This window comes from Ruditapes philippinarum, unplaced genomic scaffold (assembly GCF_026571515.1).
Source record: "Ruditapes philippinarum isolate M1 unplaced genomic scaffold, ASM2657151v2 ctg6022_1_1_1_1, whole genome shotgun sequence".
NCBI lineage: Eukaryota > Metazoa > Mollusca > Bivalvia > Venerida > Veneridae > Ruditapes > Ruditapes philippinarum.
This window is the reverse complement of record NW_026866757.1, coordinates 1-63,401: the sequence shown is the minus strand read 5'-3', so window position 1 is coordinate 63,401 and position 63,401 is coordinate 1. Positions and strand designations below refer to the sequence as shown.

The 63,401-nt window shown below is 31.7% G+C and overlaps 2 protein-coding genes across 3 annotated transcripts; one reads left to right on the top strand and one right to left on the bottom strand.

Annotated features, from left to right (window-relative positions):
• The first annotated feature begins 14,724 nt into the window (after positions 1-14,724).
• LOC132733576 (uncharacterized) lies at positions 14,725-25,893 on the top strand. Its single transcript, XM_060720238.1, has 7 exons — positions 14,725-14,883; positions 15,696-15,780; positions 16,398-16,642; positions 17,139-17,274; positions 19,225-20,955; positions 21,786-21,895; positions 24,977-25,893. The coding sequence occupies exons 2-7, from the start codon at positions 15,702-15,704 to the stop codon at positions 25,148-25,150; spliced, it is 2,475 nt and encodes an 824-aa protein (XP_060576221.1). The 5' UTR covers positions 14,725-14,883; positions 15,696-15,701; the 3' UTR covers positions 25,151-25,893.
• Positions 25,894-32,422: 6,529 nt separating this feature from the next.
• On the bottom strand, positions 32,423-61,078 carry LOC132733577 (ras-related protein Rap-1b). 2 transcript variants are annotated; one of them, XM_060720240.1, is made up of 8 exons: positions 60,923-61,078; positions 58,441-58,518; positions 58,051-58,119; positions 57,112-57,168; positions 55,126-55,266; positions 39,906-40,055; positions 38,119-38,231; positions 32,423-36,649 (listed from the first exon to the last, which is right to left on the bottom strand). In XM_060720240.1, exons 2-7 carry the CDS (start codon positions 58,495-58,497, stop codon positions 38,139-38,141), a joined length of 567 nt encoding a protein of 188 aa, XP_060576223.1. In that variant the 5' UTR covers positions 58,498-58,518; positions 60,923-61,078; the 3' UTR covers positions 32,423-36,649; positions 38,119-38,138. The 2 variants fall into 2 exon arrangements, with proteins under 2 accessions (XP_060576223.1, XP_060576222.1); XM_060720239.1 differs by lacking the exons at positions 32,423-36,649; positions 38,119-38,231; positions 39,906-40,055 and adding exons at positions 41,200-45,099; positions 46,722-46,846; positions 47,427-47,567.
• Between the last annotated feature and the right edge of the window lie 2,323 nt (positions 61,079-63,401).

The window sequence follows — 63,401 nt, the reverse complement described above, 5'->3', positions numbered from 1 at the left end:
TTAGTTGTGGGGGTTTTATTTTAGAAATTTTCAGTCGCGTCCATATACTGCACCATTTAGTAAGACATTAATTTTCAATGAATTACTGGAAAAACAGTTATGTTTACCAAACGTTTGCCATTGGAGAACATTTAATATGTTAATGAATTGGAAATCGAAAAAGTTATTTTGTATTAAACAAAGTAAATATACTTGGCTTCACAAAAATGTTGACTTTATGAAAAAACAATTTACCTACATTTCTCTTGATATTAATATAATATAATAAGTCTTATTAAATATGCATTTCTATTAATTGATTAGATATTGAATATATAATTATTAAAGTGAGGAGCTCTATTAAACTGAGATAAAAAAAAAAAACCTCACATAATTCTTTTTGATGAATGATGCAAGTAAATGGTCAATAAAGTTACAAAACTTAAACAATAATTATTTTATTGGTAAAAAAGACAATTATATGAGTATTCGTGAGGATGCACAACATTAAAATTGAAAAGTACAAAACAAATTCTCAGTCGAGTTTACAGAAATAACGGCACTGCCCATTTTGTATATGAAATGTGTGTAATATATTAAGTGTGAAATTAATTGAAAGAAGACATCGAAAATTAGAAACTTAAGTTTGAAGTTTAAGGACCTGGAGAAAGGGTGATACCTCGGAAGCATTAATCACATCAAAATTACATGAAAATTAACGGCTCGGTTTGATTGAGACTGTAGATGAAGGATAATGAAAAAGTGCATCATCCCTCACGGAGAAAGGGTGATCCCTAAGATTCATTAATCACAACAAAATTACATGACAATTGCATACTCGATTTGATTAAGACTGTACATGAGGAATTATGAAAAGTGCAACATTCTTCATGCTCTCTAGCACCGGCTCGAGTGGTACTCAATTTTTAACACTTAAATAGTGCTTGACTCAATGATATTAATCAATGATCCCGAAGGACCAGAAAAATAAAGCAACACTGAATTGAAGTACGGGGCAATGTTTTACAGATGCCACACGACAATTGACACCTGCTGATGGTGATGTACAAAGATCTGGAGAAAAGGTGATCCCTCAGAAGAAATTAATCGTAATCAAATTACATGACAATGGCATACTCGATTTGATTGAGACTGTATATGAAGATTAATAAAAAGTGCAACATTGTTTATGCTCCCTAGCACCGACTCAAGAGCTACTCAATTTTCAACACTTAGAAAGTGTTAGAATCAATGATCCTGAAGGACCAGAAAATGGTAACAACACTGAAGTGAAGTACGGTGAAACAATTTACAGCTGCCTGTGTAACCTGCCACACGGAACTTGACACCTGCTGCTGGCTGTGATGTATAAAGATCTGGAGAAAGGTTGATCCATCTGAATCATTAAAAATTTAATCATAACATAATTACATACAAATTTCAGACTCGCTTTGATTACGTTTTGCAAAAATTCTTTCAAAAGATTACTTGTAGTAGAAACTGATGACATTAAACATGTGGTCCATTTTACCTGTGTAATAATAACGTAGTCGTCCCTCAATTCTGGCCAGAAAGCAAAATAAAATTTTGAATTAAGACTATTGTAAGATATTGTATTGGTTTAAATGTGTTAAGAAATGTGAATTTTATTGGCAAATCGGCAAATAAACAATACCTTTGGCAATTAACAGAGTATCATGACAAATATGACCAAAAGTTAAATAGTTACAAACATTATATCATATAATATATAACAAAAAGAGTACAAGAATGAAACTAAGAAGCAGTTACATATTCAAGAGACTGTTGCCTCAACTTAAATGCAAAATGAACATAGTGAGCACATTTAAGAATAAGCTTTTTATTATAAGTGGACAATATAGTCGAACATTTTTATATATTAGGCCATGAAATGTTTCCAAAATATTTGGTTCTTATAACAGTATAAATCGGGCAATATAAAAGGAAATGGTATTCTGATTCAATAGAATTATATATACATAATTTACATTTGCGATCATTTCTATCAATTTTAAAAAATCTTCCAGTTTTTATTTCTAACTTATGCGAGCCTAGTCTGAAACAAGCAAACTTTTTTCTTGGCACATTATTTGTAAAAACATCAAGATATTTTTCATAACAAAAAGAAGTTTTAAATTTTGTGTAATAATCAAGCTTGGGCATATTGTGTATAGAAGTATTCAAGTTCTGTATATATTGGTCACGTTACGTAGAGGCTGCTTTAACATTGGCATATAATTAGAATTTAAGTTAAAGTTACGCCAAATATCACTACAACCTAAGCTGTCTATCAATCGTTTTATACTACTTGCCAAGTTACAATCAGCATTTCTATTATTCTGGTCTATACATTATGTTGTACATTGGTGAGTCCTGGTTATTCATAATTTTTAACCAGAATTTAAGAGTTCTTTCTTTGGAAATAACAGAAAGAGGAAATCTTCCTAACTCACCAAACACAGCAACATTTGGTGTTTGCTGATGTACACCAAGTTTATTCTTGCAAAATTTAACACGAATTGTGTCTATTTCTTTGCAATCGTAAATATAACTAAATACCTGATCTATTTTAATTGAAACAGTCAAACAGGATGCTAAACGCTTTTCGGTCTCACTGCCATTCATGCTCTGTTTCTTGTAGCAAAGAGATATAATCACATACATTGTAACAACGTATTGGCGATGAACATGTATATATGATTGTGACAAATAAAGTCTTTGTTCTGTTCTGTTCTGAATTATTTTAATTGAAGCAAATGAACAGGCTGGTAAACGCTTTTCGGTTGCACTGAAATCATGCTCTATAGTCGTATTTGAGCAAGAAATACAATCAGATTTGTATCAAATAACAAAATAAATTCAAATTTATTTTCTGTATTTTAGTAACAAATATATAGCACATACATATTCAATAACAATCAATTCAATTACACATAATATAACTTTTGCACGTAAATCATATCAATGTTTTCTAAGAATTGATCAAATCATGTCAGTCAAAATCACTGTTGAGTGAACCCCTTCCTTCGTCACTGTCTTCATTACGAACAAATGTATTCATAAAACTGTCAAGTAAATCATCTTCAGTTATTCTAGCATTGAGTTTATCTTTAAACAATGTACGTTTGAGCTCGTTCAGTTTGATATAAGTGTCTTCAGCATAACTCTCAGAGATATTCCGTTCTAATTCATACACACTGTCAGAACAGTCACTGTCATCTTCAAACGCACTTTCCTCGTCTTCTGTGACGTCAGTATCGTAGAGAATACCTTCATTCAGTTTATCATTCCTTGTAAAAGACGCGTGTTCTTTTCTTGTGTTACTAACAATAAACGCTACATTCATATCGTAAACATCGTCAGAATCTAAGTTGGAATTCATGCTTTCTTCACCATCACCACGTGTTCTTTCCGGAAGTTGAGGGTCAAAATCAGAGATATCTTCACACCCGACTCCGCTTGTTCTAACTGGTAGGTACATATCATTACACTCTGATCCATACGTGTCGTTATTTTGTATCGAATCGTTCAGATATCTTCGTAAAAGTTCCCTTTTAGCTAAGGCTTCCAGTGGAATGTTCTGTTCTATAGAGATTACGTCGATAACAGATATGTTTTTGTTATAGAAATCTTTCTTCACGTTGTTGGTATTGATGTTGTCACAGAGATACGTTTCATTCTTTTGATGAATTTTCAATTCGCATTTCGCTTTCGATGATCTTAAACGTTGTAGTTTTTTCACAGTGCGTTTTATCGACACCATCTTTGATTTCATTTTTTCCATGTTATTATCTCAAAGTCAGAATTGTTCAAGTTTAAAACTGTTGATGAATCTAATTTTCTACTTTGAGGTTCAATAACTTGATAATAGTAGTTTGGTTTTGTAAAATCAAAGCAACTTTGATGTCGAATTCATGTTTGTTTCCTAATTTATATTCTCAATGTTATGGTATATGGACATGAAAGACGCGTGGCGACACACTTTATGATTAACACTTTCTATTAATTAGATAATTGTTGTGCGTAATTATAGTAATTAGTAGAAATGCTAAATTTAATTGATCAATTTGTAATTGCTGCATTCTTATGAAAATTTATTACACTTATTTAATACTTGGTGCACGTGTTTGCTACGTTTATTAAAGTAAATCGCTGTTAATTATATTTCCTCTAGGAAATCAGTATTTGACCTAAATTAACACTATTGGCATGCACATCAGACTTATATTTTTATGGTTTCTACCTGATTATTGACTTGTGAACATACATTTGAAAAATATGATTAAGAAAGCAGTTCTCACAATGAATTGCTTTGATTATAGCACAAACTGAATATTATACACGTATATAACAACTTAAATTAAATTATTTGAAGTCAATAACTGTTGCATACTTTAAAAAATGGATAAAAAAATTGATAATAATAATCAAGGATTGCTTACATTAACGTGCTAAAACAGCACTTCAGTGTTTTGAAAACAATGATGATCTAACACGAATAAAACAATATTTTAAAATATGAAATAAACAAGTCTCTCAATGATTTTTCGATGGAGAGACTTTTTTTTAATTTATGCACAGATCTTCATCCGAGGGATTTTTTAAAAGAAGTTGTTGCAATTTAGATACCTTAAATGATTCGGTACAAATTGTCTAGAATGGATTCTGCCGTAACGAGATGACACTCAGTGGTGCAGATAAATTTCTGGGTGGATCTATACTTGGCATAGTTATTATGTTACTGTTATTGTAGCCATGGAGTTACGACAGGTTAAGGAAACAGAATAAATTGATAAATTTTCAGAATGTTATGACGACATATTACAACTTTGTAAAGTCAGTGCTTCCAGTTTATATGCTATATGTAAAAGAAACAGTGAAATTACGAGAAGAAGCCGTACGTTATCACGATCAGACCGGTGGAAAATTATTTCGCTTCGAATCTGTGACGCGTATTTCAGAAAAAGTACAGAACGAAACATCATAAAATAAAATCCTGTGTGCCCAGGAAATTGTAGAGAAGGTTATTACTTGTACCTTTACACTAGAACATCACGAATTTCAGCGTCATATTAATTGTTACTTTGTTGCCTTTTGATGGAAAAAGCTTATTTTGTGACACTGTTTTATAAACAAAAAAAGTAACTTTAAGGGAGATATACATCTTTTTGAAAAAAAAAACATCCTGTGTGAATTTTAAAAAACAGACTCATTTATTAGCTTCAAGACTTGTATAATTATATTCTGAATAAAAGATGTTTTCTGATGGCATATATGTTTGAATGATTTTAAAGGTGGTAAAATATTTTCTTTTCTTCTTAACATATTTTGTCATTCTGTTTAAGTTGACCAATAGGATCACATGTTTATGAAAATTTTAATTTTCTGCCCGCCCCATCCATTTAACATTTAGGTACATTTGTTGACTGGTGACCAGTGTGACATTGGTTAATTTTTACAGTAGTTCAATGTATTTCTGTATTTCCAGCATGTGTATGTACTGTAGGTTTATTCATATTAATGCCTTCTTGTAAGATATTATTTTGATGATGTATTTGCCTGAAACTCATTGAATCTCAGGAAAGGCTAAATCTTGCAAGCAGGAATTGGTAAGTCTTGAAGATTATGCTACAAAAGAGGTGATATGAAAGTCTTTGAGTAGGATGCGCTTTATGGAGAATATTATCTTTGATTGATTTTATCATTATAATTGTACATGTAGGTTGACTAACAGAGCATTTTCCATTGTATTTGGTGACTTATAAATGCCACATACTAATAATTTAATTATATATGATAAGGATATATGATATGTGATCCTTGAATGAAAACTTAAAGGCACATTATGCCTCAGAAATGAATAAATATTTATCACTTTAGTAAGTTTAAACATGTATTTTACAACATTAAATAATGGTTTTAGAGCATGTTACATGCTTGTTACCTGAAGAAAATAGCGCGAACTGTAACATTATAAGTAATAAAAGTAGCAAAATGTAAACGACTTCCTTACAAAATACTAAATCACTATACTTATTGCCAGAAAGCAACAGAAGATTAAGGAAGTTCAGGTAATTGGCCAATGATTCAATTGTGGAAAACTTTAAAAGAATACAAAAGATATATGAGATTTTGAGAAATAAAAATGAAAGTTTTTCTGGGGCATAATGGGCCTTTTAAGCCTAGCTAAAAGGACCGTTGTAACACTAAATAACACGAAGAAGGCTATGCTGCATTCGACCCTAAACCCTTCCTCTTTTATGTTTATTCTTGCCTGTATCTGCCATACAGTAATCAAATCTATACAAGTACTACTGATAATATTACATCATGTATTAAACTTTATCATTCTGTAGTGTCACATAACTATATTTTGTCTATCTATTACCTCAGAAGGACATACTGAAAATAAGTATACTTCTTACTGTGTAAACTTTGTATTTTATCTTCTATAAATAAAGATTTTATCATTCTTCTTCTTCTTCTTCTTCTTCTTCTTCTTATTATTATTATTATTATTATTATTATTATTATTATTATTATTATTATTATTATTATTATTATTATTATTGGTAAATTATTCCTGTATTTTGGAAAACATTGGATTGTAACAATAGGTTATGATATTGAAATCTTTCAGGAATATTGTGCTTAGGGTGTTAAGGGTCAGACCAGGGACTGAGAGTACTGAATTTACAAAAAGATAAAACAAAAAGTTGTTTTCATATTCTTTTTTTAAATTCATTGGACCAAAAAAATTTTCTTTCTGCGAGCAATGATAGCACAATTTCAGCAATAAACACGGATCTGCTAAACAACGTTAAAGTTCGAGTGTTTGTTGAAATAAGCTTAACATGAAAAAAACAAAATTTCAGTCATAAACTTACCGTCAACAGCAAATAGCCATTTTTATGCACCGCTTCTGCGACGAATACTCCACCACTGCTGCGATGGACCCACCGCTTCTGCGAAAGCTATGGCCAGTGTGGAATTGCACAGTAATAATCACTGCACTTTGACAAAAGATATTACCAATAAATTTATTTAATTAACGACAAGATAAGTTCAATTTTTTTTAATTATTGTAATATAATAAGTGTAGCACATATATATTCATTAACAATCATATCAACAGCAAATTATATGTAGCATATATGTTATACAAACAACATATCAATAAATTAATAATCGTCCAAATCATTCAAAATCACTGTTCACTGAACCCCTTCCTTCGTCACTTTCTTCGTTATGAACAAATGTATTCATAAAACTGTCTAGTAAATCATCTTCAGTTATTCTAGCATTGAGTTTATCTTTACTGAATATACGTTTAAGATCTCTCAGTTTGATATAAGAGTCTTCAGCATAACTCTCAAAGATAGTCCGTTCTAACTCGCAGATACTGTCATAACAGTCACTGTCATCTTCAAACGCACTTTCCTCATCTTCTGTGACGTCAGTATCGTAGAGTATACCTTCATTCAGTTTATCATACCTTGTAAAAAGCGCGTGTTCTTTTCTAGATCTATTAACAATAAACGCTACATTCATATCGTGGACATCGTCAGAATCTAAGTCGGAATTAATGCTTTCTTCACCATCACCACATGTTCTTTCCGGAAGTTGAGGGTCAAAATCAGAGATATCTTCACACCCGACTCCGCTTGTTCTAACTGGTAGGTACATATCATAACACTCTGATCCGTACGTGTCGTTATTTTGTATCGAATCGTTCAGATATCTTTGTATAAGTTCCCTTTTAGCTAAGGCTTCCAGTGGAATGTTCTGTTCTTTAGAGATTACGTCGATAACAGATATGTTTTTGTTATAGAAATCTTTCTTCACGTTGCTGGTATTGATATTGTCACAGAGATACGCTTCCATCTTCTGATCAGTTTTTAATTCTTCTTTCATTATCAATGTTCTTAAACGTTGTAGTTTTGTCGCAGCGCTTTTTATCGACGACAATTTTGATTTGATTTTGTCCATGTTCTTCATCTCGTGATAAGAAATTATCAAGATTATCTAGAATAATTTGTGAATTGTATTTCAGTTTAAAGTTCTGATAATATGATAGTTCAAAACAACTTTGATGACGAATTCAAGTTTGCTTCTTAATTTATATTCTGAACGTCATGGTATATGAATCTGCAAGAAAACCTAGGACACACTTAATGATTAACACTTAACAATTAGTAATTAGTCTAATTTATTGATCAATTAGTAATTGTTACTATTAGATGTCAATTATATAATTGTTGCGCGTGTCTATAGTGTTAATAGGTGTAAAGCAGGTTAAATCTGTTACTGGTGATTGTATTTCCAGGAAATAATTTTTATACATAAATTAATACTATTGACACATGCGGCATAATATAATTAATAATATATATTTTTATAATTAAATGTGACAACGCGTGTTATTACTGATAATTCAGTCGCGTCCATATACTGCACCATTTAGTAAGACATTAATTTGCAAAGACAGTTATTTTTAATATGTTAATTCTAAATATGCTAATTCGAAATCGAAAAAGTAATTTTGTATTAAAGAAAGTAAATATACTTGGCTTCACAAAAATGTTAACTTTATGACAAATCAATTTACCTACATTTCTCTTGATATTGATATAATAAGTCTTATTTAATATGTATTTCTATTAATTGATTAGATATTGAATATATAATTATTAAAGTGAGGGGCTTTTTTAAACTGAGATAAAAACTCAAATAGTTCTTTTTGATGAATAATGCAAGTAAATGGTCAATAAAGTTACAAAACTAAAACAATAATAATAGTATTGGTAAAAAAGACAATTACTAGTATATGAGTATTCGTGAGGATGTACAACATTAAAATTAAAAAGTACAAAAAAATCTCAGTTTAAAGAAATAACGGCGCTGCCAATTTTGTATATGAAATGTATGTAATATATAAAGCGTGAAATTAATTGAAAGAAGACATCGAAAATTAGAAACTTAAGTTTGAAGTTTAAGGATCTGGAGAATGGGTGATACCTCGGAAGCATTAATCACAGCAAAATTTCATGAAAATTGCAGACTCGGTTTCTTTGAGACTAAAGATGAGGGATAATGAAAAAGTGCATCATCCCTCACCTCCTGCAAGCACCGGCTTGATCGGTACTCAATTTTCAACACTGAAATTCTGCTGGAAACAATGACGAAGGATCAGAACAAATATAACAACACTGAAGTGAAGGCAAATATTACACATGCCACACGGCACTTTAAGCCTGCTGATTGTGATGTATAAAGATCTGGAGAAAGGGTGCTCCCTCAGAAGCATCAATCACAACAAAATTACATGAAAATTGCATACTCAATTTGATTAAGACTGTACATGAGGAATTATGAAAAGTGCACCATTCTTCATGCTCTCTAGCACCGGCTCGAGTGGTACTCAATTTTTAACACTTAAATAGTGCTAGAATCAATGATCCCGAAGGACCAAAAAAATATAGCAACACTGAATTGAAGTATGGGACAATGTTTTACAGATGCCACACGGCAATTGACACCAGCCGATTGTAATGTATAAAGATCTGGAGAAAGGGTGGTCCCTCAGAAGATATTAATCGTAACAAAATTACATGGCAATGGTATACTCGATTTGATTGAGACTGTACATGAGGAGTAATGAAAAGAGCAACATTTTTCATGCTCCCCAGCACCGGCTCGAGAGGAACTCAATTTTCAACACTTAAACAGTGCTAGAATCAATGATCCTGAAGGACCAGAAAATTGTAACAACACTGATGTGAAGTACGGGGAAATTTTTTACAGCTGCCACACGGAACTTGACACCTGCTGTTGTGATGTATAAAGATCTGAAGAAAGGTTTATCCATCGGAATCATTAAAAATTTAATCATAACAAAATAAAATAAAATTGCAGACTCGCTTTGATTAAGTTTTGCAAAAATTCTTTCAAAAGATTACATGTAGTAGAATTTGATGACATTAAACATGTGGTCCATTTTACCTGTGTAATAATAACGTGTGTTATTTCAAGTTGTTTTATTTTATAGTCGTCCCTAAATTCTGGCCAAAAAGCAAAATAAAATTTTGAATTAAGAATATTGTAAGATATTGTTTCGGTTTAAATGTTTTAGAGATTATAACATTTCATTTCAGTTTATTGGCAAATCGGCAAATAAACATTACCTTTGGCAATTAACAGAATATCATGACAAATATGACCAAAAGTTAAATAGTTACAAACATTATATCATATAATATCTAACAAAAAGAGTACAAGAATGAAACTAAGAAGCAGTTACATATTCAAGAGACTGTTGCCTCAACTAAAATGCAAAATGAACATAGTGAGCACATTTAAGAATAAGCTTTTTATTATTAGTGGACAATATAGTCGAACATTTTTGTATAGTAGGCCATGAAATGTTTCCAAAATAATTGGTTCTTATAACAGTATAAATTGGGCAGCATAAAAGGAAATGGTATTCTGATTCAATAGAGTTATATATACATAATTTACATTTGCGATCATTTCTATCAATGTTAGAAAATCTTCCAGTTTCTATTTCTAACTTATGCGAGTCTAGTCTGAAACAAGCAAACTCTTTTTCTTAACACGTTATTTGTTAAAGATATTTTTCATAACAAAAAGAAGTTTTAAAATTTCTGTAATAATCAAGCTTGGGCATATTATGTATAGAAGTTTTCCAGTTCTGTATATATTGGTCACGTAGAGGCTGCTTTAACATTGGCATATAATTAAAATTTAAGTTAAAGTTACGCTAAATGTCACTACAACCTAAGCTGTCTAACAATCGTTTTATACTGCGTTCATTGAACGCCGCCTTTCCTTGTCGATCTTTTTATCATATTTTATACTGCTTGCCAAGTTACAATCAGCATTTCTATTATTCTGGTCTACAAACATGTTGGTGAGTCCTGGTTATTCATAATTTTTAACCAGAATTTAAGAGTTCTTTCTTTGGAAATAACAGAAAGAGGAAATTTTCCTAACTCACCAAACACAGCAACATTTGGTGTTTGCTGATGTACACCAAGTATATTCTTGCAAAATTTAACATGAATTTTGTCTATTTCTTTGCAATCGTAAATATAACTAAATACCTGATCTATGTTAATTGAAACAATCAAACAGGATGTTAAACGCTTTTCGGTCTCACTGTAATCATGCTCTGTTTCTTGTAGCAAAGAAATATAATCACATACATTGTAACAACGTATTGGCGATGAACATGTATATATGTTTGTGACAAATAAAGTGTTAGTTCTGTTCTGAATTATTTTAATTGAAGCAAATGAACAGGCTGGTAAACGCTTTTCGGTTGCACTGAAATCACGCTCTGTAGTCGTATCTGAGCAAGAAATATAATCAGATTTGTATCAAATAACAAAATCAATTCAAATTTATTTTCTTTATTTTAGTAACAAATATATAGCACATACATATTCAATAACAATCAATTCAATAACACATAATATAAGTATAAATTTTGCACGTAAACGATATCAATGTTTTCTAAGAATTGATCAAATCATGTCAGTCAAAATCACTGTTGAGTGAACCCCTTCCTTCGTCACTTTCTTCATTACGAACAAATGTATTCATAAAACTGTCAAGTAAATCATCTTCAGTTATTCTAGCATTGAGTTTATCTTTACACAATGTACGTTTGAGCTCGTTCAGTTTGATATAAGTGTCTTCAGCATAACTGTCAAAGATATTCCGTTCTAATTCACATACACTGTCAAAACAGTCACTGTCATCTTCAAATGCACTTTCGTAATCTTCTGTGACGTCAGTATCGTAGAGAATACCTTCATTCAGTTTATCATTCCTTGTATAAGACGCGTGTTTTCTAATGTTACTAAAAATAAACGCTACATTCATATCGTAAACATCGTCAGAATCAAAGTAGGAATTCATGCTTTCTTCACCATCACCACGTGTTCTTTCCGGAAGTTCTGTTTCAAAATCAGAGATATCTTCACATCCGACTCCGTTTGTTCTAACTGGTAGGTACATATCATTACACTCTGATCCGTACGTGTCGTTATTCTGTATCGAATCGTTCAGATATCTTTGTAAAAGTTCCTTCTTGCCTATGGCTTCCAGTGGAATATTTTGTACCCTAGAGATTACGTCTATAACAGATATGTTTTTGTTATAGAAATCTTTCTTCACGTTGTTGGTATTGATGTTATCACAGAGATTCGTTTCATTCTTTTGATGAGTTTTCAATTCGCATTTCGCTTTCGATGATCTTAAACGTTGTAGTTTTTTCACAGTGCGTTTTATCGACACCATCTTTGATTTCATTTTTTCCATGTTATTATCTCAAAGTCAGAATTGTTCAAGTTTAAAACTGTTGATGAATCTAATTTTCTACTTTGGGGTTTAATAATTTGATAATAGTAGTTTGGTTTTGTAGATTCAAAGCAACTTTGATGTCGAATTCATGTTTGTTTCCTAATTTATATTCTCAATGTTACGGTATATGGACATGAAATGCATAATTATTCGCGACACGTGGCGACACATTGTATGATTAACACTTTCTATTAATAAAATAATTGTTGCTCGTGATTAGTAATTAGTAGAATGGTAAATTTAATCGGTCAATTTGTAATTGCTGCATTCTTATGAAAATATAACACTTATTTAATAATTGGCGCACGTGTCTGCTGCGTTTATTAATGTAAATCGCTGTTAATTATATCTCCTCCAGGAAATCAGTATTTGACCTAAATTAACACTATTGGCATGCACATCAGACTTATTTTTTTATGGTTTCTACCTGATTATTGACTTGTGTACATACATTTGAAAATATGATTAAGAAAGCAATTCTCACAATGAATTGCTTTGATTTTAGCACAAACTTAATATTTTACACGTATATAACAAATGAAATTAAATTATTTGAAGTCAACAACTGTTGCGTACTTAAAAAATGGATAAAAAATGATAATAATAATCAAGGATTGCTTACATTAACGTGCTTAAACAGCACTTTCGTGTTTTAAAAACAATTATGATTTAACACTAATAAAACAATATTTTAAAAAAATGGAATAAACAAGTATCTTGAGCAATGACTTTTTGATGGAGAATTTATGCACAGAATCATCACCCGAGGGATTTTTAAAAGAAGTTGTTGCAATTGAGATACCTTAAATAATTCGATACAGATGGTCTAGAATGGATTCTGCCGTAACGAAACAAAATTTATCTATCAGAATGAACGGTATAGAATGTGAACACGACTCATTGATGTTGACGGAACTTCCGGAAAGAACAAGTGGTGACGGGGAAGACAACATAGCTTCCTACACAAACTCTGACGATGCTCTTAATCTAAATACGGCATTCATTCTAAATGATTTTTAAAAAAATGAAAAAGGGGAGCGGTGGCCTAGGGGTTAAGGTGTCTGCCTCATAACCCAGGGATCATTGGTTCGAGCCCTACTCGGGTCAAGACCATGTTTCTTCATATGACACCAGAACTGGTTGGTTCCAGGAAGATCACTATAATTTGCAAGAACTTGTTTCGCATCGAGCTCTAATAAATATGTTTAAACCAATGATGAATTTCATTAAAGGAATTCTCAGTGGCCTTGACGTGACATATTCAGAAGATGACGAAATTTAAGTGCGTTTGAAGCTGACAGTGACTGTGTATGTGAATAAGAATGGAATATAAATAAGAGTCATGTTAAAGACATAGACAAAGATAACAAGATAAGATGTTATCTATATCTTTGCTAGAAAGATAAGTACAAGTACATCAAACTCTGAACGTGTTATATACTGCAATTTAATCTGAAAAAAAGCACATAAAAATGACACAGACAGACTGATAGGCGGACAGATATCCAAGTGATATCAACAGACGGTAGGATTTTGAAGTACAACACCAATTAAAACTAAGATGTACAGGCAAATCTTAATGTGTGAAGGCTACTATTTCTTGAATTCGGAAACATTGTGTCTATAGATGTATGGGATAGGACATGCTCTATTTTGAAAATCTTGTCGTACAGCCTGACCGAGATTCAAACCTGGGACCCTCTGAATACCGTACTGCGGCTCTACTAACTAAGCTATCCGGCCGTCTACAAACTACCTCCCCTCCCCTAATTAGAGAACAGTTCAATACCGTGACATAATCATTTTCGGAATAATATGGGATTCGAACAAAACACAACTGTGGGTCTCCTGAAGAGTTTTTCAACATCATTTTTACCCCATCTTACTACTATGTTTACCTTTTAGCCCTAATTGTTCTGGAATTTCATTCACACACACATTATCAGGAGATAATTTGGTAATCTGTTACTTGTCATTGTGGGAGGTCTGTAAAAATCTGTACGACAAGATTTTCAAAATAGAGCATGTCCTATCCCTTACATCTAGACACAAGGTTTCCGAATTCAAGAAATAGTAGCCTTTACACAGTACATCTTAGTTTTAATTGGTGATGTACTTCAAAATCCTACCGTCTGTTGAGGCCTTTAGTAAGTCTTTGTTTTTAAACAGATATTATTTATTCTGGCAAATATTATCTTATGCTTCATATACTTCATATAGCGCATTTAAAGCGCTCGAGGTTACTTCCCTTGATGCGAATATTTTTAAATATTACTTCCCTTGTTCCGCATTAAAATTTATGGATTAGGTCTGCCTATACAGGTGACAAATACACAGGTAAAGTAGGTCAATGGTAGTAGGAAATACCTGGATAATGACATCAAAGATGGCTGCCGTCAAAAAATATATTGTTTTGGTTGATTACTGAATAAAACGTAAAATGTACCGATTGGTTTACGGACATTAGTGAAAAGAGATATAAAACATTGTAAAAAGGTAACTTACCTGAATGAAATTAAATAAATGATCAAGGTAAACTTTTGATAATAGAGTTAAAATTGTCAAAAAACACTTTTCAGCTGTTCATTTGTTTACAACTTTTTTACATATTGATCAGTCTGGGTACAATTTAAGTGCCAATTTATGGATACATATCATGACTTTATATACAGTACATATTATTATTTATAAAACTTTAATGATACAGTCAGTGTAGGCAATCGGAATCACCTTATGAAAAGCGTTATTTTTGCAATATTTTTGGAGTGCTTTAGGTTGTAACATGATTCATATACATGTAATCTAATAGTAACAGGTGTCATTTCTTTTCTCTTCTAAATATCCCAGAATTGTCACACTGTTTACGAAAGTTTTCTGGAAATCTTGACATTTAATACTGATCAAGAAAAAATAGAAATCAACAAGAAAAAAAGTTAAATTTATTAATTAGAAAAATATATAGACAAACATAAAACAGTTATTATAACGACAAAAAAATGTCATTTGAAAATATGAATGACTTCATGTAAAACAAAGGTTATAGATCTAAACAACTTGTCATTCAAGTCGTTCTGGATCACTCGAAACATATAAAAATGTAGATCCTGTTGTTTTTTTAAAACGTACATCAAATGATTCTTTTGTCTATTATGTAAGCAGTAGGAATGGAGCATTTTGTTTTTATTGATGAATAAAAATTAAAGGATGTGATTCGCATTGCCTGAGATGCAGATTTGTCTACACATACTGAAACATATAAAATAACATGCCAATCAGTTTTATATACTATGTTTTACTTTTTTATTTAGTAGACCATGTCACGCAGGAAGAATAATTTCTTTATCTTGCTGATGATTATGATATCATGGGAAGTCAAGGCTCAGACCAGAGACTGTAAGTGTCATATTCTTAAAGCACAATAATGCTGTTATTTCAAATAATTCTTTTATCACCAGAAATATACTACTAAAATTGGGGCGTGGCCGAGTGGTTAGCGCATCAGACTAGTAATCTTAGGATTGCTGACTGCATGGGTTCAAATTCTGTCAGCCGGGCAAGCCGTTGTTTCCTTGAGCAAGAAACTTTAGATTCATTGATAAGTACGGATTCTAGAGGGTTTCAATAGGCTTATAGCTAAAATTTAAACATTCATTTAAATTTATCCATTTTAAACAAAGTTTGTTTAAGAAATACATTGTAGATGGTCGTATTTTTAGGCAATTATTGAACCTATCAGTTTAAGTTTTTGAAGCTATTTGTCATAAAAGTTATAACTGCTTCAAAAAAAAAAGGTGTTAATAAAGGGTGTTAATATAGACAGTATAACATTCTGAATCTACTAAAGGTTTTGTGCTTCAAACCATATAAATGATAAATAAACTATACATTAATAAATATTTGTTTGGCTTGTTTGTTTATGTTCTCATGTTCTTCAAACTTGTAACATTTTATTTTGCATAATCAAATTATCATATATAACACAGCTTCATACAAGAAATAATATTTTTCAGTGTTTATGGATTCCCCTACAGCATGCGGTAAAACATTCGCAGCAGGTGATCGAGAAGTGTTTCGTGTAAAACCACGAGGTACAGTTGGTGTATCTAACCCTACAACAAACTGTGTTGTGTACTTTGAGTCCAGTCAAGCGAGTTCGAACTACAAGTTTGAAATTGTGGTAGAAGCGGCTTCATTTCGTGACTGTGGTCTTCAGTTACGTATATTTGATGGCAAGGGCACTGGTGGCAATTACCTGGTTAGAAATATTTAGTTCTCATTTAATCCTTGAGTTATTACAATATAGTTTAATATAGTCCCTTTACAGGTTATATCAAAATTAAAGCAAATTGTAAGCAGTACTGTAGGGAAAGATCCAGGTTGCCGCTGTTAATATAATAAGAGTCTTAAGGATGTCACAGAATCGTAGTTATTGGAAAGCTTCCTTTTAGTCTGGGGCAAGGCTAAAACTCAAAAGTGTTAAGGAGTATTATATTATTTTAAGTCAACAGCTTTAATGAAACTGTCATAGAAGTCCCGTATCATAATTAACTTCATGTTATTTTAGAAGAAAGAGTATTATTGGTCCAAATTGTTAAGGGGAACCAATACTAGCAAAGCTGTCATCATTTTAGCTTAAACAACAAAAAGGAACAGTTTTATTATTGTAAAGTGTTTTGCTGTGTGGCCTAGGATTATCTCCAGTTACAGAAGGGAATAATGCCATGTTTGATAATTATTGTATGTCATTTCAGCGAGTATTGGGCTGTGGTTCAACAACCTCTACTGCACAGTTCTATTCAAAGGACAGGGCAATGTCTCTCATGTTGACTCGAACTCAGAACCAGTATTTCTTCGGGAGTGATTTCCAGCTCAAAATACAGCTTTACTGTAAGTTTGATTAGATCTTCAAATTGTGCTTAAATTCTTCCTCACAAGTTTGTTATTTTAGCTTGACTATTCAAAATATGTTGGGGCTATCCTGCTCACCTGGTGAAGGCATCAGCATAAAGTTAAAGTTTTACTTTCTTGTATTTTGACAAAACATGACGTAAACTGTTTTGGTGCAACATATAACCAAACATTTAAACCAGACAAACAAAGTTTTCTTGTACAACATTATATCTATTCTAATTTCTAAATGAGCATTATAAAGAAAGTATCCTTAGTAGTCCCCTACCAGTTTACCGGAGGGGACTTTAGGTTTACCCTCCGTCCGTCTGGCTGTCTGTTTGTACGAACCCAGAGGTACATGATTGTGTGACTTGGAGAACAATGGGTGACAGTAAATTTTCTTTGTTCTTTGATCCTTTTTTACTTGTGTGTATTTTTTTAAGCCTTGTGTGACTAAAAATGGCCAAAAAGATCAAAGGAAAAGTCACATAAGTATCATTTTGTGAGTACGTCCATCCGTCCGTCTGTCAGTCCGTCCACAAAACTGGATCCCGCGATAACACAAAAAGTACTGAAAATATTTTTATGAAACTTGAAATATGGGTAGATGGCAGTATGGAGATTATGCATGTCTTTTTCTTTTCTTCCTATGTTGAAAATTCTGGTTGCTATGGCAACAAATAGACTGAAAATATGGCAAATTTTACACATAAACTGGATCCAGTGATAACGCAAAAATTACCAGAAATATTTTTATGAAACTTGAAATATGGGTAGATGGCACTGGACTGGAGATTATGCATGTCTTTTTCTTTTCTTCCTATGTTGAAAATTCTGGTTGCTATGGCAACAAATAGACTGAAAATATGGCAAATTTTACACATAAACTGAATCCAGTGATAACTCAAAAAGTACTGGAAATATTTTTATGAAACTTGACATATGGCAATGGGCAGTCTGAAGATTATGCATGTCTTATCTTTTCTACCTACATGTATTTTGAAAAAATTGATTGCCATGGCAACAAATAGGCTTAAAACATGGCAAATATAACAATATTTGTGATTAGTCAAAAAGAGCTGAAAATTTTTATGAAATTACATCTTTATTAAATTTTCAAGACTTATCTCCTCTTTAAGAATTTGCTTTTAAAAATGTTATATTTTGGTAATAGGGATGTTTCAAATATTAACTTTAGAGTGTCCTTCAGTCCGTCTGTCAGTCTGTTCATAAAAACTGTTTCCTGTGATCACTTTTAAAGAACTTTTCCAACAACTTTACTTAAAATAGAGAAAAATTGAAACATTAGTGAATGGCCAATGGCCCTTCAGAATGTTGCTGGGGTTCTAACCGACAGGGAACTTATAGATTGCTTGCAATACTATGATAATTGATTGTTTCTCTTTGCAACTGGTATATTTTCTATTATCATAATAATAGAGAACAGTTTTGCTTTTGAGTAAATGTTAGATATGCATTTACTGGAATAGTAATAAACTTTGAAAATATTGTTTAACTTAAAACTAATCCATGATTTACAAAAGAAACAAATTATGAACTTTATCGTTATTGTTCTCTTATATATATACATGTACTTAACTATGCATCACATAAATGTAATTTATGTGCAGAAATGTAATTTAAGCCATTCAATAAAAAACAATATTACACTAGTGAAATAACTAGTGAAATAACATGACTTCATGTTATACAAACATAGCATAAAATCACTTTTAAAATGTAAGTGTTACTTTATATATGCATCAGTGAGAAAATGATTTTTTTACTGTAAATAGTTTACGTATGTGATAAATAGAATATTATATTGATGTAGGTTTGTTACAAAATTTATTCAATTCATTGAGCCAGAGGCTTACTAATTTGATTTTTATTCAACTTCAGTATTGAACTTACACTTATTCATAATCCTTAATATTTTTCCCACAGATGACAGTGAGGGTGCCGATGAGTATATCGGAACATATAAATTCCCGGCTGGAGCTATTATTGGTATAGTTCTTGGTGTAATTGTAATAATAGCTGCAGCCATTCTTCTCGGCTGGTGCTACAAAAATGGTCGACTACCAGGCCTGAATCCTTACGACTATCCTGCACCCACTGTTAAAGCTAGCACTGAAAACTTATCTCGATCAGATGCCCTCGATACTGCTGCCTCCAAAAATGGAGGATTCGTGGCATGGCATAATACAGAGGGGAAAAATATTGACTCAAGAAGCAATTTCGACTTGGATGATTCGAGAATTTGGGAGTCATTGACTAGTGTGAATGCAAATAATACAAAGAAAGATAATATAAGACCAGTTGGAAGGAACAATTTTACTGGTGACAAAGGTGTTTCGTCACCATATGATAATAATAGAAGGGATAATAATACAAAAAGTTTTCAGAGACTTGACCCCAATCAGTTGTCTAATTCACCTACTACAAGGATTAGAGGTCGTAATGAAATTCGACCACCAGACAAAAATCAAAATTTTGACAATAATAAAGACACATATCATACAATTAATGACCTGGAGCGAGAAACAAATTTAACCTCTGGTCAAAGGTTATTGAGGGGCAAAGGTACTTTTGGTGCTGATAATGATGGAGATAAGAAGAGAAATTCCGCGGGTGTTTTTGTAAATCCAGATAAAGAAGGATATATGTATGATTATGAACATGTTAAAAAACTTGCTGGTGACAGTGAAAACGATTCAAAACCAAAAACTCAGGATTTCGCATCGGAGCTTCAATCAGCTATAAAGCGTGTGAGCTTAAGACGGCAAAAGTCTGAGAATCAAACAGATAGTGATGGTCAGGGTTTGTCAGGTAAGGAAACTCAAGAGGAATCGTCTGAATTTAGTAGTAGTGCTGCATTAAACAAACAAACTGATGGTGAGATGACTGGTCCAGATGCTCACTCTTCCCCAAAACCTAAAAAAAAGAAAAGAAAAAGTTCTAAGGAGAGAAAATCTCCCAAATCACCTAGAAAAAGCAAGAAGTCAAGTAAAGACAATAATGAGGACAATCTATCCAAATCACCTGATTCAAAATCTAACAATGTTGAAGATGATGAAGTGCCACCAGAGCTTTATGCTCCAATATTCTCAGATGATGAACAGGCCCAGGATGCCGCACATCAGTACCAGCCTGGTTACCAAGGCAACTATCAACCTGCCGTACCATTTGATCCCAGATATCCAATGGGACCTTACCAACCAAATATGCCTGGGTATCCACCTGGCATGCCATATCAGCAGGCCGGTCAAGCCCAGTGGTATGTCGAAGCAAATCCTAATGGTCAACACAAAATGGCCTTTGCCATGACAACCCACAGTCAAAGTGACGACAGCATGAGGGATAACCTTGCCCCTAACTATACATCCACTCCTTACAACCAAAATTCAAATAGAAGACCGGGACCAAATGACATGTCTATGGTACCAGCAGGGACAATTCTTGATGACCCAAGGCTACCAGAACCAGGTACTTCTCTCGTAAGGTATGATGAGGACCCGCTTTCTGGTGTTAAAACATCACAGGTGGTGTGGACTGATGCGAGGAGAGATCCCACTGACCCTCCCCCAGACTCTAGCACACAGGTTACTAGAAAAACTATAACTAGAATAACCACTAAAGCTACACAAGATGAGCTCCCAGATGCTCCTAATCCTAGTAAGTATCTTGTTTAGCTGTTGGTGGTAAGATTTCATGTAAAAAGTAAGATGGTCATAAAAAAATCATATACAAAATGTAGTTCAATATATTCTGAAATAAAACTACTTGGGGTAACTCTTTGACCATGGTATTGAAGGTTTGTATGAGGAATCCCTTGACCTTCACCTTAATCTTGATCTATGGAATTTGACATTTGTGTCTTTTATTTGCTGAATTCCTTTGTGTTAAAATAATCATGTGTCTAGATTAAAGATGATTGGTGACTTCTCTGGTACATTTGATCTTCCTCAATATCAAAACCTGAGTATTGTTTAGCTTTCAATAGGCTAGCTTTACATTAAATCTCACATGTAAGAATTTGTGAAAATGAGCTTGTAAGGTTTTCCTTATTTAGTAAGGTGCCATTAAGATTAAGCCTTGAAGAATGTAATGTAATATCACCTTCTGTCATAGATGAAATCTATTGTTTATTATTCTCTCTAGATAACAGATTGTGTAGCCATCACTGCTGTTGGTTTGAATCCCTACACAGACTTGGATTCTTTCATGTGAGGAAGCTATCTTGCTAGCTTACTATACATGGGTGGTTATACTGAGTGCTATTTTGTGCCTGAAATAATGCAAAAGGGGCACCTGAGCTATTCCTTCACCAGTATAGCTGGAAAGTTGCCATCTGACCCAAACAGTGTTGGTGCAATGTAAAACTCAACCAAAAAATAAAGAATAAAAAGAATTTAAAAATGTTTTCTTTTTGTTTAAAAATGACGGTGCATTTACTGTTAAGTTATTTATTTAAATTATTAAAGTATATTTATGTTTTACACCAGGTTTACAAGATATGTCATGGAGAACAGCTCAGGGAATCCAGGAGTCAAGGGGCCATGAACCACCATTTATGTCACCTACAAAAAGTGCTTACCATGCAAATGCTTTACAGGTAATTCTAGATATTAAATACATTCTCATTATTACCTTGAGTGTCATAAAAATCTTATTTCAAGCTTTTGATGTACAAATATGCCAATTTGCAAGTTTTTAGCTTTGGAAACATATCAGTACTGGTGTAATAAATAAGGAAACAATTGGTTACGTCTTCAGTATGGCTTAAACTATGATTAAGACATCTTATTCATGATCCAGGCATCTTAATTGAAAAACCTTGTCAAAAAACATTTAAATACATTTTGCAAAATGTTTGACATTTTTGCTGAACAAATATTTTTAAGTAAATTGTGTTCATTATGTATATAAAAAAAATCCACATTAAAAGCATGCTGAAAACAAAAATCCATTTTAATATCATTCTATTCATATCTTTAATTTTGAGGCATTTAATACTCTGTTCTTTTTTTTAGCTCACCTGTCACTTTATGACAGGGTGAGCTTTTGTGATCGCTTTTCGTCCGGCGTCCGTCCCGCGTCCGTAAACTTTTACTTTAAATGACATCTCCTCATAAACCACTAAGCCAATTTCATCCAAACTTCACAGGAATGTTCCTTTGGTGGTCACCTTTGAAAATTGTTCAAAGAATTTAATTCCATGCAGAACTCTGGTTGCCATGGCAACCGAAAGAAAAAACTTTAAATATCTTCTTCTTAGAAACCCAAAGAGCTAGATCTTAGATATTTGGCATGAAACATCTTCTAGTGGGTGTCTAATAAGTTTGTTCAAATAAAAGCCCTGGGATCAAAATTGGCCCCGCCCCAGGGGGTCATTGATTTTCCCTATATGAAAATAGTAAAAACTTAAAAATCTTCTTTTAAAGAACCCAAAGAGCTAGAGCTAAGATATTTAGCATGAAACATCTTCTAATGGGTGTCTACCAAGTTTATTCAAATAAAAGCCCTAGGGTCAAAATTGGCCCTGCCCCAGGGGGTCATTGATTTTCCCTATATGAATATAGTAAAAACTTAAAAATCTTCTTTTAAAGAACCCAAAGAGCTAGAGCTAAGATATTTAGCATGAAATATGTTCTAATAGATGTCTACCAAGTTTGTTCAAATCAGAGCCCTGGGGTCAAAATTGGCCTAGCCCCGGGGGACAATAATTTTCCTTAAATGTGTATAGCAAAAACTTAAAAATCTTCTTCGAAAAAAAAAAACGGCTAGAGTTTAGATATTAAGCATGAAACATCTTCTAGTAAGTGTCTACAAAGATTGTTCAAATAATAGCCCTGGGGTCAAAACTGGCCCTGCTCTAGGGGTGTCATTGTTTTTAAATATATATGTAAAGAAAAAACTTAAAAAATCTTCTTTTAAAAAACCCAACGAGCAAGACCGTAGATGTTTAGCATGAAACATCTTCTAACGGGTGTCTACCAAGTTTGTTCGAATAAAAGCCCTGGGGGTTAAACTGGCCCCACTCTGGGGGCCTATATACAGGTGAGCGACTTCAGGGCCATCATGGCCCTCTTGTTTTTTAATATTGAAACATTTCTATAAAAGCTATAAAAAGTAAAATAACTTGTTTCTATAAGCTTATGGTTGACTCTCCTAAGAATTGTTTTTGTTACATAAATATTGTATGTAAACAGAATTAAACTTTCTGAATATAATATTATTTTGCTATTTTAACTTTGGCTTGAACATTTAAGCAACAATTTCTTGCATGTACCATTCACTTTTAAGAGATCTACAAGCATAATTCTTTCATACTTGCATTTTTGGTCGGGTTGCACTGGTGCAAACCCGGGTTATAGTATGGTGAATGTCGGGCGGCGGGCGGGCAGTGGGCGGCGGGCGGGCGGGGAAAAACTTTTGTAACAGTTTTCTCAGCAACTTCTTATCACAGCCTCTTGATATTTGGTATACAGCATCAACACATGGTCCCATACCGTGGGATTTGATTTCAGGTCTGTCGCTCATCCACTTCCTGTTTGCCAACTTAGTTAAATTTTCAACATTAATGGTCAATGGTAGGAAATTTTCGTAACAGTTTTCTCAGCAACTACTCATCACAGCCTCTTGATATTTGGCATACAGCATTGACACGTGGTCCCATACCGTGGGATTCTATTTCAGGGCTGTCGCTCATCCACTTCCTGTTTATCGACTTAGTTAAATTTTCAGCATTAATGGTCAATGGTAGGAAATTTTCGTAACAGTTTTCTCAGCAAGTACTTATCACAGCCTCTTGATATTTGGTATACAGCATCAACACATGGTCCCATACCGTGGGATTTGATTTCAGGTCTGTCGCTCATCCACTTCCTGTTTATCGACTTAGTTAAATTTTCAACATTAATGGTCAATGGTAGGAAATTTTCGTAACAGTTTTCTCAGTAAGTACTTATCACAGCCTCTTGATATTTGGCATACAGCATTGACACATGGTCCCATACTGTGGGATTTGGTTTCAGGTCTGTCGCTCATCCACTTCCTGTTTAACAACTTAGTTAAATTTTCGACATTAATGGTCAGTGGTAGGAAATTTTCGTAACAGTTTTCTCAGCAACTACTCATCACAGCCTCTTGATATTTGGCATACAGCATTGACACAGTGTTGCATACGGTGGGATTAGATTTCAAATCTGTCACTCATCCTTTTCCTGTTTATCTACTTAGTTTAATTTCCGACATTAATGGTCAATGGTAGGAGGAAATTTTTGTAACAGTTTTCGCAGCAACTACTTATCAAGGCTTCTTGATATTTAGCATACAGCATTGCCTCATGGTCCCAAACTGTGGGATTTGATTTCAGGTCTGTCGCTCATCCACTTCCTGTTTACCGACTTAGTTAAATTTTTGACATTAATGGTCAATGGTAAACATTTTTTGTAACATCGCAGCCTCATGATATTTGGTATACAAATGCAACCCGGCCTTTTCTATCTTTGACCCATTTTTAATTAATCTATTTAAAATTCAAACAATTTTGTAAAGTACAGTACAGAGGCTCTGTATATATATCGCTTTATTAACTTTAAGTTTAGTCATTGAAATACATGTACCGTATATATTTTAACACAGGTACCGTATATATTTTAACACAAGTACAGTATATTTTAACAATTTTCAGTATGCTACAGAGACACCTGAACGGTCAAATGCTGGCTACTATATGGGTTCTCATCACAATGCCCCACAGCCACGTTCATACTTGCCAGCATCCACACCTGTAATACACGAAGCACCAAAAATGAACAATGCAATAAAAGACAGAATTTTACTACCATCACATTCTGAGCCTTAATCACAGCTTGCATTGGATGTGTTATGTTTATGCATTATCTCCCCTTTCCAGTTTTTATGGTTCATTTTTATATAAATTCTGCTTCAATTACATAGGAATTTCATTTATGCATTATCTCCTCTGTTCATTTTGTAGGTCGTTTTTGGTATTTTCTTTTCATATAAATTCTGTTATAGTTACATGAAAATTTTGTATATGCATAGTCCTGCCTGTCCATTTTGATTTGTTTTTTGTTCATATAAAATCTGCTATGATTACATACAAATTTCTTGTAGTTTCATGAAATTATGTGGCAGTTCTTGAATTATGTGTAAATTGAATTCTTTGTTTTGATTTTTACCTTGGATTCTTTATTTGCTTATTTCTAAATCATTTTTAACTGTCTCTTTTGGAGTTCTTGAGTTTTCACTTCCAAAATGGCAGCCAGTTTTGAAAAGGGTGTTAAAATTTATTTTATTCCACAATATATTATGATAATATTAGATGGAAAAGTGCTGCAATATTCCAAAACATTAATTATAATCCTAGGTTAGTAATAAAGAGTAGTAAACATTCACTGAAAATTTTTTAAACTGTTTGTCATATTGTAATTAAGTTTGTCATTCATGAATGCAATTTTTTATTATAATTTGATCATAGGTTTAAGGGACTTCACAAAAATATAATGAACTAATGTAATATGTTTCCACAGGAAAAAAAAGAGAAAATTAATTGATAACTTACTTAAATTTTACTTTCTGAATTTACAGAACAATGTGATTGTTAAAGAATTATGTTGTTGTTGTTTTTAAAGAAAATAGTTTATTTTTTGAATGTTGAATATGTGCTGTATGGTTTATGACCTATATTATATGACTCAATTTGCATTTATGATTTGTAACCCTAAAAACACGGTACATTTCAAGCGAGAAGTTCTGGTATCTTTGAATTGGAATCAGATTTTATCCAGTTTGCTGTCGGAGGGTTACCAAGGTAACATCTCCTGCCTAAAATACTGTCTGCAGGGGGTTTCTTGCATGTACCTTGACATATGGAAAGTTACCATAGAAATCGAAAACAGTATCAATTATACTTAAGATATAGGTATATAATATTTATGTTGACAAACTAGGTGTTATATTGTCAAATGGCACCAACACCATCTGTTAAGAAAGTTAGTGCTGTTTTTACACATACATGTATTTTCAATGATCTCTTTGTGTATAAAGAAAACATTTAATACATATTTTTATCAAATTTTTCCAACTATTTTTTATTAGTAATTTTTCTATGCAAATTGATAAGGAGTTTTTATATGTCATGTGTCGCGTATAAAGAACATTGTATTTTAGACATTTTCAATATTACTTACATGATTTCATGTTAGCAAACTTTCATTTTTTAAAAGAAAGATTTTGTGTTGATAGTTTCTCTGAATTCATTCAAGGACAAATGTTCATGTCAAAACAGGTTTAAAAGTTGGTGTACTGTGAAAATCATGCATTTTGTCATTAATCTATATTTTATCTAATTGTAAATTTAATGAAGGTCATATTTTTCGTAAAATTTGTATAAAATAGAACTCTAAATTCCTGATACAGATTTTATTGTAATTATATTATCTTTCAAAATGTTTTCTCAGTAGTTAGTTCAATTCAAAGTGCATAATATTTCAAAAGGTTGATTTTAAGTTTAGAGAAACAACCTCATAAGGTCATTACATGTAGTTCTAGGCTAAAGAGATAATCTTGTCTGAAATGTACTTCATGAGAATGACAACAAGTGGTTATCTGTTTGTGCCGCTAGTATAAAGTCATGTCACCTTGCTCATCCTTTCATCATCATAAAGTAGGCAGTGACGACAAGGAAGGGTAACAGTGTGAGTGAGCCCCTAGTATGAAGTGACAGTTTGGAAGACAACCCTTTGCTTGGCACAAACAGTCATATCAAGGCAACCTTACCTTTTCTTGTTGTCTCAGGTTATTGTATGTTTAGGTGCTCATTGACTGCTGTACAGTGACCTACTTTTGGCTCAAAATTCATATCCGTGGCTAATACTCTGTGAAAATTGCACGGAAGTAAATTATCACCACTTTGTGCTTCATAATTTCAACTTTAAGGGCAAGACTTGTGACATATCCGGGGCTTAATGTCCAGAAGACTGACAAGTTTCTATACTGTTGGTAACTCAGTTTTATTATTTTGATTTTAATATTCCATACAATATAAATAGGCTAATCCAAATTCAAATTTAAAGCAAGTTCATTACACAGTTATAAAGGTTAAGTAGTCTTTATTTTCACCATGGAAAGTTTAGAAACCATGAGTCAGGTTTTAAACCTTTTGAGGTCTTGGTCATGTTTTTGTAAAATTTGTACATAACTGAAGTTGGCATAAGCCTGGTTAATGAATAAAATGAGTTCTTCCTAAAATGAGCTAAATATTCGAAGTTCAGAATAATGAAAGGCTATACGCTTTAGTTAAAAATAATGTTTATGCCTGTGTTTGGCATAAATGTATGCCAGTGTTGATGGTGATGATTTATTTTGAACTACTGTAGCATAGTATTGTATGTTCATTTCTTTCTGTGTGTACATAATACATGTAATCTGTGCCATTAAAAGACAAAATTCTTATTTGTATAAATTTGTATGTTTTAAGTACGAGAATATTTTTATTTAAAAAACAATCTACATTTTAGAATTAAGGATGGGAGTACAGTAATTATTATATTTTATACCTTGTAACAATACAAGTTTGTGAATAAATGATTTTTGGGGTTAATTTAATTGACATTCAGATTAAACCTTCCATATAATTATTATTCTGTTTTGTCTTCTGTTTCATATCATTTGAGCCGTGTCACGACAAAACCAACATAATGGGTTTGCGACCAGCATGATTCCAGACCAGCCTGCGCCTCCGCGCAGTCTGATCAGGATCCATGCTGTTTGCTATCGTTTCTCTACTTGTAATAGGGTTTGTAAGCGAACAGCATGGATCCTGATCAGACTGCGCGGATGCACAGGCTGGTCTGGATCCATGCTGGTCACAAACGCATTATGTTTTGTCATGATGCAGCTCATTTATATCAGCTGTCATTTTGTTCTTAACTTTGTCACTTTGTAATTAGTGCAATAGATTATTAAAGACATTGATGCTTCATCACAAAACATCATATAATAACTTGATATATTGAGGTATGAGACGTCATACAATGTTGAATTGTAATGAATATTATGCATGGTAACTATTTCAGCTATGGACATAGAATTGCCTACATGAATAATTACTTAAAGAAAATGTCTTGAAATTAACGTTTTAGATTTGAAAATCTGATATGATAATGAATTCTGCAGAAATTATTCAGGAAATTTACCTAGTTTCTTGTTATCCCTAGCTAGACTTGTGTTAATGCAAGGCTGGAAGGTAAATGCATCTTCATCCATCTTCTAATCTGGAGGTAGATTGCAATCTAGCAATGCACAGAAATTTATTAAGATATTCTGATTTTTAAATTGAGAATTAAATCAAAGTTTTGACTAGGAGTAGTGGAACTGCAAAAAATATTGAAAAGAAAATGATATGGAAAGGATATTACTCATAAGTTTATCTAGAGAACAAAATATTACTTCTGGGGACCGATTAACTTGTACACGGCTGGGAAGTCTTTATTGGACTCAGATAACGCCTAATCCAATATAGGTTTGACAGCTGTATACTGGTCTACTAGAATTCAGTATTGTACTAAACAATGAAAAATGACCTTAGAGCATTAAAGTAACTTAGAATGTAAAGGTCAACGTCTTGGAATAAATACATGACGTTTACGCTTAGTTTTATCTGTTTACTTTTAGATTTCATCCTGAAAACCCTTAATGTTTGAAAATTGTTCAGTTATACAGGTTTTCACATCTTTTTTCATTTTCATGAGGGTTTTAGCCAGTAATGTATATAATTGATATACTTATACATGAACACCATATTAAAAGTTTTGAAATTTTATTTCTATGAAATATGTGTGTTTTTGTCTCATTACATTCCTATATTCAAAATTTACATGAACTTAAAAGGTGTGCTTTTATGATGATGTTTTAGAAATGTTTTTATTTCTTTATCAGTTAAAACACATGTCATTTTGTGTATATACTCTATAGTTTATTGCCATCTTAAATTACATTTTTAAGTTATCATTTATATATAAGAACATGATGTTATGTAAGTGGGTTTTTAAAACATAAATTCAACCAAGTAACAGCTGCATGTACCTTTTTTAAGTGACATAATGCACATTTTTTCATTGTCAAGTTGAGATGAATTAGTACACTTAATATATTTCAAAAGTGACTGAGCAAAAATTGATAATGAAAAAATGTATATGATACAATATAAAAAAATACCTAAATTATAGAAAAGACTGCCCCACACTTTTTAGTTACTGTTACAGGTACTGCCTGAAATTTTTGGTCATGTTGATTATTGATTTTTTTTTCATAGTAAAATTTTTTTTTTTCACAATTATGACAAATGTCAAGGTATTTTTATTTTTACATATGAAATCACCATTTATGCTTGAATGGGCACTTAAGATTATTTTGCGTCTTGAAAGATTAATTGGTCATGGAAAAATCACGAAAAAAAATCTTGATACATCTTTTTTCTGTTTATTTTTGTCATTGCACTGAAAATGTCACCAACCATCCTTTTACTACTATTAATCATGAGGGTTAAATGTTACTGTAAATTTAAATTATTTTACAGATAACCTTACAGATTATATATTTTATCATTTTAGAATGGTCACACATCTGACACATCTTTATATTGTAATATATTTCACCTCTTTTTTACATATATAAAAGTACTTTTGTACAATAAAATGATTTTACAAGATGACACTACTTTGTTATATTTGATAAAACCTTAGATTTGAGCCGCGTCACGACAAAACCAACATAATGGGTTTGCGACCAGCATGGATCCAGACCAGCCTGCGCATCTGCGCAGTCTGATCAGGATCCATGCTGTTCGCTATCAGTTTCTCTACTTGTAATAGGGTTGGTAAGCGAACAGCATGGATCCTGATCAGACTGAACGGATGAGCAGACTGGTCTGGATCCATGCTGGTCGCAAACCCATTATGTTGGTTTTGTCATGGCACGGCTCATTTATTGATGTTTCATGACCAATGGTTGAAGTTGCTAAATTCAAATGTCCTGCCCCTCACTGCTGTTGGTATGAATTCCACCTTGGACTTTGGACTCTTTCATGTTATGAAGGATATCAAGCTAGCTTATGAACATTGAGGATCTATATTGGTGTTAGCTTATAAACATTTGTGGTTCAACTCTAGTGCTATTTTATGAATGTTTTAAGTTTTTCTCTATTGCTAGTTTAAGAATGTTTGTGATTCTGCTCTTGTCCTAGCTTATGACTATTTTGTGGTTCTACTCTTGTACCGAGTTATGATTTTTTGTTTATCTACACTAAAGCATGTGTGGTTCCATTCACTTGCTTGCTTATGAACATAAATATATGAGATAAACTTATGACATGACAAAAAACTTATCCCAAATATGTCAAAGTGTAACATATTGCTGGAACTTGAGGTCAGTAGATCTTACACTCACTGTACTAAGTCAATACAGTCATGAGGATTTGACCATTGAAGAATACAAGCTAATCTTGATATCGTATTAGACTGTCACTTCTAAGTTATTTTCTTGAACTTTGAAGTAAATATTGGCAGTTGGCTTCTCAGTGGAGAAATTTTTCAGTAAAAGGGTGCTAAATGTAAAGGTCTTGAGATAACTTCCCAGATTTATTGATGCGCAGTCTTCAGGTACCCATCCCTGTATAATTCCAGGCACAGTTATGCTTTCACCAGTTAGCTTTCTCACAACACAATGATGTTAAAGAACCTCCAGGGTTGCTTGTTCAACATAAGGCACACATTTCTTTATAGAATTGATCTCTGACAACAAGTCTGATTGTCATTTGACCCTCACAGCTAATCCAGAAATCATGTGAGATTAGTGGATGATCACCCGCAAGAAATAAGAAACAAGCAATTATCATAGTATTGCAAGCAATCCATAAGTCCCCTACTGGATAGAACCCCATCAGCATTCTGAAGGGCCATTGGCCTTTCACTAATGTGTAAATTTTTCTCTATTTTAAGTAAATTTGTTGGAAATGTTCTTAAAAAGTGATCACAGGAAAAAGTTTTTATGAACAGACGGACTGAAGGACACTCTAAAGTTAATATTTGAAACATCCCTGTTACCAAAATATAACATTTTAAAAAGCAAAATTCTTAAAGAGGAGATAACTCTGGAATTAAAGATGCAATTTCATAAAAAGTTTCAGCTCTTTTTGACTAATCACAAATATTGTTATATTTGCCATGTTTTAAGCCTAGTTGTTGCCAAGGCAACCAATATTTTTTCAAAATAGGAAGAACAGATAAGACATGCATAATCTCAAGACTGCCATCTACCCACATGTCAAGTTTCATAAAAATATTTCCAGTACTTTTTGAGTTATCACTGGATTCAGTTTATGTGTAAAATTTGCCATATTTTCAGTCTATGTGTTGCCATAGCAACCAGAATTTTCAACATAGGAAGAAAATAAAAAGACGTGTATAATCTCCAGACTGCCATCTACACATATTACAAGTTTCATAAAAATATTTTCAGCACTTTTTGCGTTAACACAGGATCCAGTTTATGTGTAAAAATTGCCATATTTTCAGTCTATTTGTTGCCATAGCAACCAGAATTTTCAACATAGGAAGAAAAGAAAAAGACGTGCATAATCTCCATACTGCCATCTATCCATATATCAAGTTTCATAAAAATATTTCCAGTACTTTTTGCGTTATCACTGGATCCAGTTTATGTGTAAAATTTGCCATATTTTCAGCCTATTTGTTGCCATAGCAACCAGAATTTTCAACATAGGAAGAAAAGAAAAAGACGTGCATAATCTCCATACTGCCATCTATCCATATATCAAGTTTCATAAAAATATTTTCAGCACTTTTCAAGTTATCGCGGGATCCAGTTTTGTGGACGGACGGACGGACTGACAGACAGACGGACGGACGGACAGACGGTAAACCTAAAGTCCCCTCCGGTAAACCGGTAGGGGACTAATTACTGGTTAGTTATCCAGCATAGCCAATTAGGTGGATTTTTTGAGATATGACCAAAAAATGTGAATACAAATTGCATAAAAAACACCCAAGGCACACAAACTGTATGGTTATAGAAACTACAACAAGATATATCATCTAAGTAAATGTTTTTATTTTTGCAAAAAATGACATAATTATAGATTCAGATTGTACACTAGTGTATTAAAACCCTGCTAACAATAAATTACTAATGCAAAAAAATGATTGGGAATAAAATGTACACTTACAACTGAGAAAATAAACTGACTACTAATAACATGTACATACAATGTTGCAACTGAGCTATGAATATTTAGATAACTGAAGCATTTATTGGAACCATTTGAGTCGTGTCACAACAAAACCAACAAATTGGGTTTGCGACCAGCATGGATCCAGACCAGCCTGCGCATCCGCGCAGTCTGATCAGGATCCATGCTGTTTGCTTACAGACCCTATAACAAGTAAAGAAACTAATAGCGAACAGCATGGATCCTGATCAGACTGCGCAGGCTGGTCTGGATCCATGCTGGTCGCAAACCCATTATGTTGGTTTTGTCGTGACGTGGCTCATTTCAGTAAAACCCCTAAATATAGACATTTAGCAAGTGCACTTCAGCTGAAACAGCACACTCATTGTTTTGCATAAATGGTTAACAATTGGCTCAAATATAAGGCTTACTCTAAAACTAAGAACTATCTTGATCTATTTAGGAGAAATTCAAGGTCAAGTGAACACAATAACTGGTCTTTTTGCATAATAAAACATAAATGTCTATCTAAAAGGGGTGTTACAGAAATGTTCCATTCATAATTTCATGAAGATTATATGTATATTTCACAAATGATGCATGCACAAATAAAATTGATGCATAAACATGACTACATTAAGGTGAAAATATCAGTCAAACACAAAAAGTGAACACCCACAAAATGTATTAATGAATGCCATTTTTATTTTACATTTTCAGTAGAATGTTATTACAACTATCTGACAAATGATTGCTTACTGACAAATACTTTGTCAGGTGAAATGACAAGTAATTTGTCAGATAAAGTATTTTCAGCTACTTACTGGCAGACTGACAAGTACTCTGTACTATATCTGACAAATTACTGATCCAGGTTTTGCCTGACTGACAAAGTAATTTTGTCTGACTACTCCAAATAAAAGTCGGCTGACTGACAAGTAGGATAAACTTTGTAATGACAAATTGCTAAATCTGACAGCCTGCTTACTGACAAAGCTGATAACTATCAGAACTTGAAGCTGAGTGAAATCACAAAAAGTGTTAATAAAAGCAAAGAAATTAAGCACTTGAAAATAATTCCAAACAAGAATTTGAAGTAACCTCCCCTAGGTGTTAAGAAATAAATTTTTATTTTTGGAAAATGCCCAGTTTATAAGAAAAATCACTAAAATAAATTTTATGAGAAAAAAGGATGAACCAAAGAAATAATAAATCAGTCAATTTAAACCCAGATGTTACAGTACAAGATAATGTATCAATATCAAACTATCAAGATACACATCTTCACCAAATACATTGCTTCATATATAAAATTATATACATTACATTTCAACATTAGCTATGAAATAAGTAATATACATAATACATTAGCATATAAAATAAAATACAGCACTTCATTAAATAATAATACAATCTCCAAAGAGATAAGAGTGGAGTTAACAAATATATTCAACAGCTAAACAAGGACCATGGAAAGAGTGTGGCAGTGAATTAATGTGCAATAATAAAATTTGATTCAAAGCATTAAGAAATATTGATTCTACAACCATATTAGTCAAATTAAAACATAACATAACAGTATGTGTGTGCTGCAAGTAATGGGAGATAATTACTCATATACTGTAACTAAAGGGGGGGGGGTGTAATTACTCAAATACTGCAGGAAAAAAGTAAATGAACAGGTAATCACTAAATGTTAAGGGAGATAATTACCCAAATACTGCATTTAACTCAAAAACAGCATAATTACTCCATTACTGCAATAAAAGAGGATTATTCCCGGCATAAAAAAGGGAGATAATTACTCAATTACTGAAACAAAAGGGAGATAATTAGTCAAATACTGCACGACAATGGAGATAACAATACAACAGCAAGATCACAAGAGATAACATTTACTATATCTAGATAATCACATAAGATTATATCACAAAGCTAGAGCTGTTTTTTTTCTTGCTCCTAAAATCTCTCAAAGACAGTTTTAGTAATTATTTTTCCAATCTAACTCTTATTATCTAAATCCAAAACTTAATTCAATTTTGTCCCCTTCAATTTTAAGAATTCTTGCTACTTTATATCTTGTTATTTAATAAATTTAATTCCATACATGGATTTTCTTTCATAACCTAATTTTTTTAATAAAAAGCTATCTATGTTTCCTATACTGGAGCAAAAATGTGCTTTCTGTACTCAAATTCCCTTTCTCTACATTTTAACAATTCCATATCTATGAATTGAGGTATTTCAATATAATGTATATAAAATGCTGGTATAGAAAAAGAAATGTAGCATACCCTGAAAATACATTTTTGTCTTCCAAAACTTTTGATTTAACTTAACACTTTCAATCCTAGAGAAGTCTATAAAATATCAGAGCTGTTTCTGTAAAGTAATAAATATAGAAACTGCCTGTTATCAATGGGCGAGAGAGAGAGAGAGAGCTTACTTTAGTGTACTTTGGCCATTTCCCAGCAGGACACAGTCAACAGACTGGTATGCTTTACAAAGTGTAGCATTCATAGAACTGTATACCATTTTACCATGTCTTAACTCTGTTGTAACTCTTTCATAGTCATAATCAAACTATTTCTTTGTGATTCAAAATCGTAATTAATTCCAGCTGCAGGTCAAATCCTTTCCACAAAATAAGCCAGGAATCAGTTTTAAAAGAGATTTACAAAGGAATAAAAAAAATAAGAGAATTTAATGGAGTGTTGGGTAGAGATTCTATAAATAACTTAAATATAGAGGGCTCATTATGTAAAAGTAGTATAACTTCAGTTACAACAGTACAATGCCTTACCCTCATATTTTATGAACAGTGGTCCATTTCTTTATATTGCCAACACAAATTGAAAAATCAAATTTGACATAAAAAATATTATGACTTTAAAGTTTTTCTTTAAAAATATTTTTGCATGAAAAAATGAGCATAGTTATCAATGTATGCGATTTGGAAAAATAACAGAAATAAGTAGAATAAGGTTCAGATACAGTTTTTGTTCAATAACTCTAAATTAATGTAATCAAAATTTAAATATCAAAATAAAATATACAGTAACTTGATAATTATGTACTTCCAGTCTTAAAAACATTTGCAATCTCAAAAAGAAAAACTGAAATTCAAATACACCAAATTTATGCCCCTAAGAAAACAAACAGTAAAACTAAGTGCAGAAAAGAAAATGTTTTGAAATAGTCTTTTTCTTATTAGTAATTAATACTGTCATTCTACGATATGAAAAAAAAATCTTCTTATTAGCATTACTCAAAACTTAAAAAGCTTTTCATACCTTATTAATATCTCAACAAAATGAGAACAGCTGTTGTAGGTATATAATTTCAAAGCAATGTGCGCCATTATTTACATATATTATTAAACTGAGATGAATTTTACTTCAGAAAAAAACAATTTTGTTTAACAAAAAAACGTTTGTTCAAAAAAGGCCAGACTTCAAAATCAGCACTAAATAAATAAAAGCAGTTGTTTGATAGGACAAAATATTCTTGCAAATTAACTAGGAAAAATCTTGTACAAAAGAAAACTGGTCACATTTGTAGTTTTCTTACAAATTAAATCAATCAAAAGTTAATTTCAACAGATCTACATTTCACTGTACTTTAATAGCAAAATATACATGCAAGCAGTAAGGAAACCTTTCATGTAGCATGCAGTAGTTTATCTAGGAACTCTTCTTTCACCCTTATAAGTCAATCTACTAATAATTGCTAAAAAAAATTACACACACAAAATAAAATGTATGAAAGTTTTGAGTAAAAATATACAAGTGTTGTAAAAACTGCAACACATATAATTCTATCCAAACAACAGCCTATAGCCAAAATTCTTGTATTTAAATGTCAGAACTAAATTCACGAAACGGTAGATGGTCTTCAGTAATTTCCCTTCTTGGATTTTTTTTTTCAAATATCTCTTGGTATATTATAGTTGACTAAAGCTGATTATTGTAGAATATATGAAGTTGTAACATTGTAACGGCATATAAACACTGTAATCAAGGAAGGCTCGAAGCTACTGTCTGTATAGTGAAGACCCAAGTATACACTAGATAACATAAAGAGTATAACCTGAAACAAATCAATATATGTCGTGTAATAAAATGCTGTGTAACAGGTTGTAATAAGAGGGTTGTCCAAAAAATTCGTGCACTGCAGTAACTGTCGGGAGAGTTATTAATAAAAACAAGTAAATTATATATCACTTGAAGGGGAAATCTGTCTCAAATAAGAAAACAAAAGAAAAAGCTGAGTAACCAGCGTGTCGTGTAAAAGAATGGTCATTACGTTACCTAAGTAACGTAATACCGGCGCATGACAAAAAATTAGGTTAGTTCATCACTGTAATTGTATTCATTGTTTGTTGCTTGTAAAGTTGCATTTGCTTTTATGTTATAATTTGTTTTACTGTCAATAGAGGGATGATTGATGCAAAGTATTGTGTAGTTTTTATTGTTTTTATGCAACGTACATGTTCCACCAATGCACGAATATATTGGACAACCCTTGTTACATGCGCCGGCATTACGGAGGGACGTCTGCCTGACCGGTTGTCATCGTCTACCGACTCTCTCCTTTCTACAGAGCGTTTGTGCCATAAAAACCAGCCTTCGTGACACTGAACTTGTCCCGCTTGCTCTTTTAAGTTCTTTGTAGGTATCTGTTGGTGTTTTACCAATATTTGCACAAAATTTAATGATCGTCCGTATTTCCAGACGTTTAGCGACTGACATTTTCATGTAATTACAATATTGACGACCACACACAAATGTTTGTTTACGACTGCTACAATAGGGCAACTGACGTCATATTTTCTAATGATGTTGGGAATACGTAAACACACTTTTCTCTAAAATTTAACGTTAATATGTAGTGTTTAAAGAATACCGTAATGCATCAAAGTAATGAACTAACCCAATTTTTTTTGTTGTGTGCCGGTATTACGTTACCAAGGTAACTGTATGATGATTTGTTTGCACGACATGCCTGTTACACGTTTTTTTTTCTTTTGTTTTCTTATTTGAGACAGATCTCCCCTTCAAGTGAGATATTATTAATGTTTTTCTATCAATAACTCTCACGACAATAACTGCAGTGCACAAATTTTTTGGACAACCCTCGTATATGTTTAATATTTGTTTCAATTCTTATTTTTTTTAAATCTAGACAAAGTTATAAGATCATCAGCCTCAATGTAAACAATCACAATAAAAGTACCACTTGGGTTATTTTTTATCCCAATTTTAATCTGCTATGGGGGGTGTATTGTCAAAAACATACTCGTCTTCAGTAATGAAAAGACAAACTGTCTTGTGACCATGATTTTAAACATTGACCTGCTGAATTTCTTAAATGGACTTGTCCAGTTAGAATTTTTGGAACTGTCCATTATCAATTTTGGGTATATCAAGATGAAAAATTAAAAGTTTGTCAGCCATAAGTGTGGTGCTTGATCAGACCCTATCTAACAAATCAAACATTTGTTGAACATTTATCTAACAGGATATGACATTAAATTAAATGACAACTTCTTCACTTACAGAAAGTTTAGCTCCTAATCTCACACCAATACACATCCACCCTTCTTCTTCTTACTCTTTTTGTTTGTCTCAGGATTCTTTTTATTGATCATTCGCACCAAATCGAAAAATATCTGAAATGTTAATTGACCATCTTTTATAAAGCCACATGAAAACACAGTGAAGGCTTATAACAATATGGTTGTAACTTAATCTACAAGTTCATAGAGTTACAACTGTACTGTGCTGAATTGTTAACAAAATGAGAGCTCCAGAACCTGAAGATATTGAAATTTAAGCTTCAAAAGTGCTGCACTAGATTCAGGAATATACACGGAGGATATTGAATGAGTGTAGGTTCAATACTGAATTTATTGAATAAATTGAGCCTATGGCAAGCATATTATTACTTTATCCAATGAGTTCAATAAATTCAGTATCGAACCTACATGAAAATTTTCTTTTTATCACATACCCAAAAAGAAAAAAAGAAATGAATGAAAACGAATACAGCATCAGTGTAGACCACAACGATATTCGAAATCCGGGTTTTAGTATTGCCAATAAAGCTAAGGGACAAGCTGTTAAACTAAGCCTGCAATTTCGTGAAAATAATATCACAATGCACATGCTTTTTATATAAAGTTATTAAATACAAATATAACAACATATTTGTTTACTTGATTTTTACGAATCAAATAAAACTAATTAACACAACATGACATTATCTGGTAATAATAACAGCTCCTTCCATAGGCCAAAATTAAAAGCATTCCATAAGAGATGACGCCGGCGTCGCCAACAAAGACTGTTTGAAGTGAAAAAAACCAAAATAAAGACTGTTTGAAGTGAAAAAAAAAATCATTTTTCATTGACGCGCCTATAATATAACATTTAGTGCATCTTTACGCTATGTTTCTATAATGCAAAAGATGTCACTTCAAAATATATGCGCGTCTGTACCATTTTTATAGGGCACTAAAGCGGTACAAGGATGTGATACAAAAAAATATTAAACAAGTCTATTAAACAGAAAGAACATACCATAACTCAAAACTGAATACTGTAAATGTAAGCATACAAACCAACGTACACATAGTGGATGTATAAAAAAATCACAATTAATCTTACAATATGTACATGTGTACTATCATGTTAATAGGAATCTCAAAACTTTTTGTTATTAAGTTTTACCAGTTGTTTTCTGATAAATATTGCAATACTTGTCCATAATTAAACCTTGTTGACAGGACATTTGTCACCTTGCACTTAATCCTTAAATCACTATTGGCAAGCACAATATGCTTTAAATGTGTTTCAGATGTTTTAAAATTAACAAATGCTAGTACCATTTCTTTTTTTAAAATTAATAAAGGATATTGAATGAGTTTAGGTTTAATACTTAAGTTATTGAACAAGTTGAATGAAATCATATTTTGTGAGCCTCTGGCAAGCATAACATTGTTTTATTCAACAAGTTCAATAAATTCAGTATTGAATCTACATGAATATAATATTCTATTTATCCCATATATAAGAACAGTAAACTGTTAAAAAAAACAGAAGTCATTTTTCATTGTCGTGCCTATAGTCATAGTGTAATGCTAACATAAGCGCGCTTAAACACTATGTTTATAGCACAAATGACGACACGTCAGTGTTATTACACTAGTGTAATATCGTTTTTATCAAATGGTATTTTTACACTCCCGCGCCATGCTTTATGTGATAAAATAAGATATGACATTGTTGTTACCTTATCAAGCCTTCTTATAATTTTTTTTTAACTCAATTTGCATACAACCTACCTCATTCACATTAATTTTGGCTTTGGCAGATGTTTCGAGGAATCCACACATGTCACTGTTAAAGCTTCGAGCTAGATTTGCACCCTGGTCCTTGCCCACCACCCGCTCATCTTCCAAATCACATTTGTTCCCTACTAAAATCATTGGCACCTATCAGCAAATAGACGAAATATTACAATATAATGTGGGTCATTTTTATAAAGAAATCTTTGATTAATAATTGAAAACTTGTCAAGTTGAAACATTGCTTTACATCATTATGTATTATAAAACTCAGTATGTGTTGATTGGTTGTTCCACTTTATCAATATTGTACAGTAAATAAAATACAGTAACAAATATGTTTATGTAAGACGGAACAATTGAATTTTTACATTCTTCGAAGGTTATTTAGCTTTGCTAAAGGGGAACTCTAGTGTTGGATCTAAAGCTGTTCTAATCATCATACAAGTGTGTAGTGCGTTTGTCTCACAGCATCAGAAAATTGAGATATGTTCAAAGTCTGGCATTCTAAAGTAACTCTGAATCACTGATAAGTAGTAAGATTGTCACCATATGTAGAAATATTATTCTTTACATAAATGAGTTCTTTATCTATATGTCAGAATAAATTAGAATGACATCAGCGGTCCAACAAAGAAGTATTGTGACTGCCTGGACAAGCCCTATTGTTTTTATTGGACCACTATCATCGAGTGATGAATACCTGCAAGGGAGATTTTACAGTATGCCTATTTCACAGGTCATATGCCAAAATGTTTTAGTATGTTTTATTAGAAATTTGAAACAAAATAATTTCTTTTCTCATTGACAATGACAATTTATTTATTGATATTGGCCACCGGCCCATTACAACAATATAAACATTAACACTTAACTTTAACCATTATATTCTAGTAAAGATTTAAGATACAGGACACGGTACTTCTGTCATCATGGCATTATAATAACCTCCAACTCAGTTCACAACACTGAACAGACCTTAACCTCCGGATTCAGTCTGTTAAATGTTTGAAAACTGACTTATCACTCACTATAATGCTATAAGGCCCTCAGTGCTATGTACTATTTCTAAAACGGTTTTCACCTAGTATTCAGAGAGGTCAGATTCTTTTTTGTGTACAAGCTACCTTTAAAGAGAACCATATTACATGTTTCCAAAGAATACAAAAAATGTCAACTTCATAGAAACAGAAAATGATTCTATTGGTTTATACAATCTTGTTGCTCACTGCTTTTTTGGGGGTCACCATGGCAACAAATAGGGATAAGAATACAACAAATAACACATGAGTATAGTACATATTTTTTTTATTATCAATAGGCAAAATACTATTAAACAGGGTACAGAAAAATAAAGAGTTAATAGAGTCAAATGATCAACCAGTCAGATATGATCTTGTACACAAAACCAGCAGTTTAAACATAATTGCTGCGTGAATATATATATATATATAAGCATGGGTGCAAGTTTTAAACAATCAGAAAACCTAAAAACCCTGAATTTAGTATTATTTCAATTGGTTGTTTATGGACAAAGAGCTTTCAAGAGTAGAAAAAAGACATGCACTTCTGGCAAATGCCTGAAAACTTGTACCCATGTTAAAGTGTGATGCAATGACTAAGGCTAAATACATATATAAGTATCACTTAGCTAATACTCAGTTAAGTTAGCTCAAAATGTCACAAGGCTTTTATGGTGTCTATTTAAGCTCCAAGACCCCCCAGCAAGGGCTCAAACTAATAAGACCTGGGTTTTCGAAAGACAGCTAGCTTAATCACCAAGCCACAGCTCTCCTGGAATAACCAGGGCTTTAAATTAATAACAACAAATAAATCATTAAAACATAACTGAGTCTTCTGCTAGTTGTTGTTTTTTCTCTAACAATGAACTTGAGAAAAGATTAAGGATTTTCTGTTGTTTTTTTTTATTTATCCTGAGTTTTCTAACAAAAATGCTTTTCTTTTTTTTTTTTTTTAATAAAATGTTTAACAAAAATTAAATATTAAGCAAGCCCTGTGAAACTTTTAATATAACTGCCATTCTACAGGTATCAGTATTTTATAGAATCACATGCTTTTATTATGTTAGAAAACTACAGAAAAAAATTATTAGCAAAATTCAGTAAAAAATATCAATTTTCTGAATCCTTTCAATAGAGTAAAAAAATATTTCTAAATTCATACAAAAATGAACAATTTTGTTCACAATATAAAAAAAGAAAAGAAAATGCCAATAAAAATATTGCACAATAAAGTCAACAATTCTTGCTACTTTTATTACTATTTCATTTACTATGAGGTGGTTCAATAAGGAAACATCTTAATTGTATTCTAACACTGAGTAACAAAGTGTCCTCCTGATAGTGACATAAATTATTTTAATTAACAATTAAATAAATTTTAAGAATTTTATATTTTTTCTGAACACATAACAGAATCTAAAATAAACATTGTATACAGACAGACTTAAGAACATGGTGTTTTAAATTGGTTGGTGTGACCAAAACATAAGGTCCGACATTTGCAAAGATTTCAAATATATCGGAAACAGATTGTCGAGCATTTATAAATACCCTACACCAGGCTGTAAATGTGAACTTTTACTAAGATATTAAGTGATAAATACATTAATACATCAGTGATTATACCCTTAAATTACCGATCTTTTAAAATAATATTGGTTAAGTCCAGCTTTCACTTTGGAACTTTCCATTATCAATTTTGGGGGGTATCAAGATAAAATTGTGAAAATTGGTAAGACAATACAGTACGATTTGAATCTATACTATGGGTTGCCAACTTTAAAAATATTTTCATATTGAATACCCTCTGGACTGTTCCAAAGTTAAAGCTGGGCAAGTCCCATTTCATAAATTTAGCACAATCAGGGTTAAAGCATCAATAGTTTTAAACTGCAGAAGAATGTGATAAACAAGAGGCAAGAACACACTGGCCACTCCTTAATTAACATTTCTTAATTAAATAAATGGGTTAATTTTTCTAGATTAACATTTTTCTTATAACATTTTATTTTTTGGCACAAACATTAAAAACCTTTTAACAACAAGACAAAGTTATATGAAAAGTATTACAATCTAACTGCTAAAGCATTAAAATGTAATTATAATATAAGAAGCAGTTCATAGTCCTCGTATACTGGAAGCAATTTGTAGCGCAGACATATACGAAGTTTTGGTATATTACACAAGTTCACCTTTTCGGCAAACCCACACATTTATGAACACAATTTTGAAGTAAGAAAGAAAAATGATATAAGATGCAAGCAATTCTCTTAAACCTTTAATTTAAAACAACTTCTCAACATAAATAAAAACATGAGTTTAAAATTTTATCATATTTTTATTAACAGGTCCATATGTGTTGAATAATATGTATTTCGGATTATTATTGTACTTTAAATGCTATTCTCATATCACTTCTGTTGCCAACCTACGGGTAATCAACAAATTTACTTAAAAGTCAAAAAATTTAAAAAAAAATAAAAAAAATTGTTCATCCTAATTACAACATTATTTCCAGTTTGCATAGACAATCTACATTCAAGTACATTTTATTTGCCCAAGTTGCTATATTTGAATACTTATTCATTCAACCGCATCGCCTCTCTCAGAAGTCATTGAATCAAACAATGTTCACACACACAAGGAATCATTCTTTAAAAAGCAATTACTTAGCAACACATACAAACAAAAAAATAAAAATGACAACAGACCAATAAAAATTGCAATAAAACAATAATAAAACATTTGAGTAAAAGTGCCGAAAAAGGACTTAAAAATATTGTTTGCAGGTTAGTACATATTCAACATATCATATCAAGAAAGTAACTGCTAAAAAGCTGGTTGCAAACCATATTAAAAATAAAATATTGAAGAAAATGACAAAACCAACTTTGTACCAATGAGTTTGAAAAAGAAAACAGTGTAATGAAAATTTTTTTTCAAGCAATTAAGATTAAAACCAAGCGGTAAATGAAAAAAAAAGAAAGTGCAATATGCCCAGATCAAGAAAAAGACAGAAAATGTACCATGGAAAATGGATTGTGGAAAAAAATACTTAGAAATGAGTGCTATATCTTATTATAACAGCCAAATGACCAGATCTAATATTAAAACTACGAAAACGCAAATAAAAACCAAAACAAAACGTTTATATCGAACTCACTAAGCAGATGTGGGGACAACAAGAGAGTGCAAGCACCTGTCAGAGGATACACGTAAAGCCAATTAAAGCCAAGCTTGAGTTAGAGAAATGGTCAATTAAAACTGCCCTGAAATCATACCATAAAAGCAACTCATGAAAAAAATTAATACATAGGCTGTGTCTAACTCACAAGTCAAAATAATTTTCATGATTAATACAAGTCCTCTATTGCTTATTTAAACACATTCATATTTTATTGCTTGATTAAAGGGTACAAAAAAAACTATACTGGGCTAGCTGCATTTGTTTGAATATTTGTTTGCATATTCATGAAAAGTGTAATGTAAATTGATAAAATTGTGTTTGTGAGCTGATGAAGTGGGTGGCACATGCCCAAAAACATTAGTTTTTTTTCTTAATAAGCAGCTGAATATTACCTTCCTGATTTTATTCCATTTTAATGTACAATCCATGTTTATTAGTTCATTTCATAGATACACTTTTCGCCCAATCTTTCTGGATATTAACATAATAACATTGATATAAATGTGATTATACAGGTTTTGAAATACTTTTTCAATACATTCAGCCAGATACAGATGGATAGATTGGAAAACTTTAAAACACACATTCTCTTATATACAGTGTCATCTATAAATGCTGCTTATGTAAACTTTTCTTAAATGTCTGTGCTTTCAAACAGGAATGATTTTCTTTGTCCCACTATTTCATATACCGGCAAAAACACAATGTTATGCTGACTTTAATGGTAATGTTTTGTTCAATTGGAAATATACAACCAGTCATCAAAGTCAGAATGGTTCCTTATGCTTGAAATAGATATACCGCTTGCAATTACCACATTTTCTTAATGCATTAATATGATACAGAAAATCATTTTCAAAAAACAAAGTAAAGTAAAAAATAATTTGAACAAATGTAGAATTCCAGCTGTTCTGGGCACAGGAAAGTTAAGCATTGGCTACAAATATCCCTCTGTCTTATTTGTTGTCCTTTGATTTGGCCCCTGAAAAATATAAGGAAATTTTTACTGCCTTTATTTAAATGCAAACACAAATCAAGTTTTTTGATGCCATACTTTTGTCTACCTGTATCTAATATGCTGAAGTAAGAAAATACTTTACATAGTCAAAAATATCAAAATTTAGTCATAAATAAATATTTTTCAAAAATACTCTGTATAATTTTCTTTGCCATTTCTCAAAATTGATTAAAACTTAGTAGTGTCTGGATTTCATATTGTGGCAATAAAAGTAGCATTTAGAATCCATATTGTGGCAATAATAGTGTCTGGATTTCATATTGTGGCAATAAAAGTAGCATTTAGAATTCATATTGTGGCAATTATAGTAGCGTCTGGATTACATATTGTGGCAATAATAGTGTCTGGATTTCATATTGTGGCAATAAAAGTAGCATTTAGAATTCATATTGTGGCAATTATAGTAGCGTCTGGATTACATATTGTGGCAATAATAGTGTCTGGATTACATATTGTGGCAATAATGGTAGTGTTTAGAATTCATATTGTGGCAATAATAGTGTCTGGATTACATATTGTGGCAATAATAGTAGTGTTTAGAATTCATATTGTGGCAATTATAGTAGTTTTTAGAATTCATATTGTGGCAATTATTATTATAGTAGTGTCTGGATTTCATATTGTGGCAATAATAGTATCTTTTAGAATCCATATTGTGGCAATTATAGTAGTGTCTGGCAATAATAGTTTTGTCTGGAGTTCATAATGGGGCATAAATAATGTATGGAGTACATATTGTGGCAATAATAAGGTCTGGAATTTTGCATTTATAGTGCCTGCAGTTCATATTTTGGCATTTACAGTGACTGAAGTTCATGTTGTGGCATTAATAGTGTATGGAGTACTTATTTTGGCATTAATAGTCTTCAAGTTCATATTGTGGCATTTATAATGTTCATTTTATAGGAATATTAGTGTCTGGAGTTCATAATGTGATAATTATAGTGTTTCGAATTCATGTTGTAGCATTTAAAGCATCTGGCTTTCATAATGTGGCAATTATATTGTCTGGAGTTTATATTCTTATAGTGTCTTGGGTTCAAATTGTGGCAATAATAGTGTCTAGAGTTTATATTGTTATATGTGTGGTGTCTGGAGTCTTTGACAAGATTTGAACCCACAGTGACAAGTGGTTCTAAGTCAGTAATAGTTAATGGTGGACCCTCCTTTCTTAAAGAGTCATAAGGCCTAAAAATCATAATGAGTTTTTAGTAAACCCATAAATCATGTGCTTATCTAACAATCCTAAAAGATACTGCTGTCAAAAATTTTAATCTTCCGCACTCCAGGATGTTGAACACTGCTTTGTTTAATTCAAAAATATAATATTTTTCTACTCACTTACTCTATTTTATATGATATGGCTTAACCTTTATTTTGGAGAATTTCTTAAAAAGATCAGCTTTCATTTCTGGACATGTCTTTCATTATTTTTTTCGGGACATCAAGATGAAAATTTTAGTTGGTTAGCCAAACAGTATACAGCATCAGGTAAGACTGCACAGAAGTGCTGACTGCCCAGACTCGTTTCTGGTGGCAAAGACTAAACACATTTTAGCTCACCAAGCATTTACTCAATAACTCACCATTAGAAGAGAGAGATTATATCTTAGAGCATTACACAACAGCAGCCTGATGAACTAGAACTTCCAGCACGCTTCTTATTGCCAGGGTCCTTCTTGTTTATCATTCGTACAAGGTTGTTGAAAATCTGAAATAATCATGTAATACATTGATAAGGCAAACACGATAATTGTGTACGAGAGGAGTTCGATTAAAACTTATTACCAGTTTAAAAACATTGGTTCTTGCATATCAGTCTGGATTATCTAAAGTTTGCAAGGTGATGGATGGATGATAAGAAATGATGATAACCTTAGCAATTACCAAAATAAATATTTAAAACGGACTTGTCAATCTTTCAATCTAGATAGAACCATTCAACATGAAGGAAAATTTCATTTATAAAAAGAGAAAAATGCAGACTATGATCCAATAGCATTGATATGTCGGATGTGTATTCATTCTGTTATTCTTTTTAGAAATATTCAGTAAGAATTTCATAGATTTCAATTTCTTTGATTAAAACATTTTACTCAAGGATGAGCATAGTATATTTCTAAATTGAGAAAATCATTGAAATATATGACTATGTAAGTCACCTAGATCATTGATATAAAAGAATGTAGCCTATTTTAACCATGCATTTAAAACACACACTGACTGCAAAACATGGCTAACCATTTTTGACTATTAAAACATAACGTTAACAAAAGATTTAGTTGCTTTACCTCATTCACATTTATTTTAGCTTTAGCAGATGTTTCTAGGAAATCACTATTCCATTGATGCGCAAGTCCTTGACCTTGGTCCTTACCAACAACTCTTTCATCTTCAAGGTCACACTTGTTACCAACCAATATCATAGGCACCTGTGGACAAAATATTTCAAATAAAAGAAAAATGCACATAAAAAATCAAACAATGGCTAAATATAATTTCCTATCAAGGGAAATGAAGCAAAGGTCATTTGTTTGGGTTCTGGTAAGAAGAGCTCAACATATGCCTCAGGCAATTGATCCCTTGCTTTATTTTGTCACCTTAGTGCAGTAAAGAGTAAACTCCTATAACTCCAATTAAATTTAATAGGAGTTAAACAAAAACTGCACTATGATAATGATATTTTCATAATATCAAATTTTAATCTATGTTTTGAACTATTTAACAGAAAAATTTCAAATCAAAACCTACATTAGTAACTGAGAGGGTATTAAAATCTATAAATAACCACAAGCTCAATATAATGTGTCATTTTCAAAGTCGGTAGATCTAAAATGCCAAGAAACCCAAGATGCAAGCACATGCATGAATAAAATAGTTGCTGTTTTTCATCACATGTTTCAATTCAATGTACTGTATGTGTAGAAATATTCGCGGGCTTCAAATTTTCGCGATCTTCGCGGTGACATTCGATCCACGAAATCATGTTTAGCGCGAATATTTCTACACCAATAATTTCTTAATAGTCATATTTTCGCGCTTCTATAGAACAATGTATATCAGTGTGTGATATGCTTTCACACTTTTAATTTAAATGTTTACTGAGTAATTGTGTTTGTTTTCTAAGTTATTTATCATTTAAAATCCTTTATGTTTGTGTTTTTTGTATCGTTTGTTCAGAAAAAAACAAAACATGATCTGATCAGTTGTCAAGACGTTTATGACGCAAACTGTGAAAAATTATGCAAGTTAACGGGCATTCTTTTGTTTTGCTATAATCTGTCCGCTAGACAATGTCTTTTTTGTACGATAGCGTTTTGTTTGACACCTGGTATTGAAAATAACTGTGAACTCCCGTGATGATCACAGTAATTGTCCTTATTTTTTAACCTGAGTGGTCAACCCGAATTTATGATTTTCGCCAGTCACCTCCGCGAATTCAAAATAGCGCGAATATTTGTATAGACCCCCAAAGTGGACCTTTCCGCGAAAATTTGCTTCCGCGAATTTAAATACACATACAGTATATGAAACAAAACGTTTTCATTCATACCATACTGTAAATTATTCTTCATCAACTGATAATGAGTCATGAATGAAAGATTCAAAATTTAGTATCATATTTGTTTGGAATAGCTTTGACCAAATTATGCAGAGAATACCGGTACTCTAAATACAAATGCAGCTGTAACCAAATGTATTATTTGTATAGAATGGATTCAATTTGTATGGAATAGCTTTAATCTGAACTATAAATGTAATAGTTATAAGGAAAAGGTTTAACCTGAACTATCATTGCTATATATATATATATATATATATATATATATATATATATATATATATATATATATATATATATATATATATATATATATGGAAGGAATAGCTTTAACCCAAACTATAAAATGTAATATATGCATGGCATAGCTTTAACCTGAACTATCAATGTCATATATGCAAGGAATAACTTTACCCTGAACTGTAAAAGTAATATCTCATGAAAAGCTTAATCAAAACTTCAAATGTAATATTTGCAAGGGAAAGCTTAAACCTAAAATTCAAATGTAATATTTTCTAGGGATAGCTTTAACCTAAACTTCAAATGTAAAAATTGCAAGGGATAGCTTAAACCTAAATTTTAATGGATACATTTACAAGGAATAGCTTTAACATGAACTTTAAATGTAATATTTGCAAGAAATAGCTTTATCCTGAACTGTAAATGTAATATTTGCCTGAAAAAGCTTAATCTAACTTCAAATGTAATACATGTACTTGAAAGGGAAAGCTAAAACCTTAAATTCAAATGTAATATTTTCTAGGGATAGCTTTAACCTTAAACTTCAAATGTAAAAATTGCAAGGGATAGCTTAAACCTAAATTTTAAATGATACATTTGCAAGGAATAGCTTTAACCTGAACTTTAAATGTAATATTTGCAAGAAATAGCTTTATCCTGAACTGTAAATGTAATATTTGCCTGAAAAAGCTTAATCTAACTTCAAATGTAATACATGTACTTGAAAGGGAAAGCTAAAACCTTAAATTCAAATGTAATATTTTCTAGGGATAGCTTTAACCTTAAACTTCAAATGTAATAATTGCAAGGGAGTTTAAACCTAATTTTTAAATGATATATTTGCAAGGATAGCTTTAACCTAAATTTTAAATGTAATATAAACAAGGAAAGCTTCAACCTAAACTTTAAATGTAATATATGTAAGGAATAGCTTTAACATGAACTGTAAATGTAATATTTGCACAAAAAAAGCTTAATCGAAACTAATTTGAAAGGGAAAGCTTCAACCTAAATTTTAAATGATACATTTGCAAGGAATAGCTTTAACCTGAACTTTAAATGTAATATTTGCAAGAAATAGCTTTATCCTGAACTGTAAATGTAATATTTGCCTGAAAAAGCTTAATCTAACTTCAAATGTAATACATGTACTTGAAAGGGAAAGCTAAAACCTTAAATTCAAATGTAATATTTTCTAGGGATAGCTTTAATCTTAAACTTCAAATGTAATAATTGCAAGGGAGTTTAAACCTAATTTTTAAATGATATATTTGCAAGGATAGCTTTAACCTAAATTTTAAATGTAATATAAACAAGGAAAGCTTCAACCTAAACTTTAAATGTAATATATGTAAGGAATAGCTTTAACATGAACTGTAAATGTAATATTTGCACAAAAAAGCTTAATCGAAACTTCAATATTATATTTGAAAGGGAAAGCTTCAACCTAAACTTCAAATGTAATATTTTCAAGGGATAACTTTAACCTAAACTTCAAATGTAACATTTGCAAGGAAGAGCTATAACCTAAACTATAAATGTTATATGCAAGGAATAGCTTTAACCCAATCCATAATCTATGCAAGGAATAGCTTACCTAAATTGTAAATGTTATATTTGCAAGGAAAAGCTTCAATTTTACATTTACAGGGTTGCAACATTCTAAAGTACTGAAGCAAAAAGGATGGGGACAAACAAAGTAGAATTAACTCGTCAGCAAGGTTTATTTTCCTTCATTGCAAAAATCTAAATCTCTCTGTGACAACGAACAAACTAAAAAAATACAAACTATAACACCATCATTTGAAAGCTTTTGATGTTACTAAAGTGCAACTTTTATAAAGCAGACAATTCATGACCACAAGTTCAATCTAACTAAGAACAATTTGCACTAATAGGGGGGAACGGTCAATTCTCGAAAACTTTCATGTTTTCATTGTATTTAACATTCTCACCATTAAAAGATTTTTTTAAATTTCCTTTTCAGAATTAAAATTTAATGGACTAATAAGTATTAACACCAGTATCAATTTTTTTACTCTGCTTAACAGACCACATGAATATGAACTTGTGCTGCTATCTACTGTAATTTTAAGACATGTCAATATAACATTAAAACATAATATTTAGTAAATGCAGCCAAAAGGTAGAATTTTATCAAAATGCAAAAATATGCAACTTAAACCTAACAGATGGTCTTTGGAACAGAGATTATTATTATTGTCACCAGGACAACCTGCATGTCAATGTTGTTTGACCAAGGCTCTATATATACAATCATGTTTTTTAGGCTGACTTAACCATTACTTAAAATTTTCATCTTGATTTCCCCAAAATTGAAATTGACTGTTCTAAAAAGTGTTGCTTGACAAGTCCATTTAAGAAATTCTGTAGGTTAACAGGTTATGCTTATGGAATAGGCCAATAATTGTCTACCTATAATGCTCTATAGATTTAACAACCGACTTGACCAGTTTTTCTAGACAAAAGCACTAGTTTTACCTATAAAAATCTTCATCATTTTAATCAAACTACTAGGACATAATTATGATCTTAGATAAAATGTTTACATACTAACCAGTTAATAGGACAATGACCTCAGTCATGACCCCCACGATCAGACGACTCAACAGTGTTAATTATCAGTATGTGGTGAAACTACACTAGATAAATTCAATTAAGTTTATAATGGTAAATTACCACACTATTCCAACACAGTATAAATTGCTAATCCATCTTAAGAAAACTCCTTAAAATAACTGTCACACAGAAACATGCTTTTATTACATTGAAAAACAGATCGAAGTTCACACTTGAAATTGTAATGCACAAGAACTGTTATCATTTGTTTATTGCTAATTGAGACGATTAGTCATGGAGAAAAACAAGGAATAACAAACATAATGCATACAATTTCAATCAATATTAACCCATAACCTGCTAAATATCTTAAATGGACTAGTCCATCCTTCATTCTGGACACATCCATTTATCATTTATAGGGTATAAATTTTAAAAATATGTACTGACTGAATATCGAACAGGGCAGACCAGGATGTGCCGGCTGATCTTGGTCTGCAATGTTTGTACAGGTAGAATCAGCGGTCATTAGCAGGCTAAAGGGTTTATCAATTGTAAAGAACGCTGCCATTCCATTACAGAAAATGTTAGCAAGTTTATTATCACACTAGAGAACTACTTAGTAATATATAACAAGGAAATTAAAGAAGTATACATATATATATATACAATTAATCATTATAGATATTATATAAAGTCATTGAAAATCTCATACAGCAGAAAGTATACAGTGTTCAATCTGTGAATTTTTCTACTTAACTGGGAATCATATCATGCCTTTTTCTTCTTTTATTTCCTGTTCTTGTTTGTTTGATTTTTTTTTTTGTAAAATTAAAAACACAATTTTTTTTGGATTTTGAAAGGGCTGCACAGCAAGCCTCTGTAAATTGAGGTAAAGATGTACAAGTTTTTTTCTTTATTAGACATTCTGAAAATTCATTTAACAGAAAAAACTATGAATATTAATAAAATGTACTGGTATTAAATAATAGGAAATAACAAAACTTACTTTTTAAGTTAGAAATTTCTTTTAAAGGGAATGTCAAGGAAATCTGCTCTTAATATTCTAATACACCAATACGGTAGTTAAATTATTTCCAAAATGACTTTCAACGATACATCTATCATTGTATACAAATATTTAAAATAAATAATAAAATACCAAATAATTTTCACAAAATGTTTTCTTTGCATGCAAACTTAAAGCATTAATAAAAGGTATGGCAAAATAAAACCAAAACGGGTGCCTAAAATAATTTTAGTTATTCTAACCCCTTATTAATGACGATTAATCAAAACTGTTAGAATACAAAACCGCACTGATTTAACTGTATGCATTTTAATTAAAAAAAGTGCAAAATAACAATACATCAACACGTTTAAAAGGTAGAACTACCATTACACAATCAATCCAAAGCAACTCATACTTCTACATTACTGGCCAATTAAATCATTTTTCTAGTAAGGATTTGTCAATTAATGCTAATTAGTAAAATCTTCTTGATCATAAATATTTTATCCTTATCTTTTATCCATTCAGACAATCTAGTTTAATTAAGTAGACAAAACTCGAAGAAAACAAAGAAGACTTTCTGTTTCAATTACGTACCTATTTCGGTCAATAAAATACACAATATAATTGAAACATCAACACTTACTTTTAATAATATCTTTTCTTATGTAAACTTCTGGAGATACGAGTTTGTAATACTTTTTTAAAAATATAATCGCAGGAAATTTTTGAGTTCGACATAAAATCAGACTTGCGCAAAAAGTGCAGAAACAAATGAACTGATTGCATTTAAATAAAAACTATAATTTATGAAATTTCTGAAGAAACTTTTAGTTTTCTATGTGCTACACACAAGCAAACTCAATGTGCTACAAAATATGACAACAAAAATTCTATTCACCTGATTCAGAGTCCAACTTTTATCTTGAAATTTAGCTTCACAAAACAGTCCTCATAAGACGACGTATTTCTTCTTTTAAACACAACACGATTTTGTTCAACAGATGAACCGCATTGACAATACCATAAGGTAAATAAACGACCCATAGAGCGAATAATGCTTTTCAAACAATTATAAAATTTTAAATAATCTAAAGGGAAACTATTTGTATGGACTATGAAAAATAAGCAGAACCAAACTAAATAACAAAATAAAATGTTTTCTTTTTACAGAAAGTAAGAACTTATGAACATATTATCACAAATAAGGCTACTTTGAAATAAAGATGGTATGAAAATGAAATAAATACAAAAATGAGGACATAAATTGATTTCATGTGTTGTTGACACAAATATGTAAAATTAATCATGAAAAAAAAAATTGTTGAAACTTTGTCCAATCCACAGAAGGAAGTGTTTAAAGGAAATTATTTTTACCAAGTTAATCCCAATATATTGTAATTCAATGTAGGAAATGTCCACTGTAAAGATTCCTTGTCTCTTATTTAGCATTAAAACTAACTTTTTTGTTGAAATACAAAATTTCATTATTCAAAACTTTTATGTTCATTTATACAATTTCAATCTTTAAAATATCGTAAATAATCCAAACCTTATTTGTAAAAACTTTTGTTTAAAATCTGGAAAAAGGGGAGCTCAAACTTTGTAATAATCATAATATAACATAGATTAATTCTACATACTAAATAGTTTTATCCTTTTTGATGAAAACATTGTTTATATTGAGAAACTCCATAAGGCTTAGATTTATACAGAACAATTCTTTTTGATCTCAATAATGGACATTTCATTACATTGGACTACTTTTTTTTGTCACAGGATGTTCTATATTTAGAAAGAATGGTAAAATGCCCCATCCTTTGCATACAAATGGTAAAGCTGGTATTTTAGATGGTTGAATGTACATTTATAGAAGCATTAGATGGTATGTTGATAGCTGGTCAGAGTTACACACAGAGATATTATCATTATCACATTATGCAAATAAAGGTCAGAATATGCAAATTTTGCCCATTATGCAAATGAGCTCCAAAACAATTATGCTTCTGAAAGGGCAAAAACTGAAGAAGGAAATAAAAATAAAGGTGAATTCATGCAGACGGTGATGAAATATACATAAAGCAGCCATTCCAAAATCCACGTTTTATCAGCTGAAGATTTACAACAAAACAAATTTCTGGAAAGGCGTTGCTTTAAAAGTATGATTATACGCCTATGTAATCCACTCACTTTATTCTTAACAATGTAAATAAGGGCGCATTTTGATGAGCATCTTAAATATTCTATTTTTTTCAATAAAGTTTGTCAATTGGCAGATATATGTAAAAGAAGTATATCAATAACACTTTCAATTAAAGAGTTTCAATACAGTATTGCATTAAGTAATTATCTCCCTTATTTGACTTGCAGCCATTTTCATATCTCACGTTGTGTATAAACAAAATGCTACATCAGTTTAAATGAAATAATTCACCCTTTAGACTCATATAATTTGGCTAAATGAAATGAAAAACACATCCTGGGGAAAAAACTGAAAATGAACATCCCAATAAAAAATAAATAATGAATACATATGGTAAAATGATAACCAAGTGTTAATTCTACAATAAAATGTTATTTTTACAGACAGCCTTACCTCATCAGTATCTTTAACGCGGAGAATCTGTTCCCGTAAATCTTGCAAGTCGTTGAATGTTGACTGAGCTGTTATAGAATACACCAGCAAAAATCCTTGACCATTCTTCATATATAAATCTCTCATGGCAGTAAATTGTTCCTATAAAACAGTTCATTTACTTTACATTAGCAATAAACATGGTTTCTTGAATGTTTTGTTCTAATTTTCAAATTTAAATGGAGAAACACCCTATACTACTCAGTGACAGCAAAATCAATTGTCAATATAGCCAGGTTGATCCACAGCTTGTTTGGAAAACCTGAGCACAATTTACTATTTAAATATCATACCAACAAGTTAAAGAAAGGGGTAGAACCAAAACTCAATAAGCAAGACGAATAGCTTTCACATTGAAAAGTATTCAACCACCCATGTATGTTTTAAAGCCAAAGTAACTAAAACAAGCAATTATCATAGTATTGCAAGCAATCCATAAGTCCCCTACCGGTAAGAGCCCAAGCAACATTCTGAAGGGCCATTTGCCATTCACTTATGTTCCTATTTTAAGTAAATTTGTTGAAAAAGTTCTTTAAAAGTGATCACAGGAAACAGTTTTTATGTACAGACAGACGGACTGAAGGACACTCTAAAGTTATTTTTTAAACATCCCTGTTATCAAAATATATCATTTTTAAAATCCTATCATGATTGAAGAAGTTGGAGTAAAAATTACCAATTTCTCAAAAAAAAAATCTAAGTTCAAAAGGGGCATAATTCTGGAAATAGTCTTGCTAGAGTACTGGACCATCACAAATGTTGAGTGATAATAAGAAACATTTATATGAAGTTTGAAGTAGATACATTCAGAAAAAGAAGTTATTAAAAAAAAAAAAACAATGTTTTTTCATGAAAATTTTAAGTTCAAGGGAGGTAATTCTGATAAATTTTGTGCTAGAGTTGTAAACCTTGTCACATATGATGTGGTTGATTACAAGCAACTTATATTTAAAGTTTGAAGAAAATACCTTAAGAAATAAAGAACTTATAGTGAAAAAACTTAAAAACTAGAATCAGAAATCTTGAAATTCAGTCTATTTGTTGCCATAGCAACCAGAATTTTCAACATAAGAAGATAAGAAAAGGATGTGCATAATTTCCATACTGCCATATACCCATATGTCAAGTTTCATAAACATATTTTCAGTACTTTTAGTGTTATCACTGGATCCAGGTTATGTGTAAAATTTGCCATATTTTCAGTCTATTTGTTGCCATAGCAACCAGAATTTTCAACATAGGAAGAAAAGAAAAAGACGTGCATAATCTCCATACTGCCATCTATCCATATATCAAGTTTCATTAAAATATTTTCAGTAGTTTTTGTGTTATCGCGGGATCCAGTTTTGTGGACGGACGGACTGACGGACGGACAGACGGACTGACGGACGGACAGACGGACGGAGGGTAAACCTAAAGTCCCCTCCGGTAAACCGGTAGGGGACTAAAAAAACCTTATAGTTAACTCTAAATCAATCATCAAAAGCTCAAAATCATGGAAGGGCGACTGTAACTGACTCCTCAGCTGTCAATAACCATCTTACTTTACAAAAGCAAATATTGCATAAAATTTCATAACCTAGGTGTGATTACAGCATCATTTGCTACATGTAATAACTAAGTTATCTGCTTAAAAGTTTAGAGAATCAACAAATATTTTTTTCATGTATACATGTAATTACAAAGACAATAATAATGACTTATTCTTTCTTAAGTTATTGATCCGACAAGAATTTTACATTTTGTTGACCTTTCACCTAAATATCAATAGCGGTCTTCTACCGACCATGGGCAATGTCCCTACCAAGTTACATACACGATGGTTTACATCTTCTCAAGTTAACGATCAGACAAGGATAACAGGATGTATAGACCACCCCACACACAATATGAATTATGATGCCCACTTTTATTAAGTTTATAAGTAGGGCAATAAGGAACACTTACTGTTCCAGCTGTATCTAGGATTTCTAACATACATTGCTGTCCGTCTACCTCCACTTGCTGAAATACAAATAAGTAAATCCAATTAACATGATAGAATACACAACACCCAATTTTGAATTTACCCCAAATAATCATTTGTGCATGTAATGAACTTGCCCTCCTTAGAACTCAGAACTTTACATATCTAAATGCGCTTCTTAATAGGATTAAAATGATTAAAATAATAAAACTGACCAATCAACAATACAATCTGCTCTGACCGTAGAGATATGCAGGCTTACCTCACTCTATAGTAGTAATATTGGTCTACCATTTTCCCCTTACATTTTATCATTAAAAACTTACATCACTGTTTTCTGAACTTAAACAACCATACAAAAGTTACATGGTTACTCTGTAAACTAATGACTAACTCTTCTAAAACTCACAATGATGTGAATTTCATGTAATAAATTATGTATTGTAATGTTCATATAAAGACTATGTACTGTAACGCTGAGCCGTAAAGTAAATACAACAAATGACCCATTTATGCAACATGAACTTTTAAGACAATTACCATCTCTTTCATTATGGTTTGGCAAAAAGTCATATTAAATTATATACTTATAAGCAATTAAAACTCAATAGTCACCGAGGACAGTGTGACTTTTGTCATTCTTTTATATTCATAAAATAACATATATGTATATACATAATTTAGTTATCATGTACATTTTCCTTATTTAATTTATTCACTGATGGTATTCACATTGATATATCAGGTAAAATGTAATGAGTTTATACACACAGAAAACAGCTTGACAAGATATCGACACTGTATTGACAATGTATTTGCCCACCTGTTACAAAATTATCACATATTGTTCATACAAACAGGTGTCTTTTCATCAAATTTAAATTGAGCAGGTCCTCTGAATTAGAGTTAAGGAAAATTACCTTTCTGTAGCTGTCTTCAATTGTTGGATCATATTTTTCTACAAAAATACCCTGAACAAACTGTACCGTCTGAAAAATGGGAAATACATGTACAATATTATGATAATAGTCTGTTTATCAGTAAACAATGATGCAAAATATTTCGCTATGTCACCTTTGTTGTTTCTATAGTTGCTTGAGCTAATTAATGTTAATTTAATCTAATATACCACAGTAACCAGAACATAAAAGCATGTAGACTATGTACATATTTGGCTCTGTACAGTTTCAGAATGATGTAACATTAAGCTTTGAGACAAGAGTACAGGGTTGGCTGGCATTTCCTGGGAAAGAGTACAATACAAAGGTGAATAGAAACATGACATAATAATAAAAGACTGAATAACTTACCAATGCTGACTTTCCAACACCACCACTGCCAAGAACCACTAATTTGTACTCTCTCATATTTTTAAATGGCTAAAGAGCCTGAAAAAAAGACATATCAAATTAACGCTTTGCAACATTCAAACAAATGCTGTGATTTTATATTGGGTTTTATATTGCTACAACACAGTATAGGTCATAATGATTTTGCTTTATCAAAATTAAAAAGGTTATTTCAATTATTTAATTTTTTTTTAAAGTCTGCATTTCAAAATGGTGTCATATAAGGAAACTTGGTTAAAGACAAAGAACAAATTGGAACTCTGGATCTCTTTGTTGCATGACAGATACTTTTAAAAGTAGATCAATCTTTGGATTTGTTAAATTAAAAAGAAATTTGCAAAAGCAAGATAATAAGAATTTTTATGATCTAACCAAGTCATTTTGGAATCCTTGCTTTTTTACCCCAAGAGGAATACAAGGCTTGTTTAATATTATATACATGTATGTAACTTCTTTTATACACCCAGCATTGCTGCAACATGTTATGGTAAACTTTCCAGCAATAAACCTACAATTAAGGTCAACACAGTGATACAGCTCATACCCTGTCAAGGATTCAAGATATTGTTGAATTTGAAAGTGTAAACTAAACAAGTGTTTATTTAAAGATTTCTTTTTTAATAGGAGTCATAAAATAATGAATATTTCTCATTGTTTTTTAAGTGTGTGCTGGGGTGGGGGGGGGGCTAAGTCAAATCAACTCAATACCCTAACCACTTATAAAGCCATTTTTTTCATCTTTTGGAGGCCGGGAAAAAAAAGTTTTCATATCTTAATGTCTGGAAGTGAGATACTTTGTGAGCATATCTCTTCTCTTATGATTAGTCCATCCAGATTCTGATAAATGTGGTGTTTAGGCCACTCAAAAAACAAAAATAAAATCAGAAGGAAAATCACACATTAAATACTAGCAAGTAAAGTGTGATTTCGTAAAGATTGATCATACATGAGGGCATTCTGTGCATAAAATAAGGATATTAGTATTTACATAAATAGCAACCAACCATGGAAGGAATTTTCCTTACAACAAGCAGTTACTGCATACACACAGCAATTAACTAATTATAGAACATATATCAAATTGAGGCATGGAAACTGGATTATAAATAATGTTTTGTTCATTTATGAATATTTCAAAAGAATTTATATGGTCATTAGTTTACCATGTGGTAGTTTTAATGTGCTTTGGGGTAAATGTTTGTTTTTGTTTATGACTGCAGACACAGATTAATTACTTAGCCCGCCCCCCCCCCATAAAATTTTTCTGGTAGCAGTGGGGATTCTGTCATAAAATTAACTGACAAATAAATATTTGGAAGCTTTGGTCCTTTAATGTGCATTATTGTTTTGATTGCAGACACAACATGGTGTCAAGTACAGCACAATCTTCAAGATATATCGCAACAATTGTCTTTGAAATACCGCCATAATCATTGTTGTATTAAAATTAAATATAACTTTCCCAGACTGTTCGGGAATATTTACTCAGAATTAGTTTATCAGATCCGTAATTTGACCATTTGAAGATATGTCTACAAGTCATTTTATTTTTTATTTCATGTTATGATTACTTGTGAATATGTCTTTGTTTTTGACTGTCTAATACATGTCAGTTTCGTTGTTTGTTGCCGATGATGATGTCCAAATTTTCACGATTAATCTGCTTCAACCAAGTGTATAACGGTATATATACCTAATTTCTGTGAAAATGATACATCATCAAAAAAAGCCTACCTACCAACCCACTCCTTGTAACTCTGGGTGGGCAATAGCAAACATATATATATTTCTAAAGGTGGCCTTACTAGAGAAATGAAATGACCGATTATCTAAATTCCACAGTGCTAATAAATACACAAAACATCATTCACATGTGTGTAAACAAAATGGCATCCAAAAATTAATAAAATATCATGTTGCCATTATCTAACAACACACATGAAATCTACACACGAGATGACTTCGCAGACCCTTCAAAAGAATCGGTCAATCTTTGATGTCCACACACATGTAGTACCTGCTGTTAAATCCGAAATCATCAAAAGTACTAAAACTCAACTGACTTGCACTCACTTATTTATAAATCAGTGGTTAAGAAACTGTAACAAAATCGTTACTGATACTTAGGAGAAGTTAGTGAAATTGGTCTCGAGATTTACTGTTGCAGCAGCCCAGTAATTAACTTAAATTAGAATTTTCTAGGATTAATGTAAACAATAATCCTTAGTTTTCATGCTGGGCGTCATTCACATGTTAAATCCTTATTATTCATTTGGGTCAATCCTCATAAATGAACCCCACCCACTTTCTTGACCTATTCAAATAACTAAATTCCAACAGATTTAACCAATTTTCACAGCAGCATTTGCCATTTTGATTAGGTAATAATGGAAAATCAAACATAAGCTTATGATGTGAACAAAAATCGACGGTAAATACCCACCTTAAATAACGTTAAAACAAGACCTGTCAAAATTTATCACTCACTTCCCAGTCAGTCGGTTCAATTTGTAATGGCTTCTAATTCTAGTGACGTCACTTCCAATTAAGTGTTACTAAATTTGGAAAATTTGACGGGCGCACCTGTTATGTTCGGAACGCTTTTGCTTTCAACGAACTAGGTCAGCTTGGTTATTATGAAATGCGATATAAATGCTCAGAATATGTTCTTTGAATTTAGTTTATTAAACAATTATATCATTTGAAATTACCAGTATCGGCTAATAAGAATAAAGTTGTACATTAATTGTGTTGATATTTGAAAAACATGCACATTTGAATAATATTCGAATTAATAGTGTAAATGTTTAGTTCGTTTCAAAAGCTAAATAATTTTACTGTTGGATAATTTTTGTGTATTATAAAATGTAAGAGCTGTGTAAAATGTATTAATATATACCGTCTCGCTCTCGAATCTTCAGAAAAAAATTAATTTAATGTCAGTTTTAAAGAAAACATAATATATCACCATAATATCATTGGTTACCAACAGAGGACCAATAAAAGAAAAGATATATTTTATTCTCACAACTAATTATTTAACTCAGGATTGGTGGATATTTACGTAATTTTGAGCAATGTGTTGAAATTTTCAACGTCTTTGATTATTTTCACCATGATGCAAGAGCTGTTTTATTTTGCTTAAACAATGTCAATTAAAATCGGGGTGAATTTGACATAATTAAAAGATGAAAGTAAAAATACTTACGCATACGTTGTTCACTTTTTTTCTAGATTTCTAGCCATTTTATCATCAGAGCATAACATTTTCACCAAACCCTGATGATCTGGATACCAACCGTAACAATATAATTTCAATAAAAACATTCATCAGTTCCATGCCAATAAAACTTTGACGGAAAAGGCCGAGAAAATGCGATCGGTTCCACACGGGGAGTATCATTCATAATTTAGCGCAAGGAAAGAGTTGTAAACTAAAACAACAACAACAACAACAACAACAACAAATACTTAAATTAATGTCAGATTACACACATGTAATAACATGAATCATTTTGTTTCCTGTTGACGTATGTGTATATAGATGCACACAGGCCATAATTCACCATGTAAACATTACCTTTGAAACGTAAAATGATTCGCATTGAATTCCGGAAGTAGGAGCCTTTGGTATATGCGTTAGAAGCAGAAACATTATCTTGCTCCAATTTTCTTTAATACCGGTAACGAAGAGTTGATTTTTCAAGTATAAGATTATGTTGAAAAGCATACAATTTATTAAAAACGTAACACTACTTTTCATTTTAAACTACATTTCTAAATGACTTGAATTGGCCCCAGGACCGGATCCAGAAATTTTTCATTTCATATTTTGAAACATTTCAAGAGAATTTGTTTTTACGGGTTTATTTAAAATAATTCTGGCGGTTCTTTTTTTCCGCAATTTCTTTAGATTTTTATCAATATCTAAGATCGAGCCATTTTTGGTGCTTGAACATAGCGCTTTTATATTTCTTAAAGATAGTTAATAAATATGATTAAATAAAAAAAAAATAAAAGATATACTAGATTTCTGCGTCCACTTGTTTTATAATTATATAGCCAAAGTGATTTAAGCTCAACCTTGAGAAACTGCTTATAAACAGAGGAAAATGATATTTGCAGTGAAGTTTTAATTTATTTTGCAATGTTAGTAAAAATTGGTTTATGGTTTATGCCATATTTTCTTCTTATACTATATGGTCAGCAGACTTAACGTACGATGCTTTAGGTACACATGTATATTAGAATCTGCTGACCAGTTAACCCATTCCCGCATAAGTATTTTGTGAAAAATGGCTGTTTTCATTGAAAACCCCCCTGTTACATAAGAAGGCGATAGTCGACAATGCGATAACGCGATGACGACAGTGCGACAATGCGATAGCGACAGTGCGATAATGCGATGACGACAGTACGACGACGACAATGCGACAGTGCGATAACACTATCGCTCTGTCGTCATCGTACTACCGCGTTATCGCATTGTCGCCATCGCACTGTCGCATTAATTGTCGTCATCGCACTGTCGCATTGTCGTCAACGCACTGTCAGTAGTGTCATTCGGAGAGCGAGAGGGAGTTGTGAGCAGGAGCAGTTTAGGTTTGGGGATTATGACGTAATGTTAATCTTTTGAAGTGGTCTTCGAGTGTACTTGAGAGGTAGAATATCCTTTTGAAGTGGTCTGCCAATGTACTTGAAAGGTATAATATCCTTTTGAAGTGGTTTTCAATGGCACTTGAAAGGCAAAGTGTCTTTTTAAGATGTTTAATTAAAAATAAAGATGGCGGATATTTGCATAATTAAAAATAAAGATGGCCGCTAGTTCCGTAGTGAAAAACAAAGATGGCGGATAGTTTACCTGGCAACCAATGGGAGAGTGATGCATGAATGAGTGATTATAGGCAGTATGTGTGTGTATT

Excerpts from the sequence above, each read along its gene's own strand:
- LOC132733576 (XM_060720238.1), top strand. The coding sequence starts at position 15,702 with ATGTCACGCAGGAAGAATAATTTCTTTATCTTGCTGATGATTATGATA. Across the intron at positions 15,781-16,397 it reads CAAGGCTCAGACCAGAGACT|TGTTTATGGATTCCCCTACA; the intron begins GTAAGTGTCATA and ends AATATTTTTCAG. Across the intron at positions 21,896-24,976 it reads ACCATGCAAATGCTTTACAG|TATGCTACAGAGACACCTGA; the intron begins GTAATTCTAGAT and ends AACAATTTTCAG.
- LOC132733577 (XM_060720240.1), bottom strand. The coding sequence starts at position 58,497 with ATGAGAGAGTACAAATTAGTGGTTCTTGGCAGTGGTGGTGTTGGAAAG. Across the intron at positions 57,169-58,050 it reads TTGAAGACAGCTACAGAAAG|CAAGTGGAGGTAGACGGACA; the intron begins GTAATTTTCCTT and ends TTTGTATTTCAG. Across the intron at positions 55,267-57,111 it reads TCCTAGATACAGCTGGAACA|GAACAATTTACTGCCATGAG; the intron begins GTAAGTGTTCCT and ends ACTGTTTTATAG.